At 39.2% G+C, this 72089-nt stretch overlaps 4 protein-coding genes across 4 annotated transcripts; 2 read left to right on the top strand and 2 right to left on the bottom strand.

The window, feature by feature from the left end:
- Positions 1–32009: 32009 nt before the first annotated feature.
- On the top strand, positions 32010–43914 carry znf710a (zinc finger protein 710a). Its single transcript, XM_053319911.1, has 5 exons — positions 32010–32117; positions 40621–42144; positions 42870–43061; positions 43146–43320; positions 43724–43914. Exons 1-5 carry the CDS (start codon positions 32010–32012, stop codon positions 43891–43893), a joined length of 2169 nt encoding a protein of 722 aa, XP_053175886.1. The 3' UTR covers positions 43894–43914.
- Positions 43915–45619: 1705 nt separating this feature from the next.
- idh2 (isocitrate dehydrogenase (NADP(+)) 2) lies at positions 45620–55652 on the bottom strand. The gene is made up of 11 exons (XM_053319163.1): positions 55435–55652; positions 50584–50675; positions 49771–49936; positions 49019–49179; positions 48755–48898; positions 48020–48156; positions 47632–47783; positions 47388–47500; positions 47029–47126; positions 46853–46945; positions 45620–46028 (listed from the first exon to the last, which is right to left on the bottom strand). Exons 1-11 carry the CDS (start codon positions 55550–55552, stop codon positions 45944–45946), a joined length of 1359 nt encoding a protein of 452 aa, XP_053175138.1. The 5' UTR covers positions 55553–55652; the 3' UTR covers positions 45620–45943.
- Positions 55653–59515: 3863 nt separating this feature from the next.
- LOC128358779 (retinol dehydrogenase 12-like) lies at positions 59516–64151 on the top strand. The gene is made up of 7 exons (XM_053319165.1): positions 59516–59725; positions 60659–60799; positions 60885–61076; positions 61208–61369; positions 61499–61615; positions 61742–61946; positions 63478–64151. Exons 1-7 carry the CDS (start codon positions 59659–59661, stop codon positions 63572–63574), a joined length of 981 nt encoding a protein of 326 aa, XP_053175140.1. The 5' UTR covers positions 59516–59658; the 3' UTR covers positions 63575–64151.
- A 627-nt stretch (positions 64152–64778) lies between these two features.
- On the bottom strand, positions 64779–66368 carry ankrd34c (ankyrin repeat domain 34C). Its single transcript, XM_053319161.1, has one exon. It carries the CDS (start codon positions 66366–66368, stop codon positions 64779–64781), a length of 1590 nt encoding a protein of 529 aa, XP_053175136.1.
- Between the last annotated feature and the right edge of the window lie 5721 nt (positions 66369–72089).

Below are 72089 nucleotides of genomic sequence, written 5' to 3'. Positions count from 1 at the left end.
CAGAAAGGTGTCTTTACTGTAAAATATGTTAATGTTCCCAAAACAAACACGTGGATGTTTTATATTTTTGACTATCATCTCTGCAAATTAATAAAATTACTGTTGAGTTTGTTTTCTCAACATTTACTCTCTAAAATAGAGAGTTAGAAAACGATATGATATATATATAAATAAAGAAAACCTTATTATTGAACAATACCTTAAAAAAGAAAAAACTATAAATTGAAAAAAAAAAAAGTTATTTTGTAAGCTTTTGGAAAATAGTCCAATGTCTCCCAGTATTTTTTCCACTAACATTCCTGAAGTTTGACTCCGTTGACTCACTTTTTGGAGGGCACATAGAAACAAACAGTAGTCTAAGTTTACAGAAGTTAAGCCAGACACTGAGTTGAATTATGCAGTGTGTGCAAACTTTAGTCACATGCCAGGCCTAATAATACGCTGACCGGAGCATGCAGGGCTCAGCCAATACAGCAGTCGAGGCCTTCATTTCTGTGCCTCACCCAGAAATCCACTCAGGTCACTCCTCTCTGCAGGCCGCTAAACTTAGCTCAGCCCCAGAAACAGACCAGATCAGAGGATGTGTGCCTGCTGCTAGGTCGCGTGGCTTTCCCTCAAAGGGTGCACAGATATGTGACAACTGCTCATTCTCAGGCAATACCACAGACTGCATACAACCACAAATCCCCATGAGCATGAGCAGTAGCCAACACCTCCAGATGACAGGAAACAAGTAGAATATACTGTGTCAGTGACTAAGAAGTGTTGAAAAATTACATAATTCTTAACACCGATTTTTTTTTAAACCATAACATGGTTGCCAAGGCACTTCAGTCTTAAATTAAGTAAGTTCAGATCAGTCAGTGAAGGTGAAACTCCATTTCTCTACATTTGGTCACAGGCAAATGGTCAAAGTCAAAGAGCAGAGAAAAAATTTCTATTGAAATTTTACGCTCTTTTTTAAATTTACCTTGGTGTCAATAAAAAATAACTATATGTATTTCACAATGTATTTCAATACGCTTAAAATAGATGGTAATAGTTTTGAATCCCAGCACCTAAAACTACAGTATGAGGCTCTACCACCTCAAACAAGTCATTATTTTTTTTTATCCCATAAGGAAATACAATATAACAAGCACTATGGTAAGCTTGGATACCTGATCAATACTAAACAGACCAATTGTTAGAAAAGCATGTCGTCAATCATAGTTTCCAAGATTAATCCCTGGGTTGTGTTGAGGCCAGACGACAGTTTCAATACTTTCAAAGTTTGCTGGTGCTGGTTCTCTGAGGTCAGCTTGGTGTATCACAGCTCTAACTAACAGATGAACAGGCTTATGCTCTCTGGCTGGTGTTTGACATTGATCCTGCGACTCTAATTAATAAAGAATCACACAACCATCTGCAGGGAACATTGATAGTTGATGTGTGTTGAGCAGAATTGATGACTGCAGTCGAGTGGACAGATTTTCTGGCACATGATGCTGGATGGGAGGACACGTGCACTAAATAAACAATGTGCTGGAATATCAATGTGTGAACCCAGAGTACCATCATCATCTTCATCGGTGTAGCATCAGTATCTGGCTCTGTACAGTTCCAAGATCAATTTGTGTGCAGCAACAAACCGAACAGCCATGCAAAAGTGACTGCAGAAGGTAGGACGTGGATACAGTGGACAAATATATTGAGATATTTGCAATTGTTCCTCTTTAAAGACTGTACTCAAATGCACTCTCTGATAGGCATCAGCATGAGTGGAGGAGAAAAAGGACTTTGCTATAAGGAAATCCTCAGTGATCAAGTACATTTTAGAGCAATGTCTTTACCTCAGTTCAGCAACTAGAGGATTCACAAGCTCATCAGTACTGATGAGTGTCATTAAATCAAGTAAGTAAGCTTTATTTATCCAACAGTTAAAACTGTTTTCCAAACTGCTAGTTTCAGATTTCCTGTCAGTTGAACAGTGCCTTGCATAAACTCGCCAAGGACATAAACACTGCCATAACAACCAGAACTCTGTATACGCAGTTCTTAGTCAAGAAGCCATACATTATGACTCAAGAGAGCAAACATTGTTTTTGGTTGTTTACTGAGTGACCAATTCATCACGGACTTGAGTCAGCAGAAATAAGGCGCACCTGAATCCTAGATGAGGTCTGTTCAGCCATGCTAACATACTGTTCTATTTACTGAAGTGTGTCTACAGGAAATAGACTGCAAAGGAAAATGCTGTACCTTTTCCTCTGCATCTATACTAAGGCTGAGCTGCAAAAAGCACTGCATGGCCTCAGTCTGACCTCTCAGTGCTTTTTAAAATAGAGGTACTCGCTCTCAGACAAAGCATTTGCGACAAATGGGGCAGTTCGTAGTCCTGGAAAACAGTTGAGAGGTTACAGAGAGGAAAAGCAAGCTCGTTAGTATCCAGTAGGACCACAAAGAAATACATTAGCAACAAGAGAAGACACAATATACACTAAATACATAGCAACAGTAGCACTAAAAATAAGGAACTGACAAGTTAAAGGATAAGGCATTTTTCTAATTGTCAACAAGCAATCAACTTTCAAACAAAATACTACAACCATAGCCTTCAGTGTGAAGGAACATGACACCCAGTACAACGGTGTGGCTCACTGACATACTTTTAATTGTTTTAGGACAACAAAAGGTCTGTGGCAAAGAGGAATATGATATATAAGAGTCCAGCTGTAGTCATGTCATCACATATAAGTCATTTCATGCCTGTGAGAGATCCTGGGTGCAAGCATGTACAATATAACTGTGACATATCAAGCTAGAAATAGACTAATGCCTAAGAGTTTGAAAGCAGCTCATCAGATGAATGCTACAGTATTTGACAGAGAGAGAAAGCCCTGAGCTCATGCAAGCTGTGATATAGCCTGGTCAGTCTAGTTTTAGACCATCTGTTGTAGAGCACCCTTGAAATATTAGCATATGTTTATGTTACCTCCAGTGTTTACTACAATCACTCTATGAATACATATATTTTGACAACACAGGACTGAACCTGCCAGGATTAGTTCTGATGTCTGTCAAAAGTTTGTCTCCATACATGGAGACTTACCTCTATCCATAAACCCATTCTCCTTTCTCAAGTTTAAGAATCATCCACATTTATAAGTGGTAGACGCAAAACCAAATATTACTTACACATTTCAATGTAACACAGTCCAAACAAACTACAGTCTCCATCGAGGCACATTTTGATTGGTCTTTACTTTTTTTAAAACTAAATTTTTCCATTCTTCTTCTTGAAATTAAAATTTGGAAAATCAGTTTAAAAACTAAAGCCATGACTTTATTTTAAAGCTTATGCAATGGTCAAAAACCTCATTTAATCTTGCTATCAGTAATAGATACATTGTAGGTGTGGAGAAAGTAGTAGAGCTTCAGTCTGATCCACTATCCAATTCTGAAACCTGTCCATGGTGAGTCAGTTTTTCCTTAAAATGAGTACAAAGTCACTGCAAAGACTCAAAGATGGGAAACAATCCTGCAGCGCACAGGATTTCTAATATTGCATCATAAACGGGAGCGCCATATTGCCATGTCCACATATCGTTATGTGCCCTGTCTTGCTAATTTGTTTTGTAATCTCAGATACAACTTGACAACTTGTCATGTGAGAAGAAGGTGAAGCATGTTACTGGCAAAGCTTTGATGATACCACATCTATCACTGAAGTGTTAGTCAAGCTGAAAAACCTCCTCAAAGTGCCCTCACTGCACTACAAAAGGCCATGCAAAGATCCAGCTGCATGATATGATAGTGCTTATAATGACAACTCTGTTGCCTTTAAAAGAAAAGCTGAGACAGCCATAAAGCCAAGTCGACATCTTGCAGCTTCAACAGCTATGGGTAATGTCTGTTTTCCAAAAATAAAGAACAGGTGTCTGAGCAATGTTCCTGTGTGTGTAACAGCAGAACAATAATAACTTCATGATAAAAATCTAAGTAGCTACATGAAGAAACTTCCAAACAAAGTTCACACTCTTACAATCATCCATGACACTATGTAAATAATACACAGCATTTACAGCATAGCACAGAAGAATCCTACTTCAAAGCTAAGATGTTTATGGAAATATTATTCCACAATTTAACCAAGAATGAAAACATCGTCTCTAGAGATATTATTCATCATCACTGAATTATATAGTCTGCAAGGTAACCTGCAATTACAATTTAAAGAAAGCTCGGCTTTGATGACGAAGCTTTTCACCGTGGCTCCAAAACTCACCAAAAATGCAAAAGAGTCAGTCTAGAGTCAATGTTTGGTTTGTCCATTTTGGGCTACTGTAAGGCAACGCAAGGCAAGGCAGTTTTATTTATATAGCGCATTTCATACACAATGGCAACTCAATGTGCTTTACATAAAACAGAAAAACATGCAATTTGAGAAATAAAAATAAAACAAACACATGGACACATTAAAACATACAATTAACCCCCCAACCCCCACACTAAAATACTAGAATAGAGCATTAAACATAAGATTGCAGCATAAAATAATGATTTGCTTTAAAATCATTAAAAGGACATAGAGTGCAAATGAAAGATTAAAATGTGAAGTGCTTTAAAAGAGCTCAATCATAAGTACAGGAGAAGAGAAGTGGTTTTTTTTTGAGTCAGTAGATCTCAGAGCTCTACTGGGTTTATATATAACATGTCATTCATGTATTCTGGACCTAAACCATTCAGTGATTTGTAGACCAGTAGCAGAACTTTAAAATCTATTCTATAGCTGACTGGGAGCCAGTGTAAAGACTTTAAAACTGGACTGAACTTTTTGTGGGAGTCCAGAAGACCGTTACAGTAGTCGAGTCTACTTGAGATGAAAGCATGAATCAACTTCTCCTGGTCTGTTTGAGACATAAAACCCTTCACTCTGGATATGTTCTTAAGCTGATAGAAGGCTGTTTTGATGATTGATTTTATATAACTGCTGAAAGTCAAATCTGAGTCTATCAGCACGCCTAGGTTTCGGACTTGGTCCCTAGTTTTTAGAGAGAGTGACTGTAGAAACATGGCGGTACAACATGGCGGAAAGAGGACCCCACTGCTCAGATATAAAGGGCTCAATCTAAGGTAACGAAAACACTATTCCTGTTATCATGGGAAAGTAAAAAATGCCTATGAGGGGCGATGTGGCAAAAATATATCACTTCTTTTTTTTTCTAGCAGATCAACGATCTTATCACAATTATTTTTCATATTGGTTTTCAAGACTACTTTGCAAGTTACTGAACAGTATGACACTTTATTGTCTATCACATGATAGAAAATAGTCTTAAGCGGGTGCGCAGGTGGTCGAGTGGTTAGAGCGCATGCCATATACGCAGCCGACCCCAGTTTGAATCCCTATCGGAGGTCCTTTGCTGCATGTCACACCCCCCTCTCACTCCCATGTTTCCTGTCGGTCTACTGTTAAATAAAGGCGTCTATGCCAACAAAATCTTTTTTTAAAAAAGATTTTTGAGACTAGTTAGAAAGTGTGCGGCAAGATGCCACTTTTCTGTGGTGTGAAGTGCTCTCACACTTTATAAGATTTTGGTTTAACTGTTTTTCTCCACCTCTGCCATGTTTCATTGTTTCATTACCTTTTGAAAACCAGCTCCGCTCAGCTCCGCGTGTGCAGTAAACTGCTCCACGACATGGCAAGCAACGCATTCATCGCGCAACACAACGAATATGAATCGATAATGAAATTCACTGCAAACACTTTTAATAATGGATTTTTATCAATTCGTTGTTGCAGCCCTAAAAAAAAGTCACCAACACAGTACATGGGCAAGCTAACCACTAAATGACAGCATCAGTTTTACATGATGTACAGCAGATGAGCTTCACAGCAGGACATTAAAACTGCTGTCAATTTCACAAACACACCGCAAAGTATTAAATCTGTGAGCTAACTGGTGAGCTGGTGATGTGAAGATGCTCAGACAGGTGGCAGGCTAACAGTGAGGCCCAACACAAGCACCACCGCTTGCTGTTTTCATATAATTTACAATGAAAAAACTGTTTGGGTTCCTGATGTGAGACTCAGGGATGGTATACAATGCTGTGAGCTCATTTTTAGCCAAGATCCTTGTTGCTGAGGGTCATTTTCTCCAGCAGATTGTAGAAGTGGTACGAGGCACTCAGCAAGTCGGTGTTGTTACCCATTAGCTTCCTGCTAGCAGACTGCACTCTGATACAGTGTGCACTGTAGCATGATACTACTGATCTCTCTGTAAAGGCAGATCCCGGAGACATTTGAATTCAGTCTAACTTTATCATATTGTGCACCCCTAATTCCATTTCTGCTGAGTCTATCCCACGAGATGCCACAAAATTCACAGTCATGATGTGGGTTAACTTGTGACGGGGGTCTCATATAACGTTATACACAGGTGGAGCACATGTTCAGAGGACCTGTGTCAAAACTCAAATATCAAAGCACTTAACACTGTGTGCTGCCGGGTGAGGTGCATTCAATCAAATGGCTCTTTCTTCTTGTGTCCTTAGGCTACAACAGAAAGTCAAAAGACTGATGTCATTTGATTTTCCCTGATAGAACAAAATATCATCCTTGTACCTCAATTTCATTACACTTTTTCTACCACGGCAAGAGGCCACAGCAAGTTTACAATACTGGATGAATAACAATGACTATAAAAAGAAAACAGGGATCTTACAAAGGTTTTACACACGACAGATACTGAAACTGAAACTGATACGTTCAGGAGTAACTGAATAGTTTATCAAAGCCAAGAATTAGGCCTGCAGCACAACATCACACATAACACCTAAGCCTATTGACTATCCGTAGCCTGAAGGGGCCTTGTGAAGGAGTTTCAGTCAGAATCAGAGTACAAAGTACAACCAGAGTACAAGACACTTGGAGATATTTGCCTTTAGTCTCTGCTTGTGGATTTTGGATACAACACCTTTCCACTTACAAGACTGTATTCAGATCAAACTAAATAGTTTGTTTGACCAGATTTCAGGCAAACTCAAAATGGCCAAAGTAAAGGGAGTGGATACAGGTTAAGTGCTTGCCTTGTGCAAATGTTGAGCCCAAAAAATTTCCACCACATCTTTGAAGTTCTGGGGCCTTCCTGTCTGTTTGTGGTCAGTAAATAACACAAAGTGTAACCCACACTGCTATTGACTTATGAATCAAAATGAAAAGATTTAAAAGCTGGAATGTAGCTAAAACAAAAATAAACAGAGTCCAAGTGTTCCTCCGGGTTTCCGGGTATTGTGAGCCTGTCACTGCTGGCCAGATTTTGTAATTTCTGAACTGTCAATGTTTAAAATGAAAAATTGTAAAAGAAGTCGGATAAAAGCAGTTTTAAAGTAGCAGCTCATGCATGGTACCGATTATTTCTCTCTCATTTTGTCTTTATATCTCATGTTAGCATTTTTGTCTGAATGATGCACACATGACAGCATTTCAGAAAACAAATCAACAGTTGAATCAATATCAGAGAAGTTTAGAAAACATGTTCCAGAAAGCATGGCTTTTATGAAAATATGTTATCAAAAGATGCTGCACTGTTGTTACGGTGTTGAATCAAATGTGTTCCCCTAACTCTTTATCAACTGTAAACCAGTGGGGTTTTTCCTTAATTCTTTTAGGTGTAAATGTCCTGAAGTCTGTGTGAGCCATGCAATGAAACACCTGGCTGACCACTGACTCAATATGAAGCCACTACAACTTAACTCACTCTCATTTTGGGGGATTTTAACAAGACTGGCTAGTTAATTAGGTCAGGTTAGTTGGAGACTCTAAATTGCCCATAGGTGTGAATGTGCGCATCAATGGTTATCTGTCTAATCCCATTAGCCCATTGACAGTTGGGATTGGCTCGATCCCCTCCGCGACCCTCTTGAGAGTATAAGTGTTTTGGAAAATGAATGAATGGCCAGTTAATTGGATCGTCAATATGCTGCTAAACTGGACCTAGACCGTACTCTTTAAATTAATTTAAAGAGTACGGTCTAGACTTGCTCTATGTGTAAAGAGCCTTGAGATAACTTTTGTTGGGATTTGGCGCTATATAAATAAAGATTGATTGATTGATGCTAAAAGTGTTCTTCAGGCTCGTGCATTTTGGGCCCATAGTTTTCTCACTGTAGTGTCTTCCTCTGTCAGAGTCAGCTGACTTCCCGCATAGAATTTGCATGAAACTGTGATAATGAATTGTTCTTGTTTGCTTTCAAATGTGTTATGTTTAGTAAATGTATTAATTGCCTTATAGACATCTTTTGTGATGGCTGTCATCACAAACAGTCTGGCAATTGCAACTGTTGTTTGTTAACTGCACAGCCTGCAGCACACAATAGACCTAATAGACAAATATCTAAAGAACACATAAAATATACATGATTTTAAAGGATGAATTTGAACATAATCAATTACTCCTCGACCTGTACATCAAAAGGCTTTTCTGAATTTCTGTTCTCGTTTGTCAAATATTGTGAAATTTTCAATTTGTGGATAAGACAGAAAAAGCTTGAATAGAACATGACATTTGTTTAATGTTTTCAGACAAAGTCTTGATTTGCCTCCGTGATTTATTATTTATTCTTTTCAAGTCATGATCTGATTAGCAAATAGGCTAATCTGGAAGAGACTAGCGTGATCCAGTTTTGAATTATCCATAATTCTATTCTACACTATCTAAGGAAATAAATGCGTGAAATCAAGGACTCACGACCACCCTTGGAGTATGGATTAGTGAGTGCATGTAAGTGATAGGATCAGACTCACACACATGCACACACATACACACACACCCCTATATCAAAGAGCCCTTCTTGAGGCTTTGCATAGCAAACAGGTGCTAGATTAAATCGGAAGGGTAGAGACAAAAGCTCAGTGTCTGTTACTTGGCCGGTCACCACAGAAATCAAGTCGAAGCCTGAAATGATAAATCTAGTCTCATGTTAAAAAAGCAAAGAGACTTAAAAGATAAGTATGGATGCCAAATATGAACAAATAAATCAAATCTACTGTCTTCTCAAAGACAAAGACAGTAAGGTAGTGTAATAAAGGTGGTTTCCAATGTTTGATCAACTTCAGCTCAGATAAAAAGCACAACCCACCAAATCAATTAAGGAAGCAAACCACTTGGGACACTCATTGTCACATAAAGGCTTATTAGTTAACCACAACAATAAAATATCCACAATGTAAATTTTACAAGATATGGCTGGTGTCATTATACGCTTCTGCCAACAAATACCAGGAAAAGATAAAAATCAACAATGTTTTACTATAACTCTGATTACTACTTTCTGACTCTGCTACCCTGTCTGTGGCTCTCAGGTTCAAACCCATTCATTCCTACTGAAGATATAAATCTTTTAAAATTGACCACAAATATATTATTTAAAGTTATAAAAAGCCTCAGGAATTTCCTAAAACAGCTGGGCACTGGAGTTTTTAGGAAGCAATATGAGTAAATGGTGCATTTGTTGGGGACTATTTTCAGCTGCAGATTAATACACATTTAAACACTAGTGGGTATTTACAACAGTGGGACTGATTCAAAATAAATAGCACTAAAGTTCATGGTTACGATGGCACATATCCAGTTTGCATGGTGTGGCTCATTTATGTGTTTTTGAATGGTTTCTGGACAGTAATTGAGGAATAAATTATATCCGGGTTTGGCTACACAGGTCAAATTTGTTGTTGAGTTCAGTGTTTATGAATAGATCAACAGATAGTATAATTATGGGATTTGTTAGAGTAACATCAAACATATAATACATACATTGCCAGCCTTATCCTTGAACTCAAAATAAAGAAATAAATACATTAAAAAAATTTGAATATTTGTGAGACCTAAAAGCTGTGAAATGTAAGCTAAACAAGAAGGTTCACCCAAACTGTGATCATTTTCTTGAATACTGCAGAATCCAGCTGACATGTACTGTAACCATCACTGTAACATACAGTGTAAGTAATGAACCAAACTCATATACAGTCGGGTATTTATAGCCCCGACAGTCAGCCTGGTTTTTCCCCCCAAAACTGTCCATCATTCTGCTGGCAAACACCATGGTTCATCCAACCGTCTCAACAGGGAGGCAACACAGCAATAGACAATTTTTATAGAAGAAAATCCATTGCTCACATACACATTTCACACTGGGTTATAACACAAGGTTAGAAAAGAGGCTTTGTAATATTATCTAGTTTTGAACATCATAGTATTGTTATAACTACCTCCTCAGTGTCATCTTAATTTTGCACGATCCATATTAAAAACACAAGACAAGCATTTTTCAGATTTATGCACTCTAAATAGTGAAATAGGAAAATGCAGATAGATAAAAGGCCAAAACTGCGAAGAAAACTTGCATTTCCAAACTTCGTGTGGACCTTGCCTAACTCTGTTTGTACGAACAACTTACTTTCCAGCAGGTGGGTTTATTAGCTTATTGCCCCCATGTGTGTAGTTCGGAGAAAAGACCCTGACACCACGATCGTAAATATTGCATTAAGCTTTAAGGCATTAGCTCTTCTGAGAACAAAAGAATTAAATCAACAACAAAGTCCAAGCCAGTACAGGCCTGCACCTGTACAGCTGGGTGCTTCGGGCCATGACATCACACAGGGTAATGTAATCCCCAGACGGCCCTGTTGTGAGCAATATCAGCCAAAACGAGTATGGTCCAAATCAGCAACAGCAAATGAGTCAGTCCTATTTTCTTTCAACAACAGCTCTGCACTTTTTGTATTTCATCTCTTTTTTCCCCACAAATAATAAATTTCAAGCAGTATTACAAAATATTGGCTGTTTTCATGTGTCCACTAGTTTTCTGTCAAGGTTAGTGTTACACTTTCATGCAGTGCTGCATCTTGAGAGCAGAGAGACCAATGAATTTTATACTTTTCTGCAGCCCCATTTGTTCAATGTCAATCTCAGCAGTGTCTCATATATACCAAAGTCTCCCGAAACACATCAATCATGAAAAGCACACAGAGGTTATCTATGAATGTGTAGACACAGCTAAAGAAACTCTGAATTCTTCACACTCGGTTTCTGGATTAAATGATTTAAACAATTCAAGGTTGACGCTGAGACATGACTTCACCGTGCTTTTATCTAGAGTTACAAATTACCTGGAATATAATTGCAGTACTGAAAGCTAAAACAACAAAAATACTATAAAGAATTTTTTTCCCCAAATCACTTATTAGGCTGCTCATACATGCCTGAATGACATAACATTTGCACTTTTAGAATGATATCAGACAGAAATGTGTACAAGAAAATCATTCACTCTACAAACAGTCACAGATGTCATGTCAGTTGCAAATAGGGACAGGTGTTGCAAATTAGCATTTGCTATAAAACACTGTGATACCGTCGGACAGTTGTTTTAGCTTTTCTGTGTAAAGCTATCTGTCACCTATTAAATAAACCGTAATAATAATAATAATAATGATAATAATAAAAAAAATAATAATAACATCCACTTCCTGCTTTTGCCTAGTGTTATTGAGTGACATAAACATAACCTTTAGCAACAGATGAAAAATACAAATAAGAATCAAATTTGGATCAATACTATGTTAGAGAGATAATGACTCTCCTTTAAGTTTAGTAGTTGCAGTTTTTGAGTTAAGGCTGCTTTATTTTAAAGTAATATGTGCCTCGTATTTTGTCCCCAGGGGAACAAAATTATTAGACAAATTATCACAGACCTTAATCACTGCCTGTCTGATCTTATCTTAGATGTTACTACCTTTCTGATCTTCAGAAAGGTAATATTCATTGCACAGCTATTATAATAGACTGTATAATAGACAGCTTTTTTTTTAATTCTGTCCAGATAATCTTACCATTTTATGCAGCACCCACACCTCAAAGTAGACTGCAGTGGGTTACGCCATAGGATGATGGATTGGGTTCCCCCTAGTGGCCTCCTGAACACACATCTGATGTAGCAGGTCCCCGCAGAAGGCTATGCTGCTTTTCTCTGTTTCATGTCACTGTCAGTTCAATAGAGGCAAGTGAGATACTGCACCTGATGGTCCAAAAAAAAAAAGCACACAGAAGAGATCTATTTGGGCACAGGGACATTCTCAGTACTAAATGGTTAAACCATTACTCAAAAAAGAATCAATAGATTAATTAATTAAAAAGAAATACAGTCATAATGAATGCTCCTTTTTTATTTAATCTCAAAATATTAATTCTCGACTGTTGTGTAATTAAAAGGTCTACAAGGCTGTTAAAGTTAATTACATAGCAAATCTGATATTTTAGTTTGTAGTAATAAGACCAACTGACTGCACCACTTACCATCATTTAATTAGCTTATTAAGATAAAAGTAGAGAGGAGAGCGTGCAGTTAAACTGTAACACTCACACACACATCTGAGCTTAAGAGGGTGCATGAAATCCTCAGTGCCCTCAATACTGTCTTGCAGATGAGCCGCACTATCATATTACTGCTGTCCCAAAACATAGAAAGACGAGTGTGTGAAATCATTAGCCAAAAGTGACACCGACTTGGTGAGTTCAGTAAACACAGTAAGGTTGGCACAGAAACAGGCATCACTGGAGTTCAGCATTTATTCCAGCAGCCGTACCTTCAGCTCAGATGTGCGTTCCAACAAACACGTTTGGCTGTGAAAAGAGGAGGCTGGCGTGTGTACAGGAGGAGATCTGTGGCAAGTAAGAAGCTAATTTTAGAGGTGATACAATTAGGTCATTTCATAACAGCTGACCAGGGACCTCCCAGTTCATGTCGTGGTTTTTATGGAGAATAAATCACGTGAAAACTTCTTTTCAATTTTAGTTATGAATTTATGAAATATCTGGATTTCAGTTGATCATTTTGTTGTAAAGATGTACATCCTCACCTGAAGAAGAATTTCACATTTTGTATGTTGCTACATCCCCAGTTACACAGCCTGAGAGTTTTTAATGATTCTAATTATATGATGGCCCGTATTGTAATCACAGGCCTTCTTGCTGTGGCTGGTGACGAAGAAGTGCCACTTAGTTGAGAGGCCAACATCCTCCTGGTGATGTCCAAGATTATTCAAATTCTTAATGTTTGTACAGTGATGCAGCACCATCTGAGATGTAGCACACTTTCTGGACATAATTCCTTCAGGTACCAAAGATCCTCCTGTTGAAAATGATGCACTGATGTAGTAGAATATTGTAAATGATCAATGATAACAAATACTGATGTGACGGGTATCGCCACGGTCATCTTTATAATTAGGCCTCAAAGAGATGGATAGTGGCCTGAGAGTTTTCCCATTTAAATCCTTGGGCTGCATCTTGGATCAGAAAACTGTAAATTTTTGCAAAATCCAAAAGCTTAATTTTGGTGAATGTTCTCCTTTAACTGAGCCAACTATGATTGGTACTTTGCAATTAAACGACTTGTCATGTTTATCCAAATCTGTCAGCCAGTATTTAGATGAAATCTTGAAAGTCTGCTACTGAAGTCTTAAAGGTCGGTTCTGTCCGTTATAATCCACTGCTTATATTGAACGGTGTCATCTAAACACACTTCACAGGCCTCGAGGATGTTTTCCAAGTACTCCAGCAAAGCATCTGATCCGGGACAGTTAGGGCATCTGTGCAACATGCAGTTTGTCTTCGGTTGAGCAAACAAGCTTTTGCAGTAGATCCTTTTAAGTGACTTTGTGTCTTCAAGCACTGGGAGCACATGCACCATTAACCTGACATTCTGATGAATCGTGCATACACATACGGAGTGCGTCTTTCGACATCCAACTGTAATGCACTCAGAAGGCCTCAGAGCACAAAATTTAGACAAGCCAATCTTATACATTTCCTTTTACTTTTGGTACAGTTCATTCAGATTGATGAGGATGAGTCTTACATTTTCTGGTGTGTTCATTCTTCTCCACTACAAACTTATAAAGGCTGGAATACTGGTCCTCCCTGTAAAACAGTTTCACTCACATTTCAGTGTCCTTAGATATGGGCCTGCATAACTTTGGCTCCACTTCCCCTGAGATGCCCCTTTCTTTTATCAACTTTCTGTCAAGTTCAACCTTGTGCTCACTAACTTTGAATTCTTGCACAGTCTTGGCAGTTGACCGGCTTGATGGTGCTAAAGTGAGCATCTGGACTTGCTTTTGACGTGAAGAAATGCGGATTTTCTCTTTCAGTAAATCAATGAGTCTGTCTAAGTCTTCGAATTTCTCACATGGCTTGGGTGACATTTCTCCCTGAGGTCTATCCACTGCAAGACGTTGGGCAATTCCATGCGTAACAGCTTGCTGTAATTCAAAACATTTACTTTGTCTCTGTGGCTGATAGCACTGGACTTCAGGGGAGAAAATCCTGAACTTGTAAGGCTTTCATTCATGCTGTCATCTTCCACAGCATGTACTGATGACATCTTCGCTAGCTGCATATGTTGGAGTGTACTCTTAGTATTTAGGTATCTCTGTATGAATTCTGACACTCCTTCTGTCCAGGCTTGATAGACCTTCCTGTGCGTGTTGTTAGTTCCCTTGCTTTGTCTGTATTTATGATCCTCAGTGATCATAAATACAGTGATCCTCCATTGCTGTGTGGATAAAAGATTAATTTCTGGTGATGAAAACAAACTGTGGCATCATCTGTCAAGTCAGAACATCCACTTCTCACTCAAAAACTTGAAAGATTAACTTTATCAGTTCAGGCTCTTTTTTGTGACAGTTTGCTGCTTCTTCTTCTTCTTCTTCTTCTTCTAGGTTTTTTCCAATAAAGCAGGGCTGCATGATCTCACTATCAACAAACTGCTTAATGATAAAAAATAATTGTAATTGCACTTTTTTGGGTTTATTTCTGGGTATGTTGCAATCCATTTTGTAATAATCTGCCATAAACCTGTTTCAAGTAGGGTTAGCCAAGATTTGCTCTATTGTTTTCTAATACTACTACGGTAGTTGACAATGTCAGAAATCTGTTCAGAAAAGACTGAAATTGTGAAATAATATATGAGTATTGAGCTTAAGAAATAGTACTAATATTTTGTTCAGACAAATAGATCAAGATGACATGATCTAATATGCAACAAAGTAAGCCATCACAGGTTGTAAGTTGCACATTTCCTGAACAAAATGAAAACAGGCTCAATAAGTATCAAACAGAGATAGAAAACAACATAGTCAACATAGAATGAATATCTACCAATGAAATAAAACCACTGAATGTATTACAGCCAGTGATGAAAAAATTTATATTTTCAAAAAATTAAAAATATAACTTTTTCTAGGTGTGATAGAACAATATTAATACTACACTGAACCAAAATATGATCATAAAAAAGTGAAAAACTGGTAAAGATATATATATATATATTATTATTATTATTATTATTATTATTATTATTATAATATATATTAAATATTCAGTCCAGTGAAAAATAAGCAACTGATGAGGCTTATAATACACAAAGAATCACAGATATGACAAGATTTAGCTGCAAGGGCCAAACTTCAAAAGTTCATAACTAACAAAAAAGTATTTGAGTAGAGCTATAAAAGTTTGCAAGGTCCCTTGAATTTAGGAGCTTTTTGCATTCATTTTTTTGAGAAAATCCATCAAGCATGGACAGGGAAAAGTCCTGAATTCTGGTTGAGCTGGCATGGAATGACCCTTCAAGGTGCAAATTAAGACTAAACGAGAGTTGAAAAAAAATGTATTACAAACTGTTCGGCTCTACATCTCGAATAAGTATAGTATATTAAGTGGCAGAGTGCTATCAGGCTAGTTAAGGGTAACCTATTTCACAAATAACCACAGTAAAAGGTCTCCACAGTTAGTATTGTATATTACTATCCAATATTGTATTTCCATGCAGCTGCATCCACAGACAGCTGTAACACGTATGCGGCTCCATTCATACTTTTTTCAGAGGTCAGTGGACACAGACACGTTCCACATGTGCATGCTAGTAAAACAGGATTGCAGTGTGATAACTTTCCAGAGTTATAAAATCCAGTCTGTGATTATTACAAACTGCTGTGCGTGTGAGTTTTTCTGGTCGGCCTTTAAACACAATAATCTGTTACTCCAATCAGTCTTGCTGGATTATATTTAACTGTCTCACTGCCACTTTAAGCAAACCCACACCAACACAGCCCCATGTATTGTTTTACACAGGTCTGCAGCAGAGGAGCTCCTATATGTTGCTGAACAACAAGAAGAAGTCGATTAGACAAGACAGGCTTTCCTGTTTGCTGGGCTGTAAACATTAATTGTGAAAAATAAGCTTTTCCTAGAAAATGACATTATGATTGAGATGGAGTTATCATTTCAAAATCCTTTTGATGCCTTTTGAGCCGGACTGCAAGACCTGCCCTGAGGAATAATTCATAAAACTTATATAAGTTGAAAAGTGGACCTTTAGGAACAGGTTTTTTAAATAGCATTTCAACTTGTCATTGTAGGAAAAGTGCAGGTGTTACTAATAACAATGACTCCAGCTACATTTTATTCAAGTGTCCCAGTAAGTCATGTGAAAGAGAGCCAGCAAACACAATGACAGGACCTTGAAACTGAAGCAGCTAAATGGAATTCAAGCCAACATTCGTTTTATTATTCATACCTAGGACTTTCCTTCTGTGGCATGTCAAAATGCATTCTGTGAAGTAGGTCTGTATGGGTAAAATACACAATATCATTTGTTCATTCCAATTTTCATTAATAGCACTGGAATATTGGAAGGGTGAAGTACTGGTAATAAATTGAAATAGTAAGAATAGGTTGAAAAATAACCATGTCTCCTTTCTTCTATGTGACATCCAATCACCTACCAGCAGGAGACAAGGTACACAACTGATTCAAGTGTCTATTCACCTGACCTAACCTTGACAAAGTTACATTAAGTCAATCGTATGGAAAATGTAACATTGCTATTATTACCCACAAAGTGCATTTACTAAAGTAATAATAGACTTGTACTTTACTTGAGTATTTTAGCACTTCTATGCCACTTTATACATCCAATCCACTACAGTTCTGAGGGAAATAGAGGGATAATATAACAAACTTTTAAAATACAACACATTGTAAAAAAAATAAAATGAAATGTGGCTTCTGACTTTCAATTTCAACTGTCTGAGTTGTTAACAGCTCCACCAAATAGTGATTTTGCCTTCTAAACTTCTCTCATGGTTTAACTTCAATATCAGACATCATATCACATCTTTTGTTCCTCTTCTTTCCTCCTCCATGTATCATCTAATGACCCCTCAGATTTACCTAGTTACCCTTTGACTGATTTATTAATCTAATAAAATCACATTAGTCACAGGAGACATTTTACTTAACTTTTGACACTGAATACATTTTGAAAACTTGTGCACCTGAAAAATTATTTTGGTATTTTTAATGCAAGACTGTAACTTGAATGAAAATTGCTGTAATGGCACTCTTACTTCTTCCACCAATAGTTAACATTAACTGTTACTAATTGTTACCCTGACAAAAAAAAAAGAAGCTACTATGTTCCTGTAATATCGGAGGCTGCAATTTCAGGATTGCATGTCAAGGACACTAGTTTTAAAGGTTTATTCCACCCAAATATTACTGTGTCTAACTACTTATAGTTTTAAAGGTTTACTTCATCCAAAAACTACTCTCAGTCTTGCAAGATGTGCATGTTTGTGTAATTAGCATTATGAACTCATTATCAGGTAAAATAAAGATGGAATCGTACACTATGCTTTTCCTGGTCCTTGAATGATCAATTAATTAAATCACTACTCTTTTGAATGGAGTTTGGCGGGCGCAATATATGGAGCTGTTTCTGGTTAAAAAGGAATGAAAAATTAACTTTTGCACAGAAAGGTCGCACTTTCAGCTCGCTAACATTAACTTTGTTGTGCAATTCAAGACACCATTATTGTTTTGAACGTCAAAACATACTTTGCTACGTGACATACTCACACTCGTGTCGGCCATCTTTAAATAAACAGCAGAAACGACGGCCTCCAGCCGCGGGAATCCAACTCGTTAGGAAAACTTAGGGTCCTAGAAATGTCTTGAAACCGCAGTCCTTCTTTTTAACGACTTAAGCTCGTTTGCTAAAATATCTAACGTTACCAGTAAGCTGACAGGTTGGTCATTTGTACCTCATAGTTTCTTACCTTTGAGAATTTTCCTTTTTAAACATTTACAGGTCGTGTGTCACCTCTGAAGACATTTTTAGGTTTCTTCTTAATTCGCATTCATCTAGAAAAATAGTCCGTCAGCTAGCTTCAAGGCTTTTAGACAAGGCTTCTAGAGGGAGACTCTTTTTTTTTTTTTTTTTTTAGGAAATCGTAGTATCGTAGTCAGTTCGTCAGCAAAACAAATATGGCAGCCGGAAGTGACCTGCATATTGAGTCATTTTGATCCTACCCGAAAATGTATTTCAATTAGTGTTGGGTAAGTTACTTGAGAAAAACTAATTAGCCATTGAAAATGTAGGCGCTTTAACCTTTGTAACTTTACTAATAACTCGACAGAAGAATTAATTATTTTCATTAACTGGTTATTGCCATACTTACCTAGTTTAGGTTAGTTAGCTAACTCTGCAGCTAAATTAAGTAGTGATTAAAGAAGCATCAAGCCTAAATTTTGGAGATGTTTACTAACTGGTTATATTAATGGCTTTGTGAAACTACAGACCCACATCACCAGGTAATTACTGACTGAAGGCATTGGTCCATTAATGTACAGAGAGATGATGACATCCTTCCATCACATCAAACTCAAGGTAAGATTAAACAAGCTGCCATCCCTCTATTAATCCATACATAACGTACATGGTGTACATACTATACACATGTACAGTATTTATATATGTAGTCTGCATTCATCTGTCTGTCTCCATTTGAAAACAGCTTACACACTTGCTGGAAAACCCACATTTCAGAAAGAAACATAAGATCTATCTGATCTATCTGATCATCTCATCCTTGGTTTGGGGGGGAGAAGCTATTAATACTTTTACTTTTAATTCTGCAATCTAATAATTAAGGTTTTAAACATCTAGCCAGTCAAGTGTATTGTTAAAACAAAGCACCACTGCCATCTACTGGAATATTTTTGAAAACACATGTTCATATAAGCACCTGAGACTGAAGCTGAGATATCTCATTATCTGTCCTCTGCCGTTAGTTCTACAGCTATCATAGTTAACAGTGGTAACGTCATCTATTTTAGTAATATTTTATCTTTACCCCCAATGAAGATTGAAACAAACAAAAAAAAGGGGGGGGGGGTAATATTAATGTATCACTTAGTCATAAATCAAGGTGATGCTGCTGAAATGTATTTAGCAGTTGTCGATGATAACCTTACATTGATTTTGTTTAGACTGTGTAGTAATTAATTAATTAAGGTCTTTATAATGCAGTAATCTAGTCCGTGTCAAAACCTATAGATAAAGGGCTGAAAACATTGGGAGCCTGAGCATAAACATTTTTACATATATCTGTTTAAAATTAATATTTGCTTTATAAATTGAATCAGTACAAAATACTGTCAACTCTATTACCTACAGGAGATATAAAAATAAAATACTGGGTCATGAATATATTCTTTGTACTGTTGCTTGATGTAGTTTTTTTTATTCTTTAATTCAGAGTCCTTTGATACATAGCCTGAGCACAAGTCCAAGGAAGGTAGAATTACTAATTTAAAAAAAGCAGAATGAGCAGTGAGGTGTATTGAATTTCAACAAGCTACTCCTCTAAAACACACGCAATGTACACGATAAGCATCCTTATTCTCATAAAAATCAAATCACATAGTAACTCACTACATAAAAGTGTTTCACAGCTCTTAAAATCTCTTAGGCCCATCATAACCACAGAGTCCCATACAACAAATGTGTTTTCAATTGGGCCACAAATAATCATTTTAGAGCCTGTATGTTTTATCTTGAGGGGGAAGCATGTCTCCAGACCTTCAAAGAACTAATCTTCCGCCTCCCTTCATCATTACTTTACAGGGATTGACAACACCTCATTGGAAAATGGCTAAAGAGGCACACAACCCTCATGGAAACAGGAATAATGTACAGTGTGCCAAGCTTTGAAGAGCTGTGTTTCAATAGTTCTTTGTTGGCCACAGAATAAATTAATGTAGGCTATTTATTAACTAAATGATAAACATTATTTCCCTGTAGGTTTATTAGATCACCAATTAAATCCATTTCAGTGTCCTAGAATAAGTTATGCATGAGAAAATGTTGCCAAAATAACAAGGTAAATGATTGATTTAAATATTTGCTCATTTGTGAAGGTGATTCAGCAGTAGTTAACTGGACAGGGCTATGGTAAATGTTTTCATCCATGGGAAACATAGTTATATATTTATTTCAGATAAAATACTGCAGTCCCCTATATTTTGCAATTCTCTGCATGAACAAGAGGCACAGAGCAAGATTGGGGGATCTAAGCCATTTTGGTGTATCTCGCACTCAGTGGGTGAGAGTTGGCAGCCCTGTCATGTTCAACCAATGGTAGAAACGTTTTTTCTTTCTCTCTTTGTGTGAATCCTTTGGGAACAGCACCTCTCTGAGGAAGCACTGGCTAAGCAGAGTATTACAGGAGGTCATCTTCAACATAACATACTAAATGACCAATGAAATGTAAATCAATGAGAGGTCATGCTAGTGACTAAATACCGTAAATCAAGATATTTTATTAACAAACGACAACTAAAACATTACTGCTGTTTAAATGGCCGAACATATACTGTACTTTTTAGATACATGTAGCTTGCACTATATTTAATGTCCCTTTCATAAGATTTTCTGGATATCAAAATGAACTATTTTCTGTCTTATTTTCTATGTGTAGGATGTGTAAGTATTGTGCTCACTCCTGACACAATGCTTTTGCAAAACCCTTTGAACTTATTGAAACTGTGCCCTTGTTTTATAATAACTGAATGTCTGGAGCTATTGTCGGAGCAAAAACGTATAAAATATACCTGCAAAAAAAGTACACAACACAACCTTATGCACAGTTAGCAGGTCTACACTGAGATTTTTTTCATTTGAACCCCATACATTAATTTATTTTCAGATATGATGTTCTTTTTTCCTTAGATGCAACAACAGAAAAATGTTGATCTAATCATGATTTCAGATGAGAAATCATCAAAATATGATTGTGTAATTAACAGTTAATCATAGCTTTTTTAAAAGATACTTAAATAAATTTAACTGACTACATGTAAAAAATAAAATAAAAATAAAGACAAAATAAGCTTAATTTTGTATGGGAAACTATGAGCAAAAGAGATCAAATTTAGCTAAAAGTTTCTGTTATCAGACCAAAAGAACCAAAAAAAACATGGCATTTAGTAATTACATTTTAAGTGAGATTTATCAAATATACACTAAAAGTACAATCTGTTTCTATTATAAATGCACACACTTGGATTGAAGCATTCAATTAATCTCATTCTCAATCATCATTTTGAGTTAGATGCATGAATAAGACCAATAGTTATATTATGTAAGAGAGATTGATTACTAAATCCAGATGCTGGCCATACAGTTTTAGAGTGCTTTCATGAGAAATCTTGGTTGGGTTTTATATCATTTTAGGATATGTTTAAGGTGATTCCCCAGCTTAAAGTGAACCCCTAACTGGGAGTCGCTAGTATTATTTGTATTTTATGTTGTACCACCAAGCTCACAAAAATGTTCCTGCACGCAATGAAAATGTGATGTGATACTGTGCACATTTTTGCTGCACAGGGAGGTAACAGATTATGGAGGTACTGCACCAAAAAAGGTAGCAATGAGAAATAAAACTGGTAGGCTGTAAACTGATAACATTACAATTAGAAATATTAAGGTTTTGCAAATGAGTCATCAGATAGAAAATGCACTCAAATATATGTCACACCTAAAGGTCACAAATGGTGTCATTTGGTGTATTTATGTATTTGCATCATAATTAAATGTTAAACTGAAAATAGTGTGCCTCAAGGATCCTTTATCCGGCCAAGCTACGGTACCTACCTTGTTTCACATTTACCGTACCTCTGCCATTTTATTTGAGTGGCCAAAGTCTAAAACAGGCTTACATTTTGACATGTCACATGAGAAATGTAGTATCCATAACATGCACACTACTAAAATCCGTCATTGCAACTCCTCACATTTGATATATTTTTTGTTTCTGCTTATTTTACTGTAAAGCACTTTGATAGGCCATTGGCTGTTTTAAATGTGCTATATAAATAAAGCTGACATTGACATTGATAGATGTCCAAATTACCATCATACAGCACTACTATCAGTGAGGTGCAAAATAATGATGATTCAACAGTGTCTGAGATCTCAATTTACTGCCCACTATAGGGTACACTATTGAGTGTTTATTATGTAGGTAGGCAATAGGGAGATTTCAGACACAGTCAGTAAACAACATTGACTGGCAGAGTGCTAATTATGTGAATGCACTCATGATTAGTTGGCATGAGACTACATCTACAGACTGTCCATTTTAAAATGTAGCTTCCTAGCTAGGCATTAATTTTAATTTTAGGCTATGGAACCACCTGAAACACATTGTAATATGATATTTAAAAAACATCATAACATAGTAGACAGTATATAGTATCATCATTATGCACACATGGTTCTACCTGTGGAGGGTTTTCATTTTTAATGTCAATTTAACACTAATATACTAAATCCCCCATTATTGAGCTAGTTTAATGCAGTAAAGTTGGTTGAGACAACAAAATGTCCCAGATTGTGAGGATGATTATTTTGGAAATCTGCAAGATGAATTACATAGAAAACCTTGGATTATATTATCTGTGGACTTGTTTACAATTATTACTCTTTTTTAAAAAGCTCAGGCAATTTCTGCAGAACTATACTACCTTTGACACTAATGAAAGCCACCATTTTTTATTAGCAAATGTTATCATTGACAAGACGAATATTGGACACACTATGCATAGTGATGAATAACAGGCTTTAGAGGAGGGAGTTGAATCACAAAAATGAGTCTATAGTCTGTGAACCTGTTATATACAGTAAGAGATAGTTTATGATGCCCAGGATTCTATCTGGACATGAAAAAACACATTTCCACTGCCAAGTAGATTGGATTAAAAAAAATGCTTTGCACCAGCAGCCAGTGATTAAGATTTGATTGATGTGATAATGATTTAATGACTATGACACAGTAATTTAGTGTAGAGTCAAAACCAAGTTCGCATAGAAATATGGTGAGATGCTAGATTGCTTGAAAAGCAAATAAGTGTCTGGTAGTGGCACATGCATAATCCAAGTACTTTTTGTACCCTGTACTGGGGAAGGCTGAGGGTCTATCTAAATAATTTTAGATGTCAACTTGTGCCTAGAATAAAACAACTCAAAACCGTTTAGGACATCAAACAACAACAATTTTATGGGCTTAAAAATATGAGTTTATGTGGTGTTATTTTATGTTTTAAGCAGGATGAGCACTTATGTTCAGCATTTTTATTTATTCAGACGGTTCAGTTTGGATAGAATACAGAGACAAAGAGTAGTGAATACACTGCAAAATATGTTTCTAATAAGATTCAATCCTCTGCCACCAAGGAGTTGTCATACCAAAAGGTGTCCCATCTTCCTATCTTTCATCTTCGGCTTGTAGTTCATCAGATTAATTTTGTATTGTGCATACAAAACTCTCCAGCACTGCTAAAATCCCCCAGTATATCTTAATCTGTAATGAGTGCATTCTAAAGGTCTATCAAAGAGCCACAACACCACCTCACCTCTAGCACTGCAGTCCGTGTTTCCTTCTCCAATTGCTTCCTCTGCTGCTCTTCGGTTCCCCAGTCAGTCTCCTCAGTTTATGACTCTCATGCAATATTAAACATTTGGGTCACAGAAGTAACGATCAGTTATATTACTTGTGATGTTCAAAAATAAATATTTGGTCCACTGCACAAATTGATCAATCAATTAATCTATCAATCTATCTATCTATCTATCTATCTATCTATCCATCTATCCATCTATCCATCCATCCATCCATCCATCCATCTATTCTGCAGAGAGGTCTTAAGTAGCATACTTTATATAACCTGCAAAACAGATGAGTCTTAGCTACTAAGACTCAACCGGCAACCAGTTAAGAGAATGTAAGAACCAGAAAGGACTAACTTCCCCATCAACCTGTCACAGGGAGAGTATCCCACCATCTCTAGATTGTCTTCAAGGAGGGCCTTACCAGTAAAGGAATGGCTTCTGGTTGGCCAAATACCCAAATTCCCTGTCAAACTTTGCTGATTGCTCATCATAGGACTGTTTGACAATTGTATTTCTGTTTCATTGTTCATTTATTTGGGGACTGCTGAAACTTCTTTATGGACTCCACTCTTGGTTCGCAGCTTATCCTCTTGTCTGAGCTACAGAAAAAAATGTCCATGAAGGCCACAGCCCTGAGTGGTACCCACAAAGCTCCACACCTATGCTTAGGTGTGTTAGGAAACCACAATTAGACTATACATTTCCCTCTGTTGAACTCACAATTCTTGTGAGTTCTTGTTTGCAGATCTGATATATACTGCTCCTCTGGCACTAGTTTGGACTGTTGAGGCACCTTTATTTTTTGTGCCTGTCTGCTTTTCCCCTATCTTGCTTAGTCCCCAGACTTCTCCTGAATATGGAACTAAAAGTTTACACAAACCCAAGTCATATTACTTCCTCTGTGACTTTCCTACAGTTGTACCTTATCCCCAGCACATAGTGTCATTCTTGGCCTTCATTGTGTCTACAAGGACAGATAGATACAACTAAGGTCAAGACAGTCTCCGATTGGCCAGCACCCTCCTTTAATTAGCAGCTTTAGAGGTTGTAGTTTTTGCACATTTCTGCAGGTTATTCATAAATAAGCACAAAACCTAGAGTCTTCCCCTTGATGCAATTGTCCCCCACTCCACCAAGGGGTCATCAAAGGCCAGCCATCCTTCCAACACCTCAAGCAGCAATTTATCTTCGTCCATGTCCTGATCCACCCTGACCCAGCCTTGCAGTTTCTGGGTCAAATAATGCTCCTGATGAGGACAAGGGAGCTATCTTCTTCCAACGTCTGGGCAAGGATCAGAAGCTCCATCCATGTGTTTCTCCATTGCCTCCAGTCTCACTTGCATCCAAGAACCGGCCACACAATGGCTTTCTTGAGATAGTGCATCTGGTAGTTGTGAAAGCAAACACCCAAGAGTATGCTGCTTGTTGCTACAAGTCACCACTGTGATTTATGAGGCAACACTGCAAACTTGATCATTGTGAAGATCTCAGTCTAATAGATCTTTCAATGTTGAATCACATGGCTCTTCTCACGACAACTCTTCCCTTGAGATTGACTAACCTTCAGGCAAAATCAGTTTTTCATTTACTTCTAGAAAACTCAGTCCTGCTGAGGAAGAAAACAAAAAGTTATATTGAGCCCTCATACAGCATAATATAGGTAACTGCTAGATAAACACTTAAGTCCTTTCCATTTGTTTGACAAATCAGATGATTATGTCAAAACAAGAACTGATGAATCTCCTCTCTTGGAACACTGGTCCTAATTCAAGAACATTTTTATATTCTTATCCTAAACCTTTAACTTTTTTTCTATGAGGTTTGCTTGTACATGTTTAAAGTCACAATCACCAAACTCTCTTAAAGCACAATGGTCTTTTCAGACAGGGAGCAATTGACCTTAATAACTAATTTTCAATTACAGACAAACAGGTAAATAGGGAGTTGTGAGCAATCTGGCAGGCGGAGCAACAAGTGGGTGGACCCTGTGAAACTCTTATGCAACACACCCGCCTGCTGCCAGAGTACAATTATTGTCTTGATCTTTTTTCTAAATAACGTACAGTGCACATCAATGGACAAGAGACTGATCCATGCCATTTGTGAGTTCCCAGAGATATATAACTGTTTTCTCAACAGTAGGGCTTTCGCATGGCAGAGCATCAAGTAATGCTATATGTAGTTTTAACTTAAGCTAGGCTCACTAGTAAATTTAGTAACATAACTAATTAGAAAGTTAGTATTTATAGTTTATATTATCTTATCTGCCTGTCTATTCACATGAGGAGTGCAGTGAGACCCTGCAGATCCAAGCGGGTAAATAAGCGTTATCATCTGAACAGACCCTAAGGCTGGTAATTTTCTTTATTTTTTTATTACTGTGTTGTATGTTTGTCCAAAGCCTGATATTTCCTGTTCCTATGTGCATAGACCTCAGGTTGTTTTCCAAAAACTATTAAAAACACATCAGCACTTTGGTAGTCAAATGGTTACAGTGCATGCGATATAATCCCAGTGTCCCTGGTTCGACTCTGGCAAGGGACCTTTGCTGCATGTCATTCCCCTCTCTCTCTACCTGTTTCCTGTTGGCTATGCCATCTACTATCACATGTAGGCAGAAAATGCCCAAAAACACACCATTGGGTGACATGTTCCTCCCCGCCATAAAGGCAATGGTTAGTGTAGTTGGATTAGAAGTGGCTCAAAAGACTAACTTTCAGTCTCAGGAGAGCAGTTCTGTGTATCGCAGATGCTGCACATGTGTGGGAACGCAGTTCCATTTACAATGCTTTGCTAGGTAGTTGTGCTGCATGTTACTACTTCTTGACTTTATGCTGCAATATAAATTTCTGAAAGAACTGTCATTTCATGGTTTGTTTGGTTCTGCATATTAGATTTGTTGACAATGAGAAAAATCTAGAAAATTGCCAGCCTTATCTTTTAATTGTAGAAGTTTGTCATAAATTGTTCATTTCAGATTGATGAATGCCACCTGTTAATGAGGTGTCATGAAAGTCTTTTATTACATGTTTTTGAGTTTCTTTTACAAAAGAAAGAGTAATAATTTTATATTGCAGAGTTTAAAGTCATGCTTTTGGAAATTAGCAGACTAAAATATAACATTTAAAAGTGACAGAGTAGAGGACCTGAAACAAAAAAAATTGTAGTAGCGCTGTACTGTGACAGAAATAATGAAAGAATGGTCTGACAAGATGTTGGATGCTGAAAAACGTGTCTTTAGAGCAAAACGCTCCATGATTGGAGGTGGTCAAGGAATGTGTCAGTCACAGAAATATTAGACGAGAGAATATTACAGCCTACAGTGGGTGATGTTACACTGTGGTGCAACAGAAGATGATACTACTGCCTGAGTGAAAGATATTTTCCCAACAACGACTGAAAATGAAAGTTTCTGTGCCGAAATATTAATAAAAATCATAAAATCTAAACTAACTCATTAAATTTATGAATCATAATGATGATGATATGGTGAACTCTATTAATTTTGCATTAAGTTTGTCTCAGTTATATATTTAATTTTGGTTTAACAAATCTGTTCACGAGTGTTTTTTACATGAGGTCCATTGTTCCTCTTGTTCCTGGGGAACATTACTGAATCCTACTAGTTGCACTCATCTCAGCCTCTTTATCTAATCCATGCTGGCTGGAAGAAACCGACTGCACCCATTTTTAATGTAATTGTGTCATTTTTTTACAAACAAAACTTATGCCAAAAGAATGACTTGAACTATTATTATCACAAAAAATTATACACAAAGGGTCTTTAGTAAGTTAAAACGTACTGCAACAAGTTTTCAACATGATGAATATTAATTTTTACATCACATTTCACTTAGAAACATGGTTGCGAGTGTACCCTACAAAGGAGGATGAACAGGCTAACATTTGCTGCACTTATGTGGCATAGTATTTAGGTTTCAGAATGAATGCTAAACTACCAAGTGTTATCTAACAAGCATCACCTTTTGCAGCATGCTAACTTTCAACTACGTGACCAATATTACCTACATTAAAACTGACAAATTCAGTCTAATGCTTCTTACAAACATAACATGCTACAAAAAATAAGATTGAGCATTTGATTTGGTATTAGCTGACAGATACCATTACTTTATTGCTATTTAAATTAAGGTCCTGTGGTCAAAAAGATCAGTAATGGTGGGATTAGGAATTATAGACTAGGAATTATGACTGTTGTCTATCCTGAGCAAATGAGGAAGTAGTGTGATGTTATTATAGAGACACAAAGTCTGCATTAAGAGGAAGTCAGTGAGGCTAGATGGGTCAACAAAACATTGAACATATTAGGAGACCATTATGCCCTTCCCATTTTCTACTCACAGTCAGCATTGTTTTTGTATTTTTCTGTGGTTGTTATTTGTAACCATGACAACAAAAGTCCCCCTAACCTTAATGTAAGTAGTTACAACCCTAACCCTACCGTAAATCATGATCTTACCCCAACCAAGTTATGTTTGTGGCAAACATAACCAACTCTTATGGCTTGAATTAGGGTACACAATTTTCAATCTACAATTAAAATTAGCTGACGCTCTTATCCAAAGTAACATACCTAAGAGTTGATACAACACAAGCAGGAATCTAGTCAGGAGAGAACAACACAATTCACAGATAAATAAGTAAAAACTTCAATCATCAATGTCATCTACTTTACTATTATACTCCTATCATGTTCTATTAGCTTTGTTAATCTGTTGGCTAAACACACAATCTTCCAGACATTTACTCAACTCAGGTTATTCAGAAACTCAGCTTTCTGTGAACCATGTAAACACCTCAATCAAGTCTGAGTGAACTGTAAAGGCGTCACATGTGCATGTAAACTCATTGGCTGTTGTATCCAAGTATTCAGTTTTTCCTATTGTCATTGTTAATCATTTTTCAAATAGATTTTTTAAGGAGAATAGTGTCACAAAGCACACATCTCAAAATATTAAAAGCTCTGAGTTGAATTCAAAGTCCTGTATAGTCCCGACACAACAACCCTTTTGAAATGAGGTTAGGTATTTTTACAGTATAAAGATGCCTTCAAAATTCTGCAGGATCTAAATGATGAACCAGAATCCTCAAAAAAAATCCTAGATCTTTTTAGCAGGGCAAATTGGGTGGGGGATACATGAGAAATTGGCAAAATATTTTGTATTATTTGAATATGCTGCACTGTTTCTATACCCAGGCCATCTTGATGCATTGTAGCACTAATATGGTCTTGTAAATGTATTGATAAATAATTATGTATCATGGGATACTTTTCCAATTACAAGAATCACAATATAGTGATTCAGATGTGGGTACAAATATAAATTGTGATTATAATTGAAATTTTAATGGCTTTAGGTTTATGAGAAAATTCTCAGATGCTTTATGTTTTAAGCTATAGTCATGTATTGACTGACTATATACACAGTCTCCATTTAAACAGAGTTAAAGAAACTCTTCAACATCCATGTAGGGTGATGTTGGACTAAAACGTACATTACAACTGCCCTGTGCTGAAGGTACATCTAACTGTAGACACTCATTACATGATCTTTCATATTGGCCAACGCAATTATTATTGTTTGTCACGTGCATCTTTGCCAGAGTAGAGCTGGAAGGTCAGTGTTTTCAATTACAGATTGTATTGCTGATACCCAGTATCGGATTCCTGATCATGACATCACTGGTGCCAGTGGACATAGTTAACCTCCTGCAGGGCACATAAGCCCACCTCAGTTAGATAAAGAGGCTGCACTCACATACATGAAGTTAATTAAATAATTAATTAATTAATTACATTAATTTCTCATGTAATTTTTTTCAGGATACATGTTCATATTTTATTCTCACAGTATTGTAGTTGTTTGGGGACGACGAAGAAAAATGTGCCCTCTTGTTTCAGCATCTCAAATTATTTTTGCAAAATGCTTGCAGGTGTAACCACCAATTTCTCAAAATAGTTTGTAATAGGAATAGTTCAATGTGTTAGGAAATATGCTTATTCCTTTTTTGCAGAGAGTTAGATGAGAAGATAGGCATCATGTTCATTGTGTGTTCATTAAATATAAAGCTACAGCCAGCATCTAGTTAGCTGAGATTGGCACAAAAGACTGAAAAAGAGAAAACAGGTAGCATTACATTTCATGTGTTTCATTTGTACAAAAGCTAAAGTATAAAAACAGCAAGGTGCAGTTTCATGGGGGGCTATGTGCTGCACTGTTTCTTTAGGGTAGCTATAGTAACTTCCTGAAGTCTTCGCTGGTTGCCTAAGAAGGTTCCACCAGTATCTGCACTCTTGTAGTACCTGTATGACACGCCCACTTTACTTCACGACACACACCCCTGACTCCTAATCATAACTACTATTACTACTAATGCCTAAACCTAACTAAGTGGGTGTGTCATGTAGGAAAGTGGGTGTGTTGTGAAGATACTGGAAATCTGCAGATAGACCTACTTGGGTTGCCTAGCAGCATCACAGGGATTACAGAACAAATTAGATACATTAGTTTGTGAGCTTTTGAGGTGCTGGTAGGCAGATTTTGTTACCTTCAGGCAGAGCCAGGCTAGCTGTTTCCTGTCTTAGTTTTTCATGGTAGTATATCATGTTTCATAATAGAAAAAAAGTTATTTTTGGTCAATTTGTTTAATGTAACTAATTAATCTTGCCATTATTTGCCATGAAAACTTCAAGTGATATCTTCTTCATTGTCAAGCATAAAATATGATATATATATATAGAGAGAGAGAATATATCTAGAGAGAGATATAGAGGATATATCATTATGTAAAGTGTAGACTTTGACTTTGTATTCCAAATAGTACACATGCCAAAATTATGAAATCTTACATAATCTTTTATGATCAGCAAATGAACAAAATCTGTTCACACTCAGATCAAGACAATGTATATTTCAAATGTGATTACAACACATTTTAAGATTGAATGATTTTTGCAACATTAACTGCACCAACCACATGTATTCCTTCTTTCTGGTCTAAACGCTCATTGAACTAATGATAATAATGACAATCCATTCAGTGATGATGAATAATGTCGAGTAAAACACAGAGAGGTCAAATTATGTCGTCAGTTTAAAAGGTCAGATTTGTTTGACGAGACTGTTTCAAACAGCACTGAAATCATTTGTTCAGGTTTGTGTGCTCTGTGTGTGTTTTCTTATTAAGACAAAGGAACAGCAAGTCAAATTTAGTGTGGATGTTTATTTCAAAAATCAAAATTATATAGTCTACAGTATCTGGTTTATCCTTTTTAATTATAAAATCTCTTGTGCAATTATCGATTTTTTTATTTTCCATGTTGGCCAATTCTGAATAAGCCTTTTCCTTTCCAGTGTACTGTTTCCCTCATTTTCTTCTTAGAATTTATTTCCACTGAAATGTTTCTGTCTTTTTGAGCTTTCAGTGTTTTTTCTTTCTTTTTTTTCTTTGCTATGCTTCTCTCTCCCTGCTTTATGCTCCTTGTGCTCTGTATCTTTTTCTGTCTCCCCTCCCTCCCTCCCTCTGTCCTTCTTTCTCTCCTTCACTTTTTTCTTTGGCTGCTTTTCATTCTGTTTTCTTTCATTGTTTTTCTTTTCTTTCTCGCCTAGGGACCCCATTTTTTTTCTCTTCCTCTATTCAGGTTTTCTTTATTCTCTTTTCTGAATAGTTGTGGTACTTTAAGGGGAAGGGGAAGGCGAGGGAGAGGGGAGGGAGGTTAGTTTCAGTCAAAGCTGCAGAACAAAACTTCCTCCCACACCACATGCAGTGTCTCTTGGAATGAGTTTGTCACTGACTTGAAGACACACTCCCCCTCCTATGTATACCACCATGGATGACAACCCTACAGTGAATTGGTATTAGGCCAACACATACACACACACACACACACGTGCGCGCGCACGCACGTACTATACTGACAATTGTCCTCTTAAATATCAATGGGGCATGTTGTGAAAAGCCTCTGTGTCCCAGTCACTGTTTGTGGTTAAGCGGTGTTAGTTCAGTGTGTGGTATCACATGGTGACACATGATGTGGTGGTGCGTTAAACCAACCACAGCTGTGTGTGAATATGATTATCTCCCAGCTGAGGTGCGTAGAGGGAGGCATTTGTGCTTCACAAGAACATCTTCATCACTGCAGAGAAATGACAGGCTACCTTACAGGAGGCAGCCCCATGTCGAGGAGCACTACCTCCTCAATGGCTTCGGTCTCAGTGGGACTTCACTCAGATAAGCACGAGCGCAGTCCACAAGTAAATCAAAAACAATAAAATCATAAAGCGCCTGTTTGTAAATTTGGTGATGTGCAGTAGCTGTTGATATGGAAATGGGAAAAATAACACGAAGGAGGAAGAGAAATCCATTACTACACTCCTGAAAGACAAAACCACAGCAGCCAGTTAATCTCCAGATATCATGACAGAAATCATTCCTCTTTCTTTATGATAGGGAAAAAAGACTACAGCCTCTGCACCTATGGTTTCCATCTCACAGTCTCTCTCTCTCTCTCACACACACACACACACACATACACACACACACACACACACACACACACACACACACACACACACACACGCACACACACACACATTCTGCCCAAGACAATTTAATGCATGACTCAATGGCATTGAAAGTGGGTTGGATAAATTGGAAATGATTAAAAATGCAGAATTGACAGGGAAACCGATAAAACTTTCTCTCTATAAGTAAGAACCAAAAACCAGCATGATGGAATGGCAGGCTTGAAGGGGAGAGAAAGGTGAAAGACAGATGAAAGTGAAGAGAGATAAAAGCCGGAGTGAGGAGGGTGTGGGATAAAGCAGGAGGAAGGGAGGCAGAGATGAAAGCAAAATGAGAAAGATAAGAACAGAGTGAGAGAGACAGAGAGGGAAACGGAGGAAGAGATAGATAGTGTACAGAGCAGAGAGAGAGGTAACCATGGAAACAGGAGGAAGGTACAAAAGAAGAGATAGACAAAGGGTTTGATTTAAAAGAATGAAACTTGGACGAAAGAAAAGTAATTCCGACTGAAATTTGTTACCGGGAGATGGAGGAATAATACAAAGGAGTGACGGCCATGGAGGGACAGTAGCTGTGTCCCCACTGTCTGCTATAGCCACTTTGAATGTGGTCGCCTCTAACCAGCATATAAGGCACTCCAGAGACCTCTAGTGTTAATAGGCTTCTGTGGTTCATTGTGGGCCTCACCTTGAGTAAATCTGGGGCCATTTCACTATGTAGGACACTTGCAAGATTGACAAAATCGTGTGTCCTTTTATGTATATATCTGTCTAATGTAGAAAGACTTAAGCACCTATACAGAGAGGATGTGGCGAGACTGTACAGTATGTATATTTTCTAAGCATACTTTTCCATGAATCACATAGCAGGAAGAGACTTCAGAGCGACTAAAATAGGATAAAGTACCTTGGGAAAAAATTCCTCTCCCACCTTACTGCAATGAAAAACTGCATTCCTGATAAGGAAATGTGAGTTCTCCGTGGTCCTACATTGTGTTTGCTGACTTATTGAATGAACTTGAGGTGCATGTTGAATTCTGTGCTGTTGACTATCCTTCCCCGTTGAATAAATGCAATGTGCCCATATATTAGGATTCATATTTGTATATCTATATAGAGTTACAGACAGACAGAGGGTTTTTATTCTGTGGTTTTTGAGTCTCTTGTGGCTATCCCTCTTTCTCCCTTCCCCCTCTCTGTTTTTCTCTCCTCTCTGTCTTTTCTCTTTCGTCCTCTGTCTCTGTTTCTCTCACTCGCTCCCCCTCCCTCCCTCCCTCCCTCCCTCTTTCTCCTGATCTCTCTCTCTTGCTCTCCCATGCCCCCCTCTTTTTCTCGCTCTCTTATGCTCTCTCTCCCTTCTCTTTTCTCTCTTTCCTTCCATAGCGCTCTGTCTCACTCCCTCGCCCCCCTCTCTGTTCCTTTTATATCCTCCTTGCTGAATGCTCTTCTCCTCTCCTCCCTCAACTCTGTCTTTTCTCCTTTATATTCAGTCTTTTTTTTTCAAGCTCTCCCCACTCCTTTCTCCAATGTTGTCTCCAAGCAGAGCTATTTCATTGCTAATATTCCATCTTTCCATTTAGTACCCCACTACAAAAATGAGGAGAGTAATCTTTTATTTAGGGTTTTTTGCTCTGGCCATCTCTGCATCCTGTCCTGTGGTTTGTTGTAAAAATGATTTGTTGAGTGAATTTAAGACATGATTTGTTCAAATATACAGAACAAAAAAAAAGGAGGGGGGGGGGGACAAGCAAACATAAGAAGCATCTGTACTGAATCAGAAATGGATGAATCTGCTGCAGATTCTTGTTTGTTTATTCTCTGGAAGTTGCAGATGATTCACCTATAGTCTGATCATGTCATTCATGTCTAATCATCACAATTAAAGTTGCTCTCTTTGAAAGCAGTGAGTGAAGCGTTACTGATAAAGACTGAAGCTTTGTTTGTTTTATTTTTAATTTTTTTCTTCCAGTTTGTGCTCTCCTGTCTGTGTGTCCAGTCTGTTCTTACTGACCTTAATGGAAGAAGCTGGAGGCGTTGCAACTAGGGTGTGGCTTCTTTTATACACTTTTGCTATATTCCATCTGCATTGCTTAGATTCAAGCTGTGTGATTGTCTGTTCTGTGCTTATGAAAAAAGCCTGCTGTGCTTTTTCTTTTTTTTTTCTTTTTTTTTGGTGAAAGCTTAATTACAGCAGCTAATCATGCTTGAGACTTACTATTATATCAGCATGCCGTGCAGAGGTGAGACTGATCCAGCACTGGAAATAACAGAAGGTGTGTGGGCTCGCTGCCTTAGACTCAGGTCTGAGAGGAATGGCCAGCTAAAACATCAACATCAGTCCAATAACTCAAAGTTCAAAACGCAGAGCAGACTAAATCCTCTCTTCTTTTTCTCGCGTTCTGAGCATAAGAAAATCTTCACCTAAACGCTGTAGCTATAACAACCTTATACACAAACCTACACTGCTCCCAGTTTGCCTGACAGTGAAAGGATGTTGAATTATAGCCATCACCTAGCACAGCGTTTCTCACACACAGTCAGAGCAAACTCGGGCTGTATGCAGCCTGTCACTGGGCTGGATGAAGAAACAACACTGACAATGCGAGCTCACTAACGTACAGCACAAGGAGACGGGTATATGTGGAGAGACTCTGCTGAGGCTGATGCACAACTCCAGTATATTACCATTTGCATTATGCAGAATGTGTGTTCACGTCGGTTTTAACATAAAAGAAGAAAAAAAAAAAGAAAAGAAAGAAAACAGGGAGTTGTCATCAATGAGCCCTCTGCAGTTTTATGATTCATTGAGCTTTTCTCAGGGGTAAAACAGACCACTAATATCTGAATCTCCCTTGCTCACTCTTCCCCTCTCTCTCTCTTTATCTCTCTCTCTCTCTCTCTCTCTCTCTCTCTCTCTCTCTCTCTCTCTCTCTCTCTCTCTCTCTCTCTCTCTCTCTCTCTCTCTCTCTCTCTCTCTCTCTCTCTCCGACTTGTTCTCTTCCTCTTACTGTGAAGAAAAGAAAAAACAAAAAGTTATAACTTTGACCTATATCACAGAGAGGATGTGACACCCCACTGCATGGTTGTCCTCTTATAGATAAACAACACAAAACTAGAAACTGTTTTTGGAAGCAGACAAGCAGTTGCTGGTAGAAATACAGTAAGTCATATGGACACCCGTGTCAGAAGTGTGTTGTTTCAGGGCTGTGGGGAACTGAAAGCATGTTGGGAGTCAGTGGTGTGTGTGTGTGTGTGTGTGTGTGTGTGTGTGTGTGTGTGTGTGTGTGTGTGTGTGCGTGTGCGTGTGTGTGTGTGTCCCTGATCTCAGACATCAGACAAATGTGCACGCACAAACACACATTAGAAATCCCAGTTGAGGGTTAGTACACTTGAGAGCTGGGCAATGGCTTACTTCCCTTACTCACTCTCTCTTTCTCTTTCTCTCTCACTCTCTCTCTCTCTCTCTCTCTCTCGCTCTCTCTCTCTATGCACATAGGAACCTGTGGAAAACTAAGAGCTGAATGAAATTTTATGCTTATTATCCATTGTAGCTTTCTCCACTATTAGTTTTCCGTAGCCCGGCACATGCAAACGCACCCAAAGTAAATGGACAAGCGAGCAGGTTTTGCTGTTATGAATTTTCAGGCCTGGAAAGGAGCCAGTGTATTTCTTCCCCAAACTTTTGTTGTCTGTGTCTTTTTCATTTTCCCCATAGGCTAGTTCTGTGTTGTTTTATGTACGTGTCCCTTGTTGTTTCTTCCATGTGGTTTCTTTGTCTTTCAGCCTCTTATCTCTTTGTTTCTTCCCTTGCTCTCCTTCTATTTTCTCTCCCATTCTCTCCCTTGACTTCCTGCTATCTCTCCCCCTCACTCACACCCTCACTCAATCTCTTTCTCCCCCCCCCCTCCCCTTGCGCTCACTCTCATTCCCTATCTCTCCCTCCTCCTCCTCCTCCTCCACCCCCCAACCTCCACCTCCACCCCCCCCCACCCCCCCCTCCGCTCCCCTTTCTCTCTATCTTTCTCATTCTCGCAGCACTCCCAGCCGCTGATGATTGATCAAGGTTTTCAAGGTTTGCCCTTTCCTGTTATTTAGTAGGAAGTGTTTATGCACAGTCCTCAGCTTTACAGTCACAATTGGCATGTGTCCACACAGTGTTTGACGCGCTCGCCGGCACCTATACCATACATCTTAGACACACTTTTTTTTTTTTTCCTACACATTTCCTACCCCTCTGTGTTTACTAGTTAAATGGAAAAGTAAGCTCTGTTCTAATAGAATACCTGTCTAATTATCAGGATCATCTTCAGTGCCGACTACTTAAGCACACAACCTGTACTTAGCCCGCAGGTATTCTGCCGCACTGTTTCTCAACACAGCCTGAAAGAAATCTGGAAGTTCAATAGTTAATGTCTTCCCTTGCTGTTTTTCCTTTTCCTCACTCTCTCCGTCTCTCTATCTCCTTTCCTCTCTCCATTCCCTTTGCTCTCACCCCCCCTCCCTCCCTCCCTCCCTCCTTCCCTCCACCACCTCCTCCTCCTCTCCTTCATTCTGCACCCCCCCCTTCTCTTTTCTCTTGCTGATGGACTCTTCTTTTTTATTTTCACACTCCACCATCCCCCTTTTTTCTTCTCTCTTTTTCTCTCTCCTTCTTTCCTCCAGCACCCCCCCCCCTTCTCTTTCACTGCATTTTCTTTCAACCCTCCCTCTATCTCTCTTCCCATCCCCACCCCCTCTCCACCACTCCCCCTCCCCTCTTTCTTTTTTCTCTCTCTTTTATTCTTTCTTTCTCTTTCTTTTGCCACATCCTTTCTTATGCCTCAGCCCCCCCCCACCCCCCAGCCCCCACTCCATCCCCCCCAGCCCCCCTCCCCGCCACCACCCCCACGTCTCTCCTTTCCCTTCTTCCTCCTTTTTGCTGCATTCTCTTCTTCCCTCCCCCACCCGGCTCTCTTTCCTCTCTCCCTTTTTCTTTCTGTCTCTTTCACCCCCCCCCCACCCCCCCACCCCCTCCTCCGCCTCTTCCTCCACTCAGCTTTACTCCCCCTCCCTCTGCTTCTTTCTTCCTTATTCTTTCTCCCCCACGTCTGTCTCCCTCCCTCCCTCTCTTCTAACTGCTTTTCTCTCCTTTCTTTCTCCTTCTCTTTTCTTTTGTCACTCAATTTTTTTTACTCTGAATTTCTCAGACAGTATACTTCAGGCTGTCTCAATAGTTAATTAGTTTGAATCTAGAAATAATGCCAGCAAACTAAACATGGTCTCTGGAAAGTTAAATTTTTAGCATTTCTCAGACATTATCTGTCTGACTGTTTTGCTATTGACAGACGCACCTCCACCCAGAGTCTCTGAGTGTTTGTGCGTGTCAGAGAAAGTGTGTGCGTGCCTCTATGTGTGCCTGCATACATACATACATATAAACATGTTCGTGCATGTGTAAATTCATATATATCTGTCTGCGCGCACACAGGAGGAACTACTGATTAGATTCTATAATTGTTTGTGTGTTTGAGCGCACACTCATAAAAAAAGGAAATGCAAAGTATAAAGTGTGATCAAGAAAAGATAGAGCTTGTGTCTCTGTGCGCCTTAAAGAGAAATGTGTGTTGAAGGGTCATGCTGGATTGTATGTAGTGAGAAAGGGAGATAAGGGGTGTGTGTGTGTGTGTGTGTGTCTGTGTGTGTGTGTGTGTGTAAGAGAAAAGAGGAGAGAAAGAGAAGTGAGATGGGAAAGAGAGGGTGGGAGGAAGAGAAAGAAATGGGGTGATGCTGTGTGTGCGTGTGTGTGTGTTTGTGTGTGTGTGTGTGTGTGTGTGTGTGTGTGTGTGTGGGGTGGAGGGCTGAGTGGTGGTGGGGGGGGGCAGGCACAGTCAGTTCTGATAACAGCAACAGTAGGAGGAGGATGAGCCGTGGGACCGCCCCACTCTCCCACAGATATAAATAGGAGGTGGATTTTTTTACTCCACTCATTTCTCCTGAAGGATGAGATCCCTGAAACACCTCAAACATCACTCCAGGAACAATGTGGTGAGTTTGTAACCTAAAGATGGAGAAAGATGTGTTGCTGCTCAGCTTTTAGGGAGGGGTGGGGGTGGGGGGGGGGGGTTACTTGTTTTGCAGTTTGTTAGTGAGCTACTTGCACTCTTGTCTGTGCGTGTGTGTGTGAGTGAGTGAGTGAGTGAGTGAGTGTGACTGTGAGGGGAAGCAAGATTACTTTTCACATTCATATGAGCACCGCAGTGGGAACATCTTTTCAAAAGATAAGAGTGGACTTAACTGTTGTGTTTGTGTGTCGGCCACACGTTTTCTGTTGCTGCTCTAATTGTTTGTCCTTAGGTGTCTTTCAGTTGCAACTTTAAATGTGAAAGTACGGACTCTTGCAATTACTACCCTTCCTCTCTTTCTCCTTGTCATTTGTCTTTTTCTCTTTCATTTTGTCAGCCTTTCATTTTGCTGTGCTTTTTCTTCTCTCTGGCTCCCCTCCCTCCCTCCTTCCCCTCTTTCTCTCTCACTCACTCACTCACTCACTCTGTCTTTCTGTCTCTCTCCGGCCCCCCACTCCCCCACCACCACCACCACCACCACCACCACCTCCCTCCCTCCCTCCCCTCCTGCACACCCCCTCCCTCTCCTTTTCCTTTCTCTCTTCCCTCCTCTCACATGCTCACTCAATCTCTCGTTCCCCTTCCCTTCCCTTCCCTCCCTCTCCTCCCCTCTTTCTTTATCTTTCAGCCCCTCCATCTCATTTCTCTCTCCGTCTCCCTCCCTCCACTCCTCCCCCGCCCACAGCTCTTTCTCCTTCTCTCCATACCTCCCTCCTTCTCTTTTCTCTCTCACTCGCACACACACACACTCACACACACAATTTCAAATACACACCCAGTCTCTTTCCTTTTCTTTCTCACAAACACACTGTCTGTCTCTGTCTGACTACTTTAAAAGCAGTAATTATAAATGACGTGGTTATCAGGGCATCCAGGTCTACTCCCCTCTCCCAACACACACACACACACACACACACACACACACACACTCACACACACACACACACACACACACACACTCACTCACTCACTCACTCACTCACTCACTCACTCACTCACTCTCCACAGATGCACACACACCTTTATTCTTGCTCTATCTCCTTTTCCCTTTTCCCTTTTCTCCATCCACTTTTTTTCTTTTCTTTCAGTATTGTGTCAGGCAAAAAGCAGCAGCTCTTGCCTGTATGATACAGAGTGAAGACTAGTGTGTTCAGTTTGAAAAGAAACCAGGGGTCAGAGCTTCTCCATACATTTCCCAACCAGTCAGTTCTGTTCTGAGAAATAACCTGAAACCAGCGGCCTATAATACCCGCTTCTCTTTAACCACAGAGAGCCAGTTTGGTCTTACCACAATTTCTTCCCCATAGTTTCACTGTTCCGCTTTCACAGGCGGCAGGGTAAACATGTGCATGTGGGTCTGAAACACTTCGGAACCATACAATTATGTTAGCGAGTCTTATGCATTGGTCTGGAATACAGAATGAGCTCGAAGCTCAATCGAATGTCTGTTATGGATATGAGACTGCCTCCCGGCATATATCATCTTGTTAAGGAAGCCCGGTGTGGCAGGCATTATGAAGTCGGCTACGGCGAGAGTCTCTGAGTTTAGAGCCGAGATGCTTTGCTCCTCATGAATGGTACAGATAGATTCAGTGATGAGCCGACTTTGGTCAGCCAGGCTGCCCCGGGACCCCACAGGAAGTGCTGAGGACAGTCCACGGAAGTCAACTTCCTGGCTGGACCTGCATCCCTTGTTGTGTTCTTTATTATTCTAAAGCCTGTCAAGGAAGGAAGCGGGGCGCTAACACAGATCTGCCTTATCTCCTCAATCTAATGTTCTGTGGATTCAGAGCAAAGAAAAAAGGCGTAGTCCGAATGCAGCTTTTACAGAGTAAACCTGAAAAACATCTTAATACTCTCCTGGAGTTGTCTGTTGTCTATCTGAAACATTAAATCTTGAAACTCAATCATATGATCATTTTTATATTACTCTAAAGTAAAAATGTTGTTTGTATTAATAGGAAGGTTACCAATATCATGAGGCTACAATGGGGAAATGAGGTTATATGAGGAAACATTGTGTAAGGCATGTTTTGTAACAACGGAATTATAAAAAAACACACACAGATGTATTATTGTTTCTGCTTCATTTTTTCTCACTTACGCTGTATGGTTTGTGTGTTGTCTTCCAGGAGGAGGAGAGTAGCCGCTTGGTGCGGACCTTCCCCAAGATGACTGAGGGCCACGTGGATGTGGGCACACAGACGGAGACTGTGGTGGTGCTATCTCTGGCTCAGGCAGCCGTTCTTGGCCTCATCTCCCAGAATGAAATCTTTGGGGCCACCATCGCTCCTAATGGCTTTTACACAGGAGAACCCAGAGAGCGCCCCTGTCCTCAGCCTGAGGCAATGGAGTATGAGTACGCTGACCAGCTGATAGGGGCTAACGGGGACTACCTGGCTGAGCCTGCTGGGGAGCCGGAGCCCCAGCCACACTGCAGTGAGAGAAGAAGGCCAGGGCCCCGTGGGAGGACCAAGAGGCCTAAGAGTGACGGAGATTTAGTGGGTCATCCACACAAAGTACCAAGTCCACAGGCTCAGGTTAAAGGTGAACGGCTTGAGTCTGATACACCATCTTCCTGCATTCACATGAACAGCAGGCGTAGTCCTGGCAAACAAGAGGATGCCATCACGCCACAAGGTTCTCTGAAAGAGGAGCAGGCCTGCGGAAATTGTCCCTCATGTGTGAGAGATACATCCAGGCCACCGTCAGACAGACAACCAGAGCAGGAACAAGAAGAAAGCAGTGGTAGAGAAAGAGAGAGGAAGGAAGAGGAGTTGGTGGTGGAGGAAGAAGAAGAGGAGGAGGCACTAAACCTCAAAACTAGTGGAGAGACTGGGAGTCCTTTGGAGAACCGGTATTATGAGTCTAATGAGGTAGCCTATGAGTCTGCTGATATGGCACTGCCAGGAGAGTACGAGGAGAACGGGCAGGCCATGCTGTGGTCAGACCCAGAGGGCCTCGCCAGGAGGATGCAGATTGACAGGTTGGACATCAATGTACAGATCGACGAGTCTTACTGCGTAGATGTAGGAGAGGGTCTGAAACGCTGGAAGTGCCGCATGTGTGAGAAGTCATACACATCCAAATATAACCTTGTCACACATATCCTGGGCCATAATGGAATTAAACCCCATGAATGTCTACACTGTGGAAAGCTATTCAAGCAGCCAAGCCACCTTCAGACTCACCTGCTCACCCACCAGGGAACCCGACCTCACAAGTGTACCGTTTGTGAGAAGGCCTTCACGCAGACCAGCCACCTGAAGAGGCACATGCTACAGCATTCAGATGTCAAGCCCTACAGCTGTCGCTTCTGTGGCCGTGGCTTTGCCTACCCCAGCGAGCTGAGGACCCACGAGAACAAACATGAAAACGGTCAGTGCCACGTCTGCACCCAGTGCGGTATGGAGTTCCCAACCTACGCACACCTGAAACGTCACCTGACCAGCCATCAGGGCCCCACCACATACCAATGCACAGAGTGCCACAAGTCCTTCGCCTACCGCAGCCAGCTGCAGAACCACCTAATGAAGCACCAGAACGTGCGGCCCTACGTTTGCCCAGAGTGCGGCATGGAATTCGTCCAGATCCACCACCTTCGACAACACGCTCTCACTCACAAGGTACTGGCAGCGCACGCCCTCGCACATAAGGTACTGAAACCAAATGATGTGCCTGAATTTTGTCAACCAGTTAATGTGTCCAAAACAAAACCCAGAGTAGGCCAGCCTCATACAACTGCACATTTTTTTAAATCATCATTAAACAAGAGTTTAGAATATAAAAATGACATTATGAGGAATAGGGAAATATTTTTGCTCTATTCACTCAGTGTCTGCTGTATGACTTCTCATAGAAAACTGAGGGGTATATTGCACACTTGCATCACAGCCTTTTTTCTCCTAAACCAGTTGCTTTGTAAACACAGTCTTCAAAGGCCTTGAGTTTTTTTGTGTGGCTCAACCCGCACTTGCATGTGTTTTGTGTTGTGTGCTGTTTGCAGAGCTACTTCCCTCAAGTATTTCTATCGGTCAGTTTTATTCTGTAGGAAAAAAAAAACTTTTCACATTCATTTTTGTTACACATATAACATATATATACATATACACATATATAAAAGTTAAATAAATGTTGAAACTGAAAAAAAGTATATTCTTTCCATTGATAGACTTTTTCCACTCTTTCTTTCTCTGTCTTTCAACACTTGGGGGGGCTAATGTAATCTACATGACTTAGAGAAGCCAGAATACAAATGCCCACATGCAGACGCATGCAAACTCCTTGTGTGTTTCTCCCCATGACTCATTATTTATTTTATCTAAACAGCACATTTAGCCAGATTCATTAAAAGGACCGAACACCTCTTTTGTTTCCCCAGGGTATGAAAGAATTCAAGTGTGACGTCTGTGCCCGAGAGTTCACCCTGTCTGCCAACCTGAAGAGACACATGTTGATTCACGCCAGTGTGAGGCCCTTCCAGTGCCACGTCTGCTTCAAGACCTTTGTCCAAAAGCAGACCCTTAAAACGCACATGATTGTCCATCTGCCGGTCAAGCCGTTCAAATGCAAGGTGAGTGAAGCAGGCGGATTTAACTTAAAGACAAGGTGTGACGGAGCAGAATGGTATACTGACCGTTGTGCTTCTGTCTCTCAGGTATGCGGGAAGTCTTTCAACAGAATGTACAACCTCCTCGGCCACATGCATCTCCATGCCGGCAGCAAGCCCTTCAAGTGCCCTTACTGCACCAGCAAGTTCAACCTGAAGGGCAACCTCAGCCGACACATGAAGGTCAAACACGGCATCATGGACACCTCAATAGATGGACAAGGTGAGTTGCTCTATCTGACACCCTTAATTACTCTCTCTTCTTAGAAAGAGATGAAATTTCTTGGTAGCATTTGAATTTGTTGATGGGTTATGTGTGGCAGATTTCCTGGTGGAACTGCTTGGCGGGTTTCATGTCACTCAATCTGTCCCTAATGCACTTTGACTCAGCATGTAGTGTAATCTGGTGGCCAAGTGTTTTGATGTTTCTCTGTCACTCCCTCCCTGTGTGTTTAGTAAATATAGCAGTGCCTGGATTAGACATGCCTGTCTCTATCAGTGGAGACTGATACTGAGGCCGGGGAGGAGGGGCAAAAGAAGAGTTCATTGTGTGTGTGTGTGTGTGTGTGTGAGTGTGATTGAGGACAGAGTGAAATCATATTTGTACCTTTTGCTTCCTTCTTCAGAGCCCCCCCAGGACCCAGAAGGCCAGGAGGATTATGAAGAGGAGAGCTTTGAATTCAGTGAGCGAGAAAACCGGGCTAACAACAACAACACACCAGACATTGCTAAACTATCTCAAATGGAGTATTACAGCACCTATGGGAAGGGCGCGGGGCGCTTCAGCACTGCATGAATTATTAAAATGACCCCAAATTGAATATAAGTGTTAATTAATGATAACAGGATTGTTGTTTTTTTTTTTTTTGTTTTTTGCTGTTAAAGGCATTGTGTTCGGGTTGTTCTTCAAGGATGTGAAGATACCCAGCAAAACTGCACATTCATATGCACTGGAATCGTAATGCTACACAATTTGAAAATGCATAGTTTTTACCTAATTACATATTTTTCATCTTTAAAACACTGCAAATCTACTGAAAAAATATATATATTATATATGACAAAAGTGGATTGTCTAAAATCGCGAAAACTAAGTTGTAAAAAAATCTATATAAATGCGTATGTTGTCAGTTGCTTAACAACAGAAACATCATCTGAGCCTAATTTGAAAAGCACATTTTTAGCTGTAAGCATAAAAGCATATGGTGATGTCATACTGCACTTACTCACCCAGACAATCCCAGTCTCTCTCAGTCTGCTGTGGTAAACTAATGTGAAGGGTTAGAGAAGGGAACAAGTGTTACTGCTCATTTCACTTGCCAAAGCTTATCAAGTTGCAGAGGTTAATGATTCACTTTGATTTATACTGTGACAAATTAAATCTGAGGTCTGTAATATGACTTCAGCTCCATTGGATTTGGAATCCGTGTTTTATTGTATATTATTGTACATAATGTATCAGTCCTCTTGTATGTTGGCTGGTACTATAATCAGTGCTTTGCACTGAGGGCCACTGTGTCTACTTTTTAGGTTTCTGCATTAACAAGCATCCCCCTGTATTGATCTCTAGTCTATGAATGTAATTGTTTCTGTGGAATGTTTTAAGACACTAATGACAAGAAAATCAAAAATACCCTTTTTAAAACCATAGGACCCTTTTACCAAAGAATTGAATAAAATTTTCAGCTACAGGCACTGTCAGTCTCTTTTCCTTGCTGTTGTGTCGAGCTGGGACATTGGTTTTCTTAAAAGGTCCAATCGCAGACCTCATGAAATTACATTCAGGCTCCCCTCCCACCCATCGGTAGATCTCTTCAAAAGATAACCACAGAGAACAGACTGTGGTACAGCTTCTTTTTCAACAAATCTCACTCTCCGCGCACCCCCCCCCCCCCCCCCAAATTCAGGCCTTCACGAGACAAGACTGCAGCATTTTTCAAAAGCAATGCAAACCTGCATTTGTATTGCAGTTGTCTTTTTTTCTTTTTTTTTTTTATATGGATGAATCTCAACAAGAATTGTCCCAAAAAACTCGGACAGAAATATTAAGTGCCCCAGTGTGTCTGCAAGAGCATGCCATCCATCATGCTGTACACTGGTCTCAAGTGATGAACGACAACCTCCCAACATGTGACAGGGCCATGGACCTCATGGAAAATGATTTGGGAAATGCTCAATATATTCAGTTTCCCAGTGCTTAGCTTTTCAAACTTGTAACCTGCAAACAAGGTATCCATGTGCGATGTTGATATAGCGCATTTAAAATAAAGAAAAAAAATGCTAATTTTTTTTTTAGTTCTTCAGCTTCTGTGTTTAATCCATCACTGTTTTAGTGATGCAACAAAGGGGAAGATGTTCAGCTTAAATGGCTTTCTGTATTAGACATTAGTGTGGAGAAAATGTGGATAGCAATGTATGTACAATGTTGTGTACCAGACAAAACTGTAAGATAATAAATTTATTTACCTTTAAGACAGCTCACCTTTTGTTTGTTTTATAACACAAAATAATACAACAATAGGTCAAACAAGGGGTTTTATTGGCAAGTATGTTTGACACAGGCTTCAGTCTTGCTCAAGGCATTACACAGTATTGAATACAGTACTTCACATTACAAAAATAAAACCTTGCAAATAATGGGACAGATAGTTAGGGAGACATCAGGTGGAAAGACTGCTCTCAACCGTTTAATAACCTTATAGAACACTACATACTCCTATAGACAGCACATTTTTTGTCCTTCAGAAATGCAAGTGGATTGATTGACCTTTCAAGTTAAAAATGAGGTACAAAAAACAGAAGAGTGACATTGCCATCTCCAGGCTAACTATACTCTTTCAAGTCCTTCACTTGCCGATGGCTTTTTCCAGATTTGTCTTGATGGCGTCAAGGAAGTCTGTAGTATTGACATAATGTTCATTCAGCTTGACACTGAGAAAGAAAGACAAGACAGAGCATGTCAGAAAATTCAATATCACGCTTAAGAAACAAGACAAAAAAACTACAATACTGATCATTTACTTTACTTTTATCTCTAGGGTTTAGCATTAATTAATATTAATCAATATTACTTCAACGTTAAGGTATGATTTAATACCATGACAGTTGTATTATTCAAAGATGGCCGTGCCCCTGCCTTTATCTTTATGTCTCTAGTATTGCGAGAAAAATGACTTAAATTTCAAAAATAATATCCCATCAGTGGTAGATGTGTGAACTGAGCTTCATGGATGAGAAATGCTTAGCAAACAAAAAACTAAAACAGGGAAGGTGAGCCAATGCAACTAACATCAGGACAAGTGATGAGCATAAGTCTGATAACAAAAGACAACATAACTCTGCCAAGGCAACACAGTCCATCATAAGTATGTTCAATAAAATGTTTAGAAATCTGCATCTAGATCCAGGTGAACAATTGTGCAGTGCATGTTTTCCCCCCCATCTTTCATGTAACTGACGTTGTTCTTTCTTAACATTTCACAATATTAAGTATTCAACATAAACTTCCCTCAAAACAAACAGAAACAAAAGGATTACTTTTCACTGGCTACAGAAAATCTAATTTTAAATCTTGTCTGATGAAAACAAGATCAGGGCATGTTTTGGACGAGGTTTCAAGTTTCCAACCAGTATTGCATGCTGGCATATCAGAACCAGGGTAAATAATACACTGTGACATCAATGTTACAGACTGATGGTGATAGTGATAGTGATAGATAGAAGTAGAGTTAATGCATATTTATTAAGGAACTTACTTGGACAGGCCGTGGATGCAGCCTGCAAGGTCCTTGGTCATTGTACCGCTCTCAACAGTCTCAACACACACCCTCTCCAAAGTCTGGGAGAACCTGAAGATCAACAAAGACGTTTAAAAAAGGCACATTTCATACAAGGTTTAGTAAGTTTTCTTCCAACATTACATGTCTCTTACTTGATAAGGTCAGGGTTTCCATCGAGTTTACCACGGTGTTCCAAGCCCCTGGTCCAGGCAAAAATGCTGGCGATGGGGTTGGTGCTGGTCGGTCTTCCCTGAAATTGCAGTTGAGGATTCAAATACAGCTTTAAACTTTCAGAACTACCACATTTATCTTGGTTTTTCCATTACTCAATAACTGTATATACAAATACAAGTGTACAAGCATATTTTCTATTTTCACCACATGATGGCAGTATAACTCCACAGATTACACAGTCTGTTTGCAAAGGCCACAATTTGACATGCATTTTCTGTTTCATTGCTCAGTTGAAATGTTTTTCAATAGGACTAATAAAGACGGATAGGCTAGTAACCTTCTGGTGCTCGCGGTAGTGCCTGGTCACAGTGCCGTGGGCAGCCTCAGCTTCAATAGTCTTGCCATCAGGACACACAAGAACTGATGTCATCAGTCCCAGAGAGCCAAAACCTAAAAACAGGACACAAAAAAAATGCAGACACCTCTTTAATACAACCAATCATCCGCTTGAAAACTAGCAAGTGTCTAAAATGCAAACATAATCTTCCAGGAAGCAGTGGGAATGTTTATAAATATCTCACCCTGTGCGAGAATATCAGACTGAACATCACCGTCGTAGTTCTTGCAAGCCCACACAAAGGCTCCAGAGGACTTCAGCACTTGGGCAACCATATCATCAATAAGCCTGTGCTCATACCAGATCTTCAGTTTGTCAAACTGGGGCTTGTAGTTCCTGAAGCAAACAGAAACAAAACAATCATCTTAAATTGCTGTTTACAATTTTGCATTAGTCTACAACATTTAAGCCCTAAAATGTGGATTTATACTCTAATCCAAGTCTTAATTATTGTATTAATTATTTATCTGTATTTTGGAATAAAAAGATAGTTAGTGGAAAATCTTGTATCAGTCTAGGAGTCCATTAAATCTGAAAGACTGAAAAACTAAACAAAGACAGATGACACTCACTTCTCAAAGATATCCTGGAAGATATCCTTAAATCTGCCATCATAGGCTTTGAGAATGGTGTTCTTTGTGCTCATGTACAGTGGCCACTTCTTGCCAATGGCATACTGGAAGCAACTGTGTGCGAAGCCTGTAATAGACTGACGAGTAGAAACAAAAACAGAAACAAACAGTTCACGACTGCTGGAGGTTTTTATCAGTAGTACAGAGGTGAACAACCTTCCCCTTGACAATTTGAAAGTCATCTATGACCTCTGATGTTGTTAAATCAAACAGACCTGCACCAATGAAAGCAAACAAAACAGTAGCAAAGCAGGTTGAAAAAGAGGTTTGTCTACTAAAGTAACTGCTGTGACAATATTACAAAAAGCCTCAGGCTGAATTTAACGGCGACGTTTACTTTAAGGAGTGAATCTTTTAATATGCCAAGTTTAGACATCAAATTAAAAAGTAATGTGAGTGACAACTGAATAAGTACCGTCAATCCATTAGGCTTAAAGGGTAGAGATACGAAACTAACTGCAACAATAAAGCAGCTAACTATTATTTTGTATTCTTTTAAGTGATGCATAAATATTTTTAGTGTCAAATACAAAGAAAAGGTCTCAAACTGTCCTACTTTGACATTTAGCACATTTCATTCCAACAGGTGCCTTCCTCAGGTGCAAATAACCTTCTGTCTATCTCCATAAAACACCTTTCATGTGAAAACCCTTAAATAGAAGTATCTAAACTCACCTCGTCTGTGTTGTACATGCCCATTCCACAGCCGCCAGCAGGGAAATCATAGACCTCCCATTCCTTGGCTTTGCTACCATCAGTAGGTGAGAAGATGATCTTGAATTTGCCGGGCTGGTCCACAACAAAGTCTGTTGCTCTGTACTGTGGGGGAAGCATGTTAAATGTTATTCACAGTCAAAGATTTTTAAAAGATTTTACTGTGGGCTTAAGAGGTGAAAACTTAACCACTACATGATCCTGAATCTTTTAGATTGGACTCACCTGATCACCGAAGGCGTGTCTGCCGATGGTGATGGGCTGTGTCCAACCTGGAACGAGCCTGGGAATGTTCTTGCAGATGATTGGCTCGCGGAAGACGGTGCCGCCCAGGATGTTCCTGATGGTTCCGTTGGGACTCTTCCACATCTTCTTCAGTTTAAACTCTACAGATAAAAACAGATGTGTTAGTTATGTTAAGACCGAAAAATACCACAGAACGTTCATCTTCATGTATGTTTCTGAAAGAGACACACTTTAGCATTGCAGGTTAAAAATAGAATGCTTCTTGCCAATTTGTACAATGAAGGGACTTTGCTGAAAACATCTGTGCATTACATCATTTCATGAGTCCTCTCATCCCAATTTTGAATTTTTAATAGAGTAAAATAAAAAAGGAATTAGGGCACTGGGACACACCATTTTATTTTTTGATAGCCTGTTTCTTAAAAAGGCTCTTACTTCCCAAACTAGGCTTTTAGTCACTGAAATGTCTTCAAAGTTTTAGACATCTGATTTTCTGGGTCTGCTAAATTCTTCCAACAACCTTGAACCCTGTAATACTTTGTATCTCTTAATTTGCTTCTGTGATAACTACTGAAACTATTTTGCTTGAATCTTTGTATTGTAGGACTAACAATGACAAGCTCTGAGATCCATATGGGACTCTTAATTGTTGCTTTACTAGGGTAAATATGTGTTTGGATCCACTGTAAGACAAATACAGTCTAAACTGCTATGAAATTAGAAATATATACCTTCCACTCTGGCTTCGTCTGGAGTGATGGTGGCACATTTAACCGCAACATGATACTTCTTAGTAGCCAGGGCAGAGTCGATGGTGACCTGGTCATCAGTCTGGTCACGGTATGGCAGACCCAGGTCATAATACTTCAGCTCGACGTCAACATTAGACAGGATGAGCTTAAGGACCACAAAAACACACACACACACGGACAAGAATAAGCATCAACTAATTCAAACTCTTCATGTTGTGGCAGTAATGCACTAAAAGCTGGATGCCCACCACCGTAAAACAAGAAGAAAAGAAGAAGAAACTTTTCATGTTAAACATTCTTGGATCATTCAGATTCTTTAAAAGAGACTAAAGTTGTGTGTCATGTGTATGAAAAACAAAGAATTTATTTTTTAAATGGCTCAATCTACTTTATAATGTTTAGTTTAAAATGTGTATGTCTGAATGATTTGTGTATTTTATGTACTGCTGGAGCAATACAACTCATCACCAAATATCAGAAAACATTCAGGGATTTTTATTTCATGACTCTTCATGTTTTCTTCCTGAGCGAACCCACCATCTGCTCTCTCCGGAGGCAATCAGCCAGTGACTGAATGAAACATCACAAAAGCCCCTCCCCCGCTTCATACATGCATAATATTCCTGCCCTCCTCCACCAAACCCTCCTCTCACATCCACGTGTCAGCCCGTGGTATAAAAATAGGAGAGTCAGACAGCGTAGGCCTGCCATGCTCTGACACACACACACACACACACACACACACACACGTTTGTGTGTATACCCCTTCACCCCCAGACACCACTTTGTCACCTTCTCTTTGATGAACTCCCAGATAATCCTGGTCATCTCATCACCGTCCATCTCCACCACTGGCTGAGCGACTTTGATGCGTTTGTCGCCATCTGTCAATCACATGTGCAGAGGAGGTCAAGTCAGTTTTTCATTCACAGCAAAGTGTTTTTTGTCAGAGGGTCATACTGCTGAGCAACAATCAAAAACACAGGAAGCAACATGGATTGAAGGGAAAAAAAGAAAAGAGGATCCTGTTCTGGACGGTTTGTAGAGGACAGGAACCAGTGTGCATTTCCTGTTTCCCTTTTTTCCACTACGCTTGCCAGAGAATATTCTGGCTTCAAGAACGTTTTGCAATTACTGTACATTATAATTATCTTTTATTTTAAAAAAATAATGTCTTTTGGTTTCACTTTTGGGTGTTTTAACTGTTGAAAATGACAAAATATAGATATAATTTTTTTAAAGTAAAGTGAGGCTTTCTTGTAAACAAACAAATGTATGTTTACATTCAGTGTTTCTTACCAATAAACATGTTGAATGCATGTCCTTTCATATAAAACATTTGCAGTATTTTTAAAGTCACCCTCCACTCAAAATTATGTTATGCTTTTTGTTATTTCAGTTGAACGTTTGAGCTTCACTGTGCAGAATGATGTACATGAAGAGTTTGATACAAGTTTCTCTGAGCGCACTGAACATCTGATTTAAAAAGGGGGTGGGCCTACCAGCAGGGTTTGTGACATCACAACAATGAGCCAATCGTGGTCTAGTGAGCAACTTCACAGGAGTGTGATGAGGAAACTTTCAGGCTTCCATTGCACAAACACTGAGAATGGACAGTGAAGTAGGAGATATATTTTGTCCAGTAGTTAAACTTTTGAAATGAACAATATTTTATATATTTGTTGATTTTGGATTTTTCGAGGTAGGAAGAGGTGTAATTCTAAAGATTATAGGCTTTTTTGTGTTAAAATCATATCAAACTATCAAATGATTCAAAGCAGGGTATTTTTATACATCTTAAAACATGCTTGATGGGGATCTTTAAACTTACATTGTTTACATTCCTTTTTTCTAGCAGTCTGACATTTGTTTTAATATGGTGGCATGAAGTTATGTTGGTGCCACGTAAATGCATCCTCGTACATGACATGCAGACAAATTGAGACCCACCCACAAAACCATTGCTCCATAACACAACTAGTTGCAAAAATCGCCACAGGGTATCTTTAATGTGTGGTTGCAACCCTAATTATAACTCACATTTGTCCCTTCCAAAAATACCAATACATCTAATGTTACATCCATGCTAAAAGGATTTTTTGGGATTTACTACATGAATACACAGTCTGCAGTTTTACTCAAAAAACTATAGAAGGAAAAAAGCCCACCTGGGAGTTTAAATGTAATTTTCTAAAAACCCATTTAGGAAACTATTTTGTGTTTAAAAAGGCATAACCTTTGCCAGGTGGTGTTTTCAAAACTTTAATTACTTAAAGTGTGTTTAACTGTCATGCCAAAGTTGACTTTCTCTTAACTTCTTTTCTCTCCTGTCGGATCAAAGTAGATTAGGGTCTTTAATCATATCTACTCTCATTCTGCTCAGTGTGTGAGAAGTCACCCAGCAGGACCACTGCAGTGAATAGAGGAGTACAGGGGGAGGTACTGAGGATCAAGTGACTCTCAGATTTCCCAGCCAATCTAATGCTCCCCCCACTGCTACCAAAGCTTTCCCAGAATAATGCAAGCCAGCATGAACAGTGTGGTGGAATCGTTATGCAACCATTATTTCTTCATATACAAGACATTTGAATGTATTTAATAATGAAAAAAACCTATGTGAGTTTGAAAAGACATTTGACCTAGTTGGAAATACGGAGCCATGGTAACACCTGTCAAAACAGCCTCTGCCTCCAAACTCGAATCAAGAGCCATACCAACTACAGATGCATGGTGACCATGAAGCACTGAAAATAACCTCATAGCAAAGGCTGTAGTGACCTTTATATATTATTGTGCAATAGCAGCGTAGCAACCAGACATCAGATCATGTGACAAAGGCAACAATAAAAATGATTTTGCCCAAACTGATGACTGAATATACTCTGCAGCAGACCTAAACCTGCAAACAACTAAAACTGTTCACTGTTTGGGAATTGCTGACTAATTTTCTGGTGACCACAACGTTTACAGTAATCTCATTATCGTTTCTAAAAGCTGGAAGACAGTGTAGTAAAATATAACTCTCACACAGTGAAGTGAAGACCTAAAAATCAAACTCTGGATTTTTGTGAATTTTATACCAGACAACATTCTTCTTCGTCTGCAACAGGAACTGCAGTGTGTCATCTGCAGTTCATCATGGGAAAAATATTAATAACTACTCTCTGGCATCATTTCTGAGTCTTCTAACCTAAATCTGCTAAAACAGGAGTCTACTATCACAGTGTAGAGGGGGGAGGGGAGCCGAGTAGGTTACGTAACGTCATCTGAGTGTATCAACAAACTGGACGCTGAAGGGCGAGCTGAAACAAAGTCATGTGGGGCTGCCTGTCTGCCTGTCTGACACATGCATTTCAAGACCTTTTCCTACCTTTATTTTGAAACTATGCCAGCAAGAAGCAGCCCGGGCATGATTTTGTAGAATTGAAGTGCTGAACAGGAGATTTTACAAGATCTTTATACATTTAGCATACAAGCACACTGAAAATGCTGAATCAGTCTAGACATGATTGTTGAATAATGTTGCTTAAAATCTTCAATATCAGTGCCAGTATGATATTAAGGATTCAATGCTGACATAATGTTTTTGGTACATTACTTTGAGGACAAAAATATTTTCCAAAGAAAAAAAAGTTTGTCTCTGTTCTACAAAAACTTGCAAGTGCAGTATAAATGTGGTATAATATCAGCAATGAGAATTTATCTGATGAAATAATACAACAACAAGATGAACAATCCAACCTAGCATTTAGTGCCAATTGTTGGATAACAAACTCCATCTTTGAGGAGTCTTTACTTTGAGCTCAATACATTACAGACGAGTATAACAATGTCTGCCATGATAAGATGACCCCAATAACCTTTGGCCAGGTGTCCTTTCTGGTTAACTTTCAACAGAGAGCCACTTTGGTATTCATCTTATCCCAAGAATAGTCAGGATAACAAAACTAGAAATCAAGCTGCAGAGGTTTGTGAAAAGGTCACTTCATGAACTCTTTAACTTTATTTCAAAAAAAGGAAGCCTGTGACAAATTTAAGGCATTGGGTTTAAACTAAAGTCAGAGGCTGATGGGAGGATAACACTTTCTCTTGGTAAAATCCACTGCCAAGAACCAGCATGTTGGCCAATTTTATGAGCACTGTGAAACTTAAAAGGGCATGTAACTGCCCCAAAGACAATTCAACTTGTGATTGCAATAAAAAAAAGGGAAAAAAACACTGTCAATCTTCCAAGTCTTGTTCTAAAAATCTTGGTTTTGTCTCAAAGACAGGAGTACTGTTTTGATATCAGTTAGATTAAACACTTAATCAAAAAGATAACAGGCTACCATCAACTTTCAACCTGTTGCAGGAAACTTTAACTGTATGATTAATCATGTTTTTTTATGTAAGTGGAACATTCCTGGTACCATTCACCACTGACAATCAATCACACCCATGTGCCCTTCAACTGACCCACTGCTGTATAAACACTCACTGGGTCTGCAAGGAGACCTGTAACTACAACAGCTGAGCTTACAAAGTCCTTCAGCCTGCTGCTCCTACTTAAATGTGGGTTGTTTGCATAGACCACGTGATAAATCTGGATCCCTGCTCCAAATCACAGACTAAAAATTAAAAGCGGCAGATTTTGGTTTGTGTCTTGGCACTGCTCTAAAACAAACAAAGAGGGGCAAAAAAAGGTTAACTTGTAAACAAATAGAGCAAATACAGAAAGTAACAAACCACACAGGGTTTTACAGTGGAGCAGCAGAGTTAGAAGTGGTCAAACTGTGCAGCTCTCAGTCTGTATGCAACCCAGATGGAAAACTTTATGTAGGACAACCAGAGCACCGGCAGCCATTACTCTCTATAGCGGAGCCTCGTATACAGCTGACCTTGGAGGAAAACTTTTTCTAAAGTCTGTGTCGCACTAATAAGATGCTGATCAGATAGCTCATCACCAGCGTTCATTCATTCAAGTCCCTCAAATTGATTTTTGAGTGACATTGCTTGAATTTTAGCTCCAAATCATGATGATGGCATTTCTGCACAGACGTAATAAAAAAGAAGATTTAATTAATTTGCTGCCACCCCCCGCCCCTTCTTGATTTCATCTTTTTTTCGCGGGGGGGGGGGGGGGGGGGGGGGTGTTAGGGGATGTTAACTCGCCATGCCACGTCCATTTTTTTCTGATGTTTCTTTCGGTTTCTTGACGTTCAGGCTTCCTCAAACTTCAGATGAAGGAAGACAAAGACGTCTCTCCCCCTGTTGCTCGCCTCGTCTTCATATCTTGTCTCTAACAGCCAGCCTCATTTATTATCTAAAAACAACCCACACTCGGCCTGCCCTATAACAGACATTAAGACATCGGGTAGCATTCACACTATCGTTGCATCTAATCTCCTGAAACCATTAAAACCAGTTAACAGCATCCCAGTTGGCTAGCATCACAAACAAGTTGGCTATCATGGCTGCTGCAACTCTGCGCCACCGGCGTCAAAGGTTGATTGAATCAATCGACATTTAATTCTCTTGAAAATTCAAAGCTAAGCTAAGTTTTAAAAGGCGCCCTTTTGAACACAACGCGAGGTCATGCAACAGGTAACCGTCACCACAACGATGCTGAGGATGACCCACAGTAATATCTCTCTCTGCACTCACAGTTTCTTTGTTGCAAAGTCTGGCAGTTTGCAGCCGGCGCAAGAACTGCGGGGTTTCTAGAGAAAGCAGCCCCGGCAGACCTCGAAATCGAGCTGAGGACTTTCAGATATCCAGCCATGTCTCCAAGCCGGGCCCGGATCACTTTGCGGTAAACACTCAGCGAAACTCAAAGCACAGAGGGAGCAAAACACTGCGGAGCGCTCGGCAATATAGGCAGCGGCTGCAGCACCGCCCCTCCCCTCCCCGGCGGGACATACTGGGCGCTACGTCAGAGCACCCAGACCGAGAGGAGGGACTGGGAGAAAACCAGGACCCCGGTACCGTCCTGTGCACTCCGTGAACCTCTGTTGTCAGGGTTGATCACAAAGCTCATTGTCTCACGTCCCTGCTGTTTATGCATATTATCATCATGTCTTCTCCCACGCATGAAACCAAAAGTGTCACATTGACACTCCCAACACGCTGGGTGACATTTTGATGTATTTTAGTTTAGCTCATGAAATTCAAACGCAAAAGGCCACTTTAAAAAAGCAATTTAAAAATGACTGACAATGACAATGCATATCCTGCTTGTCTTGTGTTATGGAAATGTTATGATTCACTAATAAGTGCATACTACGGTGAATTATAATTAATTCAACCAGTATATTTATCTTGTTTGTAGATCACACATTTTAGATCTCATCACACTGTTTAGACCCTTATTTTTATTGCTGTACTTCCTTGTTTTTAACATCCTGTGTTAAATTCTGAATTGTGTACATACAGGCAGTGCCAACACTTGTAATGTGTGCAATTGCCTTATGGGGTTTTTATGTTTTTATGTTGCCTAAGCTGCAAAGAGTCTATAAAATACTACTTTAAAGATCTGAACTGAATTGAACCCAACTAAACTGAACTGAACTGAGGTCAACATCCAACCCCATATAGAATTTACAAGCCAATAAAAAATTATGGGAGCCCTGTGAAATGATGTCAGTGCACCGGCATATAATTATGATACAGCAAAGAACTACATGTATTATTATAATCATAACTAATAACAACAATCAGAATCATAATAGTCGTCATCATAATAATGAAGTATATTATTACCAGTGTAAAGAATTAGAATAAGAATGTCAAATCATATAACCTAGAGACAAGGAACATGATTAAAAGTAAAAAGAATGAGAAATCTGTATGTGTCATGAGACAACAATAAAAACATAACACTGTGTGCCAAATGTGCACCAAACTCACAGACTCAGTATAATTCACAGGAGCAAATACAGAACATCAAACATAATATATGTAAAATGTTTATTTGGATCCAAAAGTATACTCTTCAACTGATCATATATGTGTACAAATAAAATAAGATATATGCAGAACTTGCAGATATGAATGAATGTGCATTATCTAGTCAGAGTTCAGAGGCAATATTTTTTTATTATCCTTTTATGGACACAAATACGTCTCGCCTAGGAAGAATGTATCATGCAGTAGATAGAAATCAGAAGATAATACATAAATATGCACAGTAAACTCGGATCAGAAACTGCATAGTATCGAAGAGATTTTCCCAGAGCAATGTCCTTTACAAAAAGTACAACCTTATAGTTTGTTTTTATATGAAGAAGAGTCCAGAGGCTTGTTCTTAAATTGGAGGAGTTTGCTCAAGAAAAGAAAAACTGTCAGACATTCAGAGAAATTTACTGAGATCTGAAATCATCTGCAGGATGGGTACAGGATAGTCACATTCCAAAACGTCTCAGCAGAGGGCTCTCTAATTTTAGCAGGGGAAGGTTACCATACTGGGAGAAAGATTGGGAAGCGTGCAGTGTAGTCACATGATGGATTTGGTGGTGAGCCAGTAAAAGAGACAACCAGGTCACCTCTGAAGTACTGTTTCATGTGAGAATAGGGGGCCTACATTGACAAAGGTCAGAACTGCAAAGATAAAATAAAATGAAGAGAATAAAAATGTAGTAATCACTAAGAATACAGTGTGTTCATGGAAAGTAACATTCCTCAAGTTGTGTTTTCCGTGAAGTGATTGAGAGACGCAGTCAAGGTCAGCTGTTTTTTATTCCTGAAATGCTCTCTTTTGTCCTGCCGATGTAATGACAGACTGTAAAACAGAGTGTGGTCATGTGGTCAGACTGAGGACAGTGGTAATTACATAAGTTGACTTTCCACAGTAACCTTTGAACTCTTGGTATGTAAAGAGTGTCCACATACGGCTCACCCTCACAGACTCTCTTTCTCAGACCCTCAGCAGCTTTCCACAGCCAGAACAGTCAGTGTCAGATGTCACCCTATAAACCTCCAAGCCAAGGTCAAGCTGTTTTAATGTTCGACTGCTCCTTTGTGCTTGAGAGCGAAAGTAAGGCCCAGCGAAAGGTCACAACTTGTAGCTTATTGACATGACACATTAAATGTTTACTGATATCAATGAGCCAGAATCTTAATGTTTCCTTTCACGAGTTAGTAATTCAGCTGCTGCTCTGATCAGGCTGTAATTTAAATCTGAGGGTGTAATGCTGTTATTACTGTCATCACAGTGCTGCTGATGAGTTTCTTCTTTTGTCTGCTCACACAACAGCAGAGTCACATCCTAATTTGCTTGTAGGAGTTCAGGATATAATTTGATGCTATATAAAGTAATTTCCCAGCATTCGTTAGACTTGATAGGTAACTGTTGTAAAATAAAACTAATGTGTTTGTTTGCTCCACCTACTGGACTCCCTCTGAAGGCACCTGGACTGTGTCGGTGAGGGTACGAGACCCTCTGCTGGAGGATTGGTGGAAATTGTTTTTAAATCATAGATTTGTTCACTCACCATCAACATTATCTAGCAATGTTATAGTTGGGTTATTTTCCTCATTTTCAACTTCAGCATTGTTGTCCTCAGATGAAGAATAGTCTTGTAGGTGAAACAAAGAGCAGACTTTTACATAAGACAACAGGATAAAATACATAAAGGCTAGTTCAGTTGTGCAGTACAGCACCTTTTAACAACAAAGTACAGGAAAGTACTGAAGATAAGACACAAAGAGGTATTAAGACAAGATATTATTTAAAAGGCCAATAAACAGGATTTTAAAAGTGTATGATAAACTGAATAAAAGAGATCAAACAGGAGAATTAAATATACAGTGGAGTTACAGTGCAGCACAAGATATGAATAAATGCCCCCAAATGTTATTTAATAAGCTAAGGTAAGTGGTCATGGTTTCTGGAAGCTGGTTTCAGATGTGTGTTGCCCACTAAAATCTAAGTTCAGGTATTTTTCATGGATACTGACAAGATTTAAACAGCAAAATTTATCTCTCATTAAAAAAAATGTACGCATTAGTACATGTAGGTTTTGGACTATAAAATAGATTGTTTATGGAAAAAGTCAAAAGTCTGGCATGGGCTTAATTGGTACTGTGACACCATTTAAGTAAATTTCATGATTTATTTACAAATTATAAAAAAAATATTGATTTCAAAGAATTAAAAACAGCAATATATGTATTCAGTAACATGTTCCATTTTTTTAATGAGGAAAAAACCCTCTTCCTGAGCAAAATATTAAAGATTTGACTTCAGATGTAATCCCCTTTGTAATCATCAACGTGTTCATAAGTAACTGTAACAGATTACACTTACATTTATTTTGTAATTACATTACATAACGTTGTTACATGTAACTAGTTACCCCCGAACACTTCTTACATTGTATATCAAGTCACAGTACGACAGTAAACCTGCAGTTCATTCAAACACCATCATCATTCCCAATTCAATTAAAACATCATCGGCACCCACCAGTCGTTAGCTGTAAGGAAGACTCATGATCATCAGCTGAAACATCATGTAACTTCATTACATTCATCTCTAATTTATTATTTCCCATCCTTAAAAATATTCATCCCACAGTATAAGCCTGCAGCCCTTCAATAATTTGATGTTGATGTTAATTTGACAAAAAAAACACTGAGCAAACAACCTGTTTATATCCTCAGAGCATTTAGAGGATCATTAATAAAAAGAACCAATAGGATTCCTCTACATGTGAAAGTGGGCGGTACTTCCTGGTTGGCAAACGGTGTGTTGTGTAACTCTACTGTAATGCTAGCTGTCATTAGGGCATGGATTGTCGTTAGTTTGAAGTGATTTTGCTGCACAGAAGAGAAGAATAGTGAGTCAGTAATCGTTTTATAATCAGCTGTAACAATATAGGGATTTGTAGGATGATGGACTCCTTAAGGTCGTTTGTGTCCCACTATCCTAAATCTATCGCTCTGGTCACAGCAACAGGTAATGTATGCATTGACACAAGTTATTTAGGCAAGAATGGACTTCATGTTGAATCTAGCGTATTGTCACTCACTTGAAAGCATGCAAGTTAATCGACGGTGCTCTGAACACAGACACTGAGACAGTATGATGGCAGGGTTGATGGTAGTTGAAGCTTCATTATTGAAAATGCAAACCAATTGTGTTTTTGAATTAACTTTTCATGTGTGTATTTGCTTTGTTGTTTTATAACTGTAGCATTAGAGCACACAATAATAAAGCACACTATTTACTAGCACACTGTCTAAGTGAATAATGTGAGCTTGCATTATAGTACAAAAGGATGATGCATTTACATGCTTGCCTTGATTGCTTATAATATGGTCATTTTCACAGCTATAGGCTAAGTTTTTTGTAGTGGCTTACAAAGCTGTTTCATTCATTATTAATATTAGAGCTGCAACTAGGCTTAGTATTACTTTACTTTTTTATTACTAATTAATACAAAAACAACTCTACTTTCTCATGAATGGAAGAGACATTTAGTCTATGAACTGTGAACAAATGCCATCTATATATCCCAGAGCCCAAGGTGATGTCTTAACCCTTGTTTCGTCTTACAAACAGACAAAAAAATATTTTTTTGTTTGAAAAATGACTGAAACAGATAATTGTTTTCCAAAATAGTTGCTGAGTAAATCTCCTGTCGATTGACTAATCCATAAATTGTTTCAGCAGGAGTTAGGTAATGAAGTTTAAAGATCTTGTGTGCTAAGTTTGAATTCAAAATGTTCACGATCTGAAGTAGTTCAGTAATATAACATTAATTTTGTTGGCCAAGCTAAAGAATCTGATTCTTAATAAAAAGAAGGATATAAACGGTTTTGTTACTTTTCTATGTAAGGCCTTTTAGATTAATTAATTGAAACTGTAACTGTGTGTGCTTTTTTACAGGAGTAGGACTTTTTGGGGTGAAAAGATGGGTGGCAGGTGGAGTGTGTCACAGCAATGCGCGACTGGATGGAAAGACTGTCCTGATTACTGGAGGCAACACCGGGATCGGCAAAGAAACAGCTGTTGACTTGGCGAAAAGGGGTTTGTGATTTAACTGGGTTTCATATTTCAACCTTTAATTATCTGATTTAATTTCAAACTTACTGGATTTGCTGTTGTGTTACAGGCGCAAGGGTCATTCTGGCCTGTAGGGACATGGACAGAGCAAATAAAGCCGCAGAAGAAGTGAGAAAGAAAAGTCAAAACGACAACGTGATTGTCAAAAAGTTGGACTTGGCTTCTCTACAGTCAGTACGACAACTCGCCAAAGATATCCTAGCAAGTGAAGAGAGGCTGGATGTCCTCATCAATAATGCAGGTGGATGTATAAATCACCATCATCTGTCTCCTAGCTGTGTGATCCATCATGTTCCAGCAGTGCACAGTTACCACATAAACAGGTGGGAGGTGTTAACAAAAAAGAATGTCCACTGATTTTCTTACTTTTAGGTGTTATGAGCTGTCCAAAATGGCAGACAGAAGATGGCTTTGAGATGCAGTTTGGTGTGAACCACCTGGGTCACTTCCTCTTGACAAACTGTCTGCTGGATCTCCTGAAGAAGTCGTCTCCGAGCCGCATCGTCAATGTTGCCAGTTTAGCTCATGAAAGAGGTGCAGTTTTCTCTCTTACACTTGAACAGCTGTACATATTTTATCTCTTGCAGGAATGCCATCTTTTCAATGTCATTTAATATTAAAAACCACATCTGTGAATAAGAATGTCATGCCTTCACTTAACAGGTCAAATCTATTTCGATGACATAAATCAGGACAAAGATTACCGCCCTTGGAAAAGCTATTCGCAAAGTAAGCTAGCTAATGTCCTCTTTACAAGAGAGCTGGCCAACAAGGTAGAAGGTAAATAATATTATAACATTTTATATTTCACAGCAGGCATTATGCAATATTTCAAAAACAGTGTCTACTGCACGTAATGTGGGGAAAAAGTGACTGCATGATGCTCTGTGCTTTGTAATTTTACAGGCACCGGGGTGACAGCGTACAGCCTCCACCCTGGAGTAATCCGGACTGAACTTGGCCGACATTTTTGGCCCACGATGCCTCTATGGAAGAGAGTTATATACACACCACTCTTGTTCTTCATCAAGTCTCCAACAGAAGGGGCTCAAACCACGATCTACTGCGCTGTGGAGGAAAGCCTGCAGAAAGAGAGCGGACTCTATTACAGGTCAGTAAATCTATAGAGGGTGGGTTCATGATTGGATGTTAAACAGCCAATATCAGTACAAATGACACAGTGTCAATCATGGTTGGATTGACCCAGTTTTGGACCCTCTGGCAATAATAAATTGCTGGGCACCTATCAACTCCTGCTCCTCCCCCTGACTGTAGTGCTCCTACACTGGAATATAACAGCTTCAGGTTTGCTGAGTGGTAATTTGATTTAAGACACATTTATTTAAGAATGTGCACCGTCTAAGTACAGTTTCAGTATTACTTATAAGCTTCATTAATTGTTTTGTTTGGCCACTCGGGGGCAGTGGAACAACAGGAAAACACCATTAACATACATTAAAGTGACCAATGTATTTTTTTCTGTCATTTTACTTTATCCAGTACCTTGGGATAATTTGTCTTATTTGTCCAAAATAAAAAAGTGAATAACTTTAATTAGAAACACAGAATTACAGACATTAATTAACTTTATGGCCAATATCCAATCGGCTTAATAAGCACAATATCTGCACCTGAACAGATCCAGAAAATACATGCAGCAGACTCGGAGCGACATTGACATTCATTTGGAGTCCATTTGGTTCACCAGCTGCTATCTTTGTCTGTCTGCTATTTCGAGGCAGGTGGTATTCAGCGGCTTTATTAGAGCAGCAGCTGGAAACTAAGTTGATAAGATCAGAGTTGTAGGCTGGAAAACCAAAACAATCATCTAAAATAGATTTTTAAAAACCTCTGTAGAGCTCATTAGTAGAGCTAATTATCTGGGTTTGCCACTACAGTGACCCCTTTCAAATAATTCATTGTCATTTTATTAATTTTTAATATAAAAGATATTGATTATTGCAGCTTTAAAACTAGATCTTGGCACAGGGACCCTCCTCAAGACAGGGCCTGAAGATGAGATAATAAACCAGGACCCATCTAAAGAAATCTATCATGTCAGTATATTATGTATCAGTGTGTATTAATATCATAAAATTACCACACACTATTTGCCACAAATGAACAGAGAACTTGGAGCTATTGGGAGCCTCAGGGCAGTTGCTCACTTTGCTTGGTTGGTAATCCAGCCTTGGCAACATGCTGAGGCAGAAGAAGTGTTTCCTTCAGTTTCTGAAGACATTGTCTAAACTCTGAACTTCTCTGCTTTTAGCCTGTTTTTCCAGTTAATGACTGTTTGACATTTAAATGACACCACGTGTTCATCTTGCTTTCCATGTAATAAAAATCCTGTGTGCCTTTTCACACAGTTTAATTTTCGCTATCTCAAAATCTAAAATGAAATATTCTTGTAACAGAGTAAATACAAAATAATGATTTTCTGGTATGTTCTCCTCTTAAGAGACACAGATATTGTGATGTAAACTCAATATGTGTCACAGAATCACCTATAATACATCACCATCTTAATTTTTTTTTTAAGTTACCCTGGGGTTCCTTCTTTTATTCATGATTGTATCCTGAACTTCAGCAGGAGCAGATCAAGTCGTGTGTTTTCACTCTGAATTCTTTTCTTATTACAGCGACTGTGCCCCTAAAACAGCCGCCCCACAGGGCCGGGACGATGAAGCTGCCAAGAAGCTGTGGCATCTGAGTGCCTCTATGGTTGGTCTGACATAATCACAGTGACATTGACGACAACGTCAACAATGATGATAATTATGATCATGGCTCCAATGGACTGCCAAGTGGCCTGAGGAAGGAGTGAACATCTGTGAGGATACCATCAGCTGATCGCCTGCTTAATGCGATGAATAAGTAAACAGACAAAATACAGAAATCACAAGTGATAGACATTTATTCTGAATATACAACAAACTACTTGCAAAAATACTATGGACTATGTTTTTTTTCTTAGACAGAAGCAATGCTTCACAGGTAAGTTACATGGAAGCTGTATGACCTTTAGTTTTGATTGCTATTAGCATGAAATGACATTTATTTGACAAGTATCACCAATGTTTGGACTAAGGGCTGTAATGTCCTTCAATATATCTATATCTATATCTATCTATATATATATAGATAGATATAGATATATTGCTTTGAAAGGTTGTTAACACTGTTAATAGCAACATTACTATTTTTTTCTCCTCCTGGCCAATAAAGTGCTGTCAAACAAATCCCAACATTTAACCTGTTTTTTTGTTGTTGTTTTTTTTTAAGGCATATTGTTCATCCATTCAGATCACTTGTTTTCTTCCATGTGAGATCAGCAATATTGAAATAAAACACGATTTGGTTACATTATCATGAAATTAAAATAGTCCTAATACATTAAATATATATCTCCACTCTTTTTTTCAGGTTTCTTTATCTTGAAGGCACTTTGTACAAATTTGTTACAAACAGTCAACTGTTATCTTACTCGAAGCTACATCTCAGACAAGTGCATCACATGTTTTTTCTTACCCAAAGTAAAGTCCATTAATGGTGCTAATTACATATGCACAAAGTGCACCCAAGTGGCCTGGTGGCTACAAATGGACCCAGTGTGTTCCCTACACATTACATCATCATGTAAGAGAGCTAGTTCAGAGGAAAAGTACCATATCTTGGCATTTACATTCAAAACTGTAAAACATAGACAGCAGATTTTGTGACATCAAACGATAATAATTCTTAAGGTTGGGTCTAACACTGGGAGAAAATCTATCTATATTGCTCAGTTTCAGTAAGATTTTTAAAAAATAAATTATACATTATTCAACATCTAGACGGCTGTGGTTCTACACAACTGAACCTACGGATGTGCTTCCTGACAATTTATGGTGTTAACATTTCTACTTTCACAATATGTGCTGCATAAACACCAACTAACTAACTAATGAGCCAGCTCATCAAAATCAGAAAGCTGTTTCATCTGCTCCACTTGCATAGAGTGCCTTCTCACGAGCTTCTTCTTGGACTTGAGGCCGCCTCTCTTTGGTGTGTTTGGTGCTACTGGAGCTATAGATCTAATACCTGTGGCCAGAGGTGAGGAAGGCTTGCTACTAGCCCCAATGTCAGGGATGGGAGGGTTGGGGTTAATGTTGAGAGGGGGAAGGTGGCCAGGCCTGGTATGGGAGATGTGATCTAGCAGCAGGGTGCCCGAGCCCCTCCTTTCCAGGAGGCCAGGTGCACGCCTGCGTGCTGTGCTGGGAGAGGATGTGCTGGTGTTGCTGTCAAGAGATTCTCTGGAGCTGGTCAACATTGCTAGAGGAGAAGTGTTTAGTTTCCTTCGCTCCACTGGGACCTTAGGAGAGTCGAACATGCCAGAGTCTGAATAGAGCTGTGAGTCTGAGTCATAGTGATCATTCCCCAGACGTCTCCTGTGCACTGTGTCTCTCAGACTGGCTAATCCACTGCAGCAGCTGCTGCTCTCCTGCTCTGTGGGCACAGTGCTGCGCCGTGCCAGCGGCTGGTGCTGGCCTAGAGATCTCTCATATGATGCTTTAGATGTTGGTGGAACTGATAGTGAGGTTGTCATTTTGCAGGGTTGCTCACCCACTAGTGGGAATAGGCTGTCCTTGCCATCCACACTGTTCTGTCGAGATAAAGCTGACCTCTTACTCAGAGAGAGTCCATTTACACCTGCAACAACGTCCTCATCAGAGCTGGCTTTCTTGCTCTCCTCATGGGCGGCAGCTGCAGCCAGGACAGATGGAGCAATCAACCCCCAAGGCTCTGACTGCAGCCGCTTCAGCTGAGGTAAACGTGCACGCTTGGGGTTTACAGGCCGTCGTGTTGGAGATGTGGGCCCGTTGGCGAGTTTTGCAGCTGAACTGGAAGTTTTCAGCTTTGTCTGGAAACTGAAAACTGTGTTTTGTTGCTCTTGCTCAGGTGTGGGAGATGCAGTAACATCAATATCAGAAGGAGAGGCGCAGTATGACGGGGAGGACCTTTCATCCAGCTCTGGTGATGGGGGGACATTTAGGTACTGCTTGGTGGTTTTAGTGCCAAATGGTGACTTGTCTGTGGTGATTATGATGACCTCCTTGCCTTTAGCTTTGCATGCATCCAAGAGCAGTTTTAGTGTCTGCTTATCATTTGCATTGATGGCGTAGACCAGAGCAGAGGCCCCACTCCTGTCTTCCAGACTGGGATCAGCTCCATTGCTCAGCAGGTGATCCACCACTTCGTGTCCTGCCTTGTGGATGCATGCATGCATCAGGGCTGTCTTACCTCCCTTGTCCTGTATGTTGGGGTCTGCCTGGTTGTCCAGCAAATATTTCACCAGCTTCAACTTGCTTACACTCTGCTGGTCAGTGTGTGTGGACATGCAGGCCACCATAAGTGGCGTCTCTCCACGCTCATTGCTCTCGTTGATATATGCACCTCCCTCCAACAGGAGCCTGGTCAGTCTCAAGCGTCTGAGGCATACTGCCTTCAGGAGTGAGTTTCCATCTGTCCGCAGCTCCAGAATATCTGCCATCTCCCAGCCAATCACAGATCTTCTCAGCGTTGAACTTACAGCTAACAGCCCTTTGAACAAATCATGGAAATAGTTCAGCTTACATTGCAAAATATAAATAATCAAAAACTCATATTCTGTTTATGCCTCTGTTTTGCTAAATCATCACCAGCAGGTGGCAGTCTGTTACAACATAAAGGTTATTCATTCAACTAAATACTACAGTTTTCTGACATATGAAATACAGTATAACTCAGATCAATTAAAGAGTGCAAAACTCAATTTTCCAAATGGAAATTAATCATGCCCATGCTCAAAAATCATGCCCATTCAAAGGAGACAGCATGGTGACTGCACCTGTTAGATTCACAAACACTATGGATGAATGTTTAGGAAGTGATAATTTGACATTAAAATCAAATTGTCTCTGTTTAGTCTCATCAAGATGGCAATTTGCCTGTGTCTATTTTTCTTATTTATCGACGCGATCAACAAAAGCAGCCATGAAACTCTAAGTGCGCAAAGACACCACATTTGCGAATTTTTCCTTGAAACAAAAATATGCTTTGGTATCTGAATTAAAAATATGGATAATGAAACCATCTGTTTTGATAGACGACATTACATAACAGCATAATAAGATGTAAGAGTCGCTGTCCATGGTTCTCATTTTGGATAACTTGGCGACAGAGACGCGCTCCATTACAAATTGTTCTATTGGTCGTCTCATTTCTCGTTGAATCCTGCCAATAAATATATTCATACCTCATAAAGATTCATTTACAAACATTAAGAACACATTTGATGTTATATCTTATGGAAGAGACGTCTATCTTTATCAGTCTCCTCCAAGATGAGACAAAACAGAGACGCAAGATAACCACCTAAATTTGAATAATTGACCTTTATTTTCAATCAATTTGTGGTTGAATAATAATTTCTCAGAGCAACATTGTTTCTGCCAATTATCTTACCTGATCAGAAGACAGCTTTTCCATGCTCAAAGTAGTCGGTGCTTTGTCATACGAGGGAGAGAGAAAAAAAAACGGGGATAATTTATGATTCAAAACAGAAAGTTTGCTGCAGTTCTCCGCAATATTCCTATTTTTCAGCTGTGACTCTTCCCATGGATGCGTCCTGGTTGTGTTACAGGGTGCCGTACCTCTCTGGCACCATAGCTCATGAGCTGTGTGGCTTTTGTTACGAAGGCGCACTACATCAGTCCAATAGGGAGTATTCCTTTCACTGCGCACTCAAGGATCATAACCTGGAGATGCTGTGGGTTATAAATAACTTACTTCCTTGCTTGTTGAATGAAACGTGTATTCTTGACGTCAGAGTCGACAAAAATAAATGGATGAAAACCTCTGTCCTGATCTTCATATCTGCAGAACACAAACAAAACCAGTGTTAACCAGCCACAGACATGTAAATGCTTTGCGTGTTTGTGTGTCTTATTGTAATTATTTCAAAAGGGCAATTTGTAAATTAAAGCATTGGCCACCCAGCTATGAGTCTACATATGATATAAATGAGGGAATGACAATTTTGAATTTGAATTTAGAGACTTGTTAGGCTACCTGTTATGCAGTTTCTATTTGTGAATCCAAGCCTCAGATAGTAAGTCAGAGCTATAAATAAGATTTAATCTGTCTGCAGTGTGGAACATCAGTTCTATGTTATATAAAGGCGGTCCTCCTATCTGCCATGAAATAAAGGGCACAGAGAATCTAGCGGCACAGTGACAGTCCAGCTGTGACAAATGTGACAAAGGAATCTGTTCTGAATAACCATCATACTGCTCTCCTTGCAGGAAATACCAGAATTGTGCATTCATGGGCTTACTAACAGATCCCAATCAGAAACCCTATTTTTCATATTTTCATATATCATAACAATCAATTAATCATTTTAACTTGTTTGCAACAAGCTGCAAATCTCCAGCCATGATGTGAGCCTGATTGTCAGGTTTCACTGTAAATTAAGAGATGGAGCAAACATGTTTCACACCTATATATATTTACTGCACAATTAAAGAGGCCAAAACTTGTAGCAGCCATCACAGCTATACAGCCTAATAGGGACATTTCTATTTTTAGGTTGCTATGAGACAGCACAGAAGCAGTTTCTAATGAGAACAGTGATGTTCTCAGCTCTGCAAGGAACAGGTAAATCAGACACAACATTCCTCCAAGGACTGCACTCTTTTACGGCATTTAGTCAAATCCTTTTTTGATGGTGATGGGGTTTTTTTGTTTGTTTTTTTCTTTTCTTTATCTCACTTGTACAAGTAAGCCACCAATCAATCATTAGTTCTCTGACCCCTGCTCTTTTCCTCTGAGACTGGGACTAATCACTTTATTACCCATCCAAACACTTGACGTCTCAGGACTGCAGTCGTCAATGCTGGCAGTGATTTCTCACCTGTGATTGCCTTCTCACTCCCCGAGGACATGTTGTTTACGAGACACATGGAGAAAGCTTTTTTTAATTAATTTTTTTTTTATAAAACAACACATACTATAGTCGCCATCAAAAGAATGTGTCCCTCACATTCAAGAGCCATTATAAATGGTCTCCATTAAAATGCTTGGTTTTATTTGCTCAAATATTTGTATTTTGCTAAAGTAAATGGTTGTATTAAATACTGTTTTTAGTGCAACTGATACTGTATCTGTCAAACAACCTAAAGGGACTTGTGAGATATGTCCCCAAATTAATAGGTTTTAATCTAAGAATGGTTGATTTTTCACAAAGAAAGTGCTTTTATTATTTCAAATATGTGTAATACAGTATCATATTTTTTGTGTACCTGATTGGGAAAAAATTCTGTATCATGGACAGACCTGCTTTCCACAAGGATATAATGGTCTAGGGACGAGACCAAGGGTAAAGCTCACTGGTTTGGACACATTCATTAGCACAGGAGCCAGAGGGACATCAGCAGACCTCATACAGTGTGATCTTTGCCTCACTGATGCTGTCGTCGTCTGTATATTAAAGGGAAAATAAATAATTAAAGTAGAGAGAATAAGCGCTGTCACCCCTGGGAGCAGTTTCCATTTTAAGATATCTTACATTGCAGCTGCTGCTTCTTCTCCCCTTCTTTCTAAATATAACCTTTTCTACCATCTGAATTGTGAGATTTTTACTAACAGACAAGAGTAGCTCAGAGTCTATTTATAGGTCCTGATAAAGTAAAAGTTATCAACACTGATTAAGATTTATAGTCTGATTTCAAGTTGTCAGCTACAAAAACATGCTGTGTAGTGTGAGTGCCAAATAACATCAATGTTTCGAAGGAAAGAAGAGAAGATGGAAATGAACTCAAGTGAATTGAAAATGTAAATAAGTTCAAAAGGAACATATGAAACTTGGAATTTATTATAATGGTGCTGTAGACTGAATAGGCCACCATGTCTATTTTAAAAATGTGATGTTCATTAAATGTCTGGCTTCACAGACTTATCAGGGGAAGGAGGGAAATTCAACAGTGATGTCAGCAAAGCTTTGAGAAATGTTGTGCTGATATGTCACACTGTATTTTTAGATGTTAACCCTCACAGTGCCAGGGTACTTGCATGTCTTTGGTTCTCTAAGTCTTTTATTAGCTATTATTTTAATAGTTTCTTTTTCAGGAGTAATTGTTTCTTTTTCATCAGTAATTACAGACCAGTAATCCAAATAAAGAGGAGGAAATGGAGGAGGAGGGTTTTGTCATAACTGGCACCAAATATGGATATGAACAGCCTCATAATCATTAAATAACATTAAGTGAAAAAACAAATATTTACTCAAAGAAACTTTGAGTAAATGTAAAATTTGAGGTTTTACTCAAGTCAGACCATGCCACTAACCTTTCTGACTCCATAGGAGTCAAAACCTAGAATGCAATTGTTAAGTGAACTCATAACAGCTTCCTTCCCCGGTTACGGAGCATCAGAACCAACCAAAGTTTGATGCACATATATTGTTTGAACTGCCTATGTTGCTTGTGAGGACCAGAGCTGTCGAGATGTTGACTGATTGAGAGATGCACAAATTCATGAGAAAGCTGTACTTAAACCAGCGGGTGGGATGATGACTGATAGGATTTAAGGACTGAAAAACATAAAAGACGATATATTTTGTAACGTTGGAAAACTGACTTTGTTTTGAGCCCAGACACATCGCCACTCTACTGTGGAACTGATCTAAAATCGTTTGGCACAATAAACCCGCTAGTGTCATAGCGAAGGATGTTGGATATTGTGAATACAGAAAGAAACCCAACATTTTTTATACAATTAACTCATCCAGTAGATCTTGTTTTATTTTGCCTGTTCTTTCCCTCTTGACAACGCCATTTGCATTTCGAGCGTACATCCTCTGTTGTTTTGGAGCTGTTTGTGTTTCTTCCTCTGAGCTGGTTGTCTCTTTAAAGGCTGAGTTTGACATTCTCATGGCATTTGGTGTCTCTGCGATTGTATCAAGCGAATGTTGCTGCAGCTTTGCAACAGACTGCTCCATGCCTCCCTCCTACCTCGGCAGATTTAGGGGTGGAAAAAAAACCCACCACCAACCATCACCCCATTCACTCATGATCATGATGATGTCCTGTGAAGTATAACACATAAGTGCTACTTTCTCATACTTGAAATCTTTAAATGGCTCCTCATCTTCTGCCTCTTTCTCCTTCATCATCATTCCCTCTGTTCTTTCACATCTCACAGTGCAAACCAACACCTGCCCTTCTGGCAAGCGTAATTGAGTAGAGCATTATTCAAGAGCATTATACAGGCAACAATTTTGTTGGATAATCATTGTGTATGTCGGCTGTATCCTAGGAGATTGGTGCATATCTAATAAGGAGTTTGTTACTCATTTTGCAGAGTGGGCACTTTGATGTCCTCCGTGTTGAATTTTCTGTTTTAGCTCAACATCCCCCTAATGAAGCAGAGGGTTTGAAGCTTCAGAATTGGTTGCTTATCAACTCTACATCCCACTTACCAAGAGTTGTTGTGGGGCCTTTAATTGGATATTGGAATGTCAGTAATCAAGTGGTAATATATCCACAGATGACAATATTGTTAACATAATTAAGATTTGTACTATCAATTTTCAAACTGAACAATTGTGCTATGGTACTTTATTCTCACGTTTCATTACCGTGTGTCCTGGCTTCGAGTGTTTCGATGATTTATCTTAGGGTAGTTTCAGGCAGACTTTGAGGTTCTCTACAGCTGCCTCGCTAACTACAGAGGTAATTAGCGGCAAAATTGATGTTTTGGTTGGATCTGTCACACCCCTGTTCACACCACCAAATCAAAAGCTTACCAATGTGTCTGCCCCCCATCGAGCGATGCACAGAAACTCTCCATACGATCAAATAAGTTATCTAATCAAAAGCTAGAGAGAAAATACACAGTCGTCAATATACGTTCAGGGATATCTGTCTGTGTATCCAGATTAGTGGGCCTTGAACAGCTTTTTCATTATTTATTTATTTTCGTAGATTGTATCTAAATCTAACTGCACATGCAGTGTTTTATATCAGTGTTATGTACGGTGTAATTCAAAGGTAGAATTTAGACGAAAAGGCTTTAAATACATTTCCGTGTGAACAGTGTTTTTGCAATTAGACACTGCAAATTCATCACAGAGTTGTATCTGTTGGAGGTTTTGATCTGTCAGAGTACGTGGGTACATCAGTGTTGATGAGTAGATGTTCTGACAGTGAGTTCGAGAACTTCATTCGGCTCG

Source organism: Scomber japonicus, chromosome 5, assembly GCF_027409825.1.
Source record: "Scomber japonicus isolate fScoJap1 chromosome 5, fScoJap1.pri, whole genome shotgun sequence".
Taxonomy (NCBI): Eukaryota; Metazoa; Chordata; class Actinopteri; order Scombriformes; family Scombridae; genus Scomber; species Scomber japonicus.
This window is presented reverse-complemented; position numbering and strand designations above follow the sequence as displayed.

What these genes read in the sequence shown, in the direction of transcription:
- znf710a (XM_053319911.1), top strand. Translation starts at nt 32,010, where the DNA reads ATGACAGGCTACCTTACAGGAGGCAGCCCCATGTCGAGGAGCACTACC. An exon ending in TCAAGCCGTTCAAATGCAAG is followed by an intron (nt 43,062 to 43,145) that starts GTGAGTGAAGCA and finishes TCTGTCTCTCAG; the next exon opens with GTATGCGGGAAGTCTTTCAA. An exon ending in CACCTCAATAGATGGACAAG is followed by an intron (nt 43,321 to 43,723) that starts GTGAGTTGCTCT and finishes TTCCTTCTTCAG; the next exon opens with AGCCCCCCCAGGACCCAGAA.
- idh2 (XM_053319163.1), bottom strand. Translation starts at nt 55,552, where the DNA reads ATGGCTGGATATCTGAAAGTCCTCAGCTCGATTTCGAGGTCTGCCGGG. An exon ending in AGACGAAGCCAGAGTGGAAG is followed by an intron (nt 49,180 to 49,770) that starts GTATATATTTCT and finishes TTTTATCTGTAG; the next exon opens with AGTTTAAACTGAAGAAGATG. An exon ending in GTCTGATATTCTCGCACAGG is followed by an intron (nt 47,501 to 47,631) that starts GTGAGATATTTA and finishes TCCTGTTTTTAG; the next exon opens with GTTTTGGCTCTCTGGGACTG.
- LOC128358779 (XM_053319165.1), top strand. Translation starts at nt 59,659, where the DNA reads ATGATGGACTCCTTAAGGTCGTTTGTGTCCCACTATCCTAAATCTATC. An exon ending in TGTTGACTTGGCGAAAAGGG is followed by an intron (nt 60,800 to 60,884) that starts GTTTGTGATTTA and finishes GTTGTGTTACAG; the next exon opens with GCGCAAGGGTCATTCTGGCC. An exon ending in CAGTTTAGCTCATGAAAGAG is followed by an intron (nt 61,370 to 61,498) that starts GTGCAGTTTTCT and finishes TTCACTTAACAG; the next exon opens with GTCAAATCTATTTCGATGAC.
- ankrd34c (XM_053319161.1), bottom strand. Translation starts at nt 66,368, where the DNA reads ATGGCAGATATTCTGGAGCTGCGGACAGATGGAAACTCACTCCTGAAG.